The sequence below is a fragment of the Cannabis sativa genome, chromosome 2 (assembly GCF_029168945.1).
Source record: "Cannabis sativa cultivar Pink pepper isolate KNU-18-1 chromosome 2, ASM2916894v1, whole genome shotgun sequence".
NCBI classification, from domain to species: domain Eukaryota; kingdom Viridiplantae; phylum Streptophyta; class Magnoliopsida; order Rosales; family Cannabaceae; genus Cannabis; species Cannabis sativa.
Genome location: NC_083602.1, coordinates 29,519,388 through 29,591,109, shown reverse-complemented (window position 1 = coordinate 29,591,109; position 71,722 = coordinate 29,519,388). Strand labels below are relative to the sequence as shown.

Genomic DNA, 71,722 nt, shown 5'->3' with positions numbered 1-71,722 from the left:
TCAATTCTCAAACTCATTCATCAAGCTGGTAATGACTTGCATCACCACTCCTAGGTTCTCTCTTCTCTTTAATGGATCCCTACATGGGTTTTTTGAAGCGAAGAGAGGTCTTAGGCGGGGTGACCCCATGTCACCACTACTTTTTGTGCTGGGAATGGAGTATCTTAGCAGAATAATGAAGAAAATAGGTGATACAAAAGACTTTCAGTTCCATGAAAGATGTGGGCGATTAAAAATAAACCACTTGACCTTTACGGATGATGTCTTGTTATTTTGCAGGGGTGATTTCAAGAGTGTCTATTTGATGCTAAAGGGCCTCAAATTGTTCTTAATGACTTTGGGATTACAACCTAACAAGAAGAAAACTGCAATTAATTGTAGTGGGATGCATGAGAATGAGATAGGAAGGCTTGTAGATGCTTCGGGTTTTCAGAGAAGTAATCTACCTTTTAAGTATCTTGGAGTTCCTATATGTGCCAAGAGAATTTTATCAGCTGAATGTTCAATTCTAGTTGAGAAAATGACTTCAAGAATCAAAGTGTGGAGCTCAAAGAACCTTTCTTTTGCTGGTAGAACTGTGTTAATCAATTCAGTCCTTCTATCCATCCATATGTATTGGAGCCAAGTCCTTATCCTTCCTAAGAAAGTGATTAAAGAGATTGAGAGTATCTGCAGAAGCTTTCTTTAGTCAAGGAGAAGTAATATGAATGGTCCAGGCAATATTGCTTGGGAGCATCTGTGCAAGTCCAAAAAAGCTGGTGGGATTGGATTTCAAGACATTGCCAAATGGAATCAAGTTGCAGTTGCAAAACACGTGTGGGCGATTGCTACTAAAAAGGATAACCTATGGGTAAAGTGGGTGCATAGTGTATATATTGAAGATGAAGATTGGTGGGGGTATGAGGCTCCCAGTCATAGCAGCTGGTATTGGAGGAGAATAGTGTACATAAAGGATCTGGTGAAACAAGTTATCCATCTTGATCAATTTACAACATCAGAGTTTCAAATATCTGCTGTTTATAAACTAATGATGCAGGAGCAGAGGAACTTTCACCTCAGCAAGCAGATTTGGAGCAGATTAAATGTACCAAAACATAACTTTGTGTTATGGACTGCTGTACAAAACAAGCTGAGGACTCGGGATAGATTGCAGAAATTCAATATTACAGGTGATACAACCTGCCTGCTGTGTAATATTGCAGCCGAAAGTATGTGTCATTTGTTTTTTGAATGTTGATTTGCACAACACTGCCTGGAAGATTTGAAAAATTGGCTGGGATGGAAGTCAAAGACCAATTTGTTGCCGAGTATTCTGAGGGGGATTAATAGGGCAAAACAAAGCAAATTCAAAAAGAGTTGCTATACTGCTTGTGTAGCTGCTGCAGTGTACAAAATCTGGTATGCAAGGAATAAAAAATATTGGTGCAAAGAGGATACCGATTTGAAGATGCTAGTGCAAGAAATCAAGTGGTTAGTAAAAAATAGAATTACTTGTGTAATGCCCAAAGGTGTAGATCAAAAGGATATAGATTGGTTTAGTGGATTATAATTTTTCTCAAAATTTACATGTATAGATGTCTGCCATAGTTTGTAATCAAATGAGTTGATAGTGCAATGAAATTACTTATTCATCAAAAAAAAAATCTAATATATTATTTAATAAAATAAAAAGTATAATTAATAACTATATTATCTATTCATTTATATATTAAACTATATTATAGGAATGAAGCCATGATCGGATGCTATCCACGTGCTCAAATATTATTATTATTATTATTATTATTATTATTATTTTAAATAAAATAAATAATTTACTACAAAAATTCTTACTCTTAGTCACAATAAAATGATTAAAAGTAAAAAAAATTATGACTAATTATAAATTATTATTCCTATGGTGTGACTAAAAGGTTCGTGGCTAAATGTATTAGTCACAAAATAATACAATTTGTTGTGACTAAATGTATTTTTAGTCACAATACTTGTTGTGACTAAAAGTAAATTAGTGACAACTTGTGTCTAAATGCTATATTTTAATCACAAATGATTTTTTTTGTAACTAAAAGTCACATTTGGTTACAAAAAATTTATGTTGTGACTAAAAAATTATCACTAAAAATAATAGTGATTACAGTATTACGTTATTACAATTTACAGTATCCTAGTAATAGTAATTTATTGAATTGATCGTAGAAAATATAATTGTGGTGAAAATTAGGTGAATGGTTACGTATCATCCCATGTAAGCTGTTCCATATTTTTTGCAATATGTTATGTATAACATTTATAATGTGTATATAGGAATATCAATAATAACAAAAAAAAAATGTGTAAATATGTTTGTCTGGATAAAATAATGTTTGCACGCGATACATACTTTCTGCCTTATTATTATTTTTATTTTTATCTGTATTAAATATTTAAAAATATATATATTTATATTATAATACATAATATGGCGAGTTTATAAACAACAGGACCATACAAGTTCATGATGAGTATATAGTATATAGTGACTAAAACATTGCAACGAATCCTTTAAAAACTTTATACTTTATTCAAGATTTTATAAATAATTGGAACCTTCCTTGCTGTTGTTGATATGCATTAACTTCATATCTTGGATGTTCGACTTTATAATAATTTTAAATAAATAGACTAAGAGAGTTTAAGACCGAAAGCACTGATTCTAAAGCCTAAACTCAATTTTTAACTCATTTAAGAAATATTTGTGGCAAAACTATTTTAATATTTGTAATTCTTATACATATGATTGTAATAAAAAAAAAAGATTATGATAAAAATATCTTATCATATGATTTTGTTGTAAGATAATCCTTTTGATTATTAAGTGCTAACTCAGAAATATCGACATATTATTGGACTAAGTATTAAATAATTATTATTTAATTAAAAATATGCAAATTTGAATAAAAAAGTTAAATTAGATTTGTTTAATTAAGCAAATAAAAAAAATTGAACAAAAAACATAAATATTTATTTATTTAATATGTGATCTAATAATATATCGTCACATATTTTTGAGTTGACATATAAAAGCTAAAAGAATACAACTACCATAAAATTATAAAAGAAAGTAATTTTACCACAACTTTTTTTTTATCAAAATTATATGTGTAATAATTATAAATATTAAAAAAAATTCATCCGTAAATATCTCTTAATATAATATAAAGATTATGTATGCAATATATTAAAAGATTGTAAACCATATTTATATAATTCAAAACAAAATAACTTATGAAAGACATTTAATATTATATATATATATATATATGTTTATTTATTCCACTTTATATAAATTCAATAAAGCCAAGTTGGTACGAATGAATTATTAAGTTCATTGAACGTACAAATTTGTAGGGTTTAATCGATATTATTAAACTATTAAGATGTATATAGCATGGCATTTTCTATTTTTATCATTATTTAATAGAGAGTTTTAACATAAATACCACTTGAATTATAGTTTGAGAAAAAAAATAATATAGCAATTAAACATTGAGTTCTATTAATATAGTACCAATTAAGTCTTTCATGTTTATTTTTCACAAAAGTTGAATGATTTTTTTTTTAAAAAAAAATAATTATACATTATGATATGCAAACAAATTTAATGATGTTTTATAAGACACTTTTTAAAGAGTTGTTTCAGTACATTTTTTTTTTATTTAGATATTTAATAGCGTTTGGTAACACTTTTTTAATCAGTTTTTTGTTTTTAAAATTAAAAAAGTGAAAATATTTTTTAAAAACATGTTCTATAAAACTGTTTTTGCTTTTCAATTTTTTAATTGAGAATTAAAATTTTAAAAACAAAAAAAAAAATCACTTTTAATATTTTTTTAAACAGTTTTTTTTCTTAATCAATATTTTGGACTCTGACAAGACTCGGACCTAAATCGTCTCCCACGACCCTTGTGCTGAACCCGACTTCTAACCCGGATCCGAATTATTCGACCCCGGATCTAGACCCGACTTAAATAAAATCAAAAAAATGAAAATAAAAATGAACTTTACAGAACACACTTCTGTTTTCTGTTTTTAAAATTGAAAAACAAAAGTGGTTACAGAACGCATTTTTGTATTTCAAAACAAAAATTTTACTTTCATTTTGTGATTAAAAAATTAGAAAACAAAAGTGCTGCCAAACGGCACCTTATGTCAATCTAAAATATGTTTTTAAAAGGAGGTGAATTAGAAATGTAAGCTAATTTTAGTAAATTAAAATTTTTAACACAAAACTATACAATTAATCAACTTAATCAAGTAAATGTACATAATATGGGAAGTAATTGTATAGAACAAATAATCAAACTTGTAAGGTAAAAAGTTTATTAAGAGTAAGAAATCTCGAACTCTCGATTTTTACAAAGTTCGGTAGAACTAAGCCACCTACGTCCTTAGTCTTAAAAGCTATAGACCTAGCTTTGAGTTCCACTATTTAGCCAAGTTAATTAACAGGCTTGACTAACCTTTACAACCGGAAATTTTTCACTAAGGTGTTTATAAACCTCTTACAATAATTTTGCACCGCCAAGAACTATCAACCTCTTTCTCAAATTGTTGTAGTGACAATCTCACTCTAACCGAGTTGTTTACAATACCGGTGCCAATTGCATTTCAATCACAATTTGAAAATATGTTTAAAATTACAAACAAACTCACTCTAGAAGTATGATAAAATAATGGAAAACCAAAAGTGATTAGCAAGCACACTTTAAAGAATTAAACACGAATTTTGGCTCAGTGTATAAAAAGTATTTATTAAATTTTAAACTTGAGAGTTCATTAAACTCACTTGAATAGGTTTGGTATATGAAATAAATACTCAACCAACTTCAATTTTTGAGTAAAAATTGAGTTTATATAGTGCTTAAGCAAAAACTAACTATTTATAGTTGTTAACACATTTTCAAAAAAATCATAGGAACAACAGTTTGTCGTTTTCCAAACGGTATATGTCATTTTCGTGAGAAATGGTGTATCGTTCAGAAAACGCTAGACCAAAAATAGGGCAGTGGCAAAATTTTATTTTTTTTTACTCTAAAACGCGCATAACTCTTTACTTGATTTTTCGATTTTAGAAATTTCAATTTTGTTCTCTTTGTTAAATGATATGTGATTTTAAAAGTCAATTTAAAAATTTTAAATATCATTTGGTGAAATAACTTATTGTACAAGTTAGTATGCTAAAATTCTTACTTAAATCATTTTTTAAGTATGGACTTAAAAATTACTCGCCTAGAAAATGTATATAAATATTTATGAAGTCTTGTGGTGAATTCCTTAAATCTTTGAATCCACTTTAGATCACTTTCAAGAATTTAGTAAAAATACCATTTTACCCTTATAGTTAATTTTGCCAAAAAAAAAAATATTTTCTTTAATTGTTTACAAGATTAACAATATAAGTAAATATATTATTAAAATGGGAGGCACTTTATTTATTTATTTATTTATTTTCATTATATCTAATCTAGCAGACTAGATGTTAAAAACTCAAAATGGCTAGAGGCTGAAGAAAGAAAGGGACTATTCATGAAAATTGAAAATGGTGATTGAGATTTGAGAGATGAAAGTTCCTATATAATCGTATGTGGTGGTCTGATCTGATCTGATTTTTTTTTTTTTTTTCAAATAATAATGACAGTCTTCATAGTATTTTTCACGTGCAAAAGAGCGGGAAGAAAATTCAATATGTTGTAGATAAAGGAGGCATAAATGTATTTATTACTATTTTTAATTTTCTTTTTGTAATTTATGCAACTTAATTCTCTGATTCTATTTGGACCACACCAAAACTTTTATTGCTCTCATTCATTTGTGTCCATCAAATTTTAACTTTTTGGGTCCAGACTACTTCTCAGCTTTTGCCTCCGACACTCAACCTTTATTATTATTTCATTTAATTTTCTTAGAAGGAATATTTATTTATTTATTTGATAATAAGAAAATTTCCCCTAAATAACAGAAAATAAAAATAAAATCATGGGTGGGCCTATAACTTATGCTGGACTTTTTTGGCAAGACCAACTAGAGGCCCACTTAACGCTAAAGACTGATGGACTAGATTGAGTAGGATAGTTGGGATGCGTGGTGGGCCAAAATTTTTTGACCCACTTTTAGATGATCTTAGTCCACAACGTACTGGGTCATATTTTCAGGTAGACACGGTCTCTGTCCCACTCAATTTATTGAAAGGGCCCATTTCATTATCCATGATTCTCTCTCTAAGAAGTTTTTCACTTTTCAACATAATTTCCTTTTTACAACTGGTGCATATTGGCATATGATGACCATGATGTTTTTGCGGAGCAATTTCATGCTATTTTATTGATAGGAAATTTACACGAAATTATTAATATTGATTTTTATATTTTTACGGATTTTTCTTTTTATTTTTACAGATTGTGTTTCTTACAGGTGTTTCAGTTGGTTTTTTTTGCAAAAAAAAAAAAAAATTTGTTTTCACTTTGCCTTTCTGTAGCATCACGTGAAAATAACGTCGTTTTGAAAACAAGAGAAAAACAATACTTTGTATTTTTGTAAGAAAAGAATTGTTAAAATGTAGAAAACAAAATGTAGATCTGTAAAAGAATAGACATTTTATCATTTTCAGGTATTTATTAAATAATTCCAAATTTACAAAATATCCTAAATACTTACAATTTACATCACAATTTTTTTTTTTAAAAAAAAAAAACATTTATAACTTTTTAAATACCAAAAATATGATAGGTATACCGAAATATAATAAAACCGAAAAATTGTCAAAATAAAAAGGACATTTCAGAATTAGTGGGCCAATATGGTATAGACGGCCCATTAAGCCCATTATGGTATATAGGTGAGTATTGAGTAATGCAAGAGAGAGAAAGTCATAACGGCCACATCAAATCCTAACTGCCAAACGAACAGAGCAGTGACCGCGTCCACTCTCTGCACCGCGAAACTCGCCAGCTGTCGGTCCTTATGGGTCCGTCTCTATATAAACCCCTCAACGGTTTCTCCTACTTTCCCTCAAACCAAACGCTTTCAACTTTCCCGCCCCACCCTCTCTCCTCCTCCTTCAAACCAGATCCTTCAGAGAATTCCCGAGAAATTGAACGGAGACTTGTTTGTTTTCTCAGAGAAAAGAAAACAATGGCGACTGTTGCATTACCTCCTCCTCAACCTATCGAGCCTCAGAAGAAGAACAGAATCCAGGTTTCCAACACCAAGAAACCGCTCTTTTTCTACGTCAATCTTGCTAAGGTATAATGTATAAGCTTTTCATCCATTACGAATTTCATTTTTATTCATTCGAGTTTTCACTGTTTGGTTTTTCGAACATGTTTTGTTGGAAATGGCTGTGTGTTTATGAGAAATCTTTAAGTTCGTACCTGTATTATTTGAAATCCATGTGGTTTGGATCTTTAATTTGTCAAAATTGATGTAGATATGGCTTTGAAATCACTTTTTCTAATGCCTGTATTGTTTGTCGATGGAATCTGTACCTTATAGAGATAATGATTTAAACTTTTCGCTTATCGCATCTTGGAACTGGCAGAATGTTGTGATTTTCAGTATGTGTTTACAAGCCATTGGTTTTCTTGAATTCTTATGTGCAAGAATTTACAAGTTATATAGCTAAAGAAAGATTGAAAAGATGCTATTATTATTCCTTGATCTTTTTATGGATGTGAACCTTTTGATCGAACTGATGTTATAGGTGTAAATTCTCTGCTTGCTTTCACCTGTTCGGCTTTTTGATAAATTTTGAAACTGAAGAATTTAAGATTAATATCTTCGATGTATGTTCGCTTAATCGAGATAGGATTATTTTCTTAATTACCTTTCTCCTCGATGATCAAATTAATAACTATTCTCAGCCTTTGTTTGAATTCTTGAAAATTTTCCAAGATTTGATGCTTCATACTGCAGAAATTCAGATTACGGTTTGTGATTAAAATTCTTATTTTTTGATGCAGAGGTACATACAGCAACACAATGAGGTTGAGCTTTCTGCTCTCGGAATGGGTACATTACATTTGAACCATTTTCCGTACATACTAAATACATTCATTACAATGCACAAATTAAAGATTTTGATTTTAACTTCATTGCAGCGATAACAACTGTTGTCACTATTGCTGAAATTTTGAAGAACAATGGACTAGCTACTGAAAAGAGTAATGAACTTGTTTTTGTGATGCCATTTATATATATATTTGATACAGATTACCGATTTAATATTTATTCGTTTTAATGATGAGATTGAACAGAAGTTTCAACTTCCACTGTTGGCATGAAAGATGAGAGTAAAGGACGCCTGGTCCAGAAAGCCAAGGTGGGTCGAAGAAGAAATAAAATCTCATATTACTATTATGTATCTTTTCGTTAATTAAATTCAAACTACATGTTCTTTGGCTTATGATATATTCTTTCATTTACTGTAGATTGAGATTGTGCTTGGTAAGTCAGAGAATTTTGATTCTCTTGTGGCTGCTGCTACTGCTGCGATTGTTGAGCCAGAACCAGAGTCTGAGCCAAAGCCGGTGCAGGAGGTGTCTGAGCCAAAGACAGAGCAGACTAATGATGAAAATAAATAGAGAACATTGTAGAGAGAAGCCTTTTCGATCCTTTTTTTTTTTCGTTCTTTTGGGTAGTTTTAACATTTTCATCATTCTTTGTTGTTACTCTCTGCCTAACTAGAGAGATTGAAATAGTTAGGTAAGTAGAGAATAATAGCAACTTAAAATGAATGGCATCTCCAATTGCACATTCTTTGCTGTACTTTACTATCTGTTGTCTCATTTTCTGTGAGAGTGTTGTAAAGGTTTTCTCTGGCATCATACTGTTCCATTCTGGATTTTGAATTACCGAACATGTATGAAATGTATTTTGTTCTTTTTCTTTCAATATTGAATTTTACTGAATTGTGACGACTTAGCTTTCTGCTTTCAATTTTATCATCTTGGCTGCTTTTATGTATATAAACCCGGTTATAAGAAGTAAAGAACATTGTTTTCAATATATTAATTGGCACGTTCGACCTTCTTCGATCAACAAGCAAATGAGCAATAGCTTGAAGTAATTTCCAATTTTTAGTGGTTTAATTTCAATTTTAGTGAGTTATTGAATATGTGTATGTGAAACGAGTTTTCACTATTTTTAGGAACAAATATACGTTTATTTTTGCTTGAAAACCCTCCAAAGCTGAAAATGCAAGGGGTTCACCTCCCAAAAGTTAACAAAACCAGCACAAGAATTACAAAGACCCCATTTGGCAATGGCATGAGCGACCAACCCTATTGAAATTTGTAGGAATCCAAAGCACATCACAATTAGTACCGTGAAGAGACCAGAGAAGTTTGGAGAAGCAGCCATTGACCATTATATGCACAGCCAGAGTCAACACTAACAGTCTGAGAAAAGAGGAAAAAACTGGAGAAGAAAACAAAATTTAACAACTCACCCAATAACAACAACACACATCGAATCTTCTTCCTAGGTTTGCATTTGTCCATAAAGTTTTGATCATTGTAAGGTGTTGACAAGACTAGTTGGGGTATGGAACCCTTCTCACTTTCTTCTTCGATTATGCAATAATGGTACATGACGCAGATGGGGAAGATGACTTGAGCAGTAGGGTGACCTTTTATTTTGGGATTTTCATTATGTTTTTATTTTAATTTTGGATTTCTTTTTTATTATTTTTTTTTTGGTTTTATTTATTTTTATTTCGATAAATTGAAATTTTATTTGTTTTAGGTTTTCAATCCATCGTGGCATGACTAAACTTGACTTGGATTGTACCACGTAGGCCAATTGGGCACTTAAACGAAGCCAAAGTCACAAAATAGTAATGAGCAAAATGGAAGGTAGGTTTAGTAGGTTTTACCATAAAAAATTTGATTTATGTGGTTAAGTATTACAAAATATAAAATTAAGATAAATTAGGATTCTTTGTTCAAAATGCACTCAAAGCTCAACTCTCAACCATATTCATAATAAGTGTAGGTATTAGGTTATTTTTAGAAGCAAACAGTGGCGGAACCAGCCCTTAGTCTTAGGAGGGGCCTAAGTATGTTGATTTTTTTTAGCATAAGAATAAAAACTTTTTGTTCTTTTTTAGCACAAATATGAAGAATTTAGTACATTGAGAGCATAGGGTAAATTTATAGTATACCCCTTAAGGGGTTGTATTTGTTTTAGCATTCAGGACAACTTTTAGTCAAATATTTTTCCATAATTGCGTACATTACAACTATATAGGATCACTTATAAATTTTTAGAAAATTTCGAATAGTATATAGTGTAAAAAATAAGGTTTAAATATTTAGTTGAACACACGACTGTTTTTTCTTATACGTGTGGTAAATAACTGCTTGAGCTTTATTTTCGGTACTGTAAACTATTTAAATTTTTTTTGAAAATTTTATATATGGTCCTAAATAAGTACATCCTATGCGATTATGAAAAAAAAAAATGGACTAAAAACTTTTGGGTGATTCTACAATGCACCCCCTTAAAAGGGGTGCACTAATGCACCCTTACCTATTTCGACATTTAGAAAAAATTTTAAATCTAATTTTTTTTCATATTCATATTCGCTTACGTTATAGTTATTTAAGATATCCTATAAAATTGTGAGAAATTCGGAATAATTTACAATATAGAAAGTAGTGTTCAAACAATCTATTTCACACGCGTATAAAATAAAATAGTCACGCGTGCAACATACTTTTTGAATCCTATTTTCGGCGTGTTAAATTTTTTCAAACTTCTTAAAATTTTATAGGATATCTTAAATAGCAATAACGTACACGACCATAAGAAAAAATTTGACTAAAAAATTATTTAGATTCTAAAACAGATATAGTGCATCAATACATTCATTTAAAAGGGGGTGTATTGTACAATTTTCCAAAACTTTTTTAGATGCCGAAATAGATAACACGTCTACTAGAACGACCCCTTAAAGGTCGTTTCTAGAGCATACTTTGATATTTAAATTTATTGAGAAATAAATTTTTTAAAATTAGAAAAAGAACTTTCAAAAGAAAAAAAAATCAAAAAGAGTGAACTATAAAATGTATAGGATGCAAATGATATTGATACAATTCTAAACAAAATTGTTTTAATATAAAAGCATAAATAATCATTGGCCCATTTATGAGCTTTTGAGTTTTGAAATAGTCAATTTTTTATCAAGAAATATATATTTTAAAAAAAGCAATTAATATAGAGAGCCTATAAATATATGTATATACATTTAAAAATCAAAATGTGAGGAGGGGCCATGGCCCCTGCAGCCAGCAACATAGTTCCGCCATTGGAAGCAAAGTCAAAACTTAAAATTCAACTACCTTGTAAATTTTTCCAAAAAATAAGTTGTGCATATTAGAACTTTTTATCACTCATAAAATATGTAATCTCACTATTAAAGTCCATACAAGACTTAAGATTCTTTAATTTTTTCTCTTGATGGGGGAAGAGGAGAATAGAGTTGCTCTTGTTTTTTGGAGACCATACTACAAATACATAACTTCATACTTAGCTTATTAATTTTAAATGTTTTTAATTTAGTTCCCAATAAATTCAAAATATTGCTTAAAATATCTATAATGCATGATACTTTAATATTCATGACCTACAATTATTAAAATAATTATTTTATTCGAGTCAAACTTTAAATAGCAATACACCAATAGTAGTGTAAATTAAGAATATAGTCAAAATAGATGCACGAGAGTCAATAGTGGAAAAACAAGATAAATTGAAATTACAATTGCTTGAAGAAATCAAACAATGTAATTCAATGTTTCTTAGCTTCCTCTCTTTTTTAATCAGATGAAACTAATTTTTTCTTAATTTTGCTTTTTAGGTGGAGGTAATATGGTGAACAAGAAGAAGACCTATACGCTATAGAAGAAGAACAATTGCTCTAATAAGAAAAAAAATCTGACCTCGAGCAGAAAAAAGGAAAAAAAAAAATCTGACAACAATTGTGAGAAAATAGGAAAAGACAGAGAGAGAAAGAATGAATCATGATTTATTTTGATGAGTGAATTTTGAATAGGGAGATGCCCTTTTTTTATAGGTATCATATTATTTTTATATATATTTTTTTTTTTATGAAAACTTGTGCTAGAAAAGAGGAGAGAAACAGTACAGCACAGGAGCAACAAACTATAAGGAAGGTAGAGAACCATTTCAAATCAACTCATTATCTAATCCTAGACCTATCCTTGCCACTTTATGAGCTAACAGATTACAATCCCTATTAATATGACAAACATTTAGGCCCGGACTGAAAGATAATAAGTTCTTAATGCTACGGATTACATCATCCAAAACACTGTTATTCCAATTACAAGATTGAAGGTTATCCACTATTGATTTACAATCAGTCATCAGCACATCCACCGGTAAACGAAGCAATTGAGCCCACTGGATAGCCTGATGAATAGCCTTGGCTTCAGCAACAGCATGGGGAACAAGCCCAAAAAAAGGAGTAGAAAAACCTGTCTTAACCCGATTACAACCATCCATGAGAACCACTCCTATACTATGTTTCCTTCCATTAGAATCAGTGGCTGCATCTGTGAAAATTTTGAAGTTACTTGAAATAGATGGTTGTGCTTGTGATGGTGCTATAAGAATAGCTGGATAAATCCTTGCCACTTGACCCTGCTGCACATCCAAATATTTAAAAAAATATGCAAGACTCCAATCATAAACTTCCTTAGGAGGAATAGAGAACTGTTTATGAAAAGTGTTATTCCTTTGATTCCATAAAGCCCACAAAAAACAATATAAGATACCAATAGTCTCCTTATCCAAACCTTGGACAAGACCCATAAAAAACTCATCCATTTCCAAGTGTTTATTATTATCATAATATGTAACAAACCTGGAAGATCGCCAAGCCTTTCTGGATCGGGAGCAATCTAGCATAGCATGCTTGGTATTTTCAAGGACAAGTTTACATAAAGGACAAAGAGGAGAATCAATCACTTTTCTAGTAAAGAGAGAAAATGCAACTGGAAGAGCATTAGACAACATTCTCCAAACAAACAACTTGATCTTAGGAGGGATAACAAAAGACCAAATTCGGGACCAAAACTTTTTAGAAGAAGATGGGAGACCCTGAGAGGAAAAAGCCAAGTGATAAGCAGACTTAACAGAGAAAATACTCGAACTTTCCCTTTCCTAAATCAGATTATCATTGCCATAACACCCCGAAACAGGAACTTCATGAATATCAGCAATCATGGAATCATCAAAATAAGAACCCAATTTAGTAACATCCCAAGTACCAGAGTCAGTAATAAAATAGGACAAAAACCATGAAGGAGGATGGACATTATTAGTAAATGATTTATACCTATGATTGGGATGATCACTTAGAGTTCTAATTCCACTACCACTTCCCACTTTCCAAATGATTCCCGAAGCCAACAAGTCTCTACCCCATAAAATGCTTCTCCAAGTAAAAGAAGGGTTATGACCAGGGACAGCTGTAAGGATAGAGGTCAGGGAAAAGTAACGAGCTTTAAGGATCATACTAAGAAGAGAGTTAGGGTTTTTAAGAATACGCTCAAGCTTGCTTAGCTAACATAGCTTGGTTAAAATGTACAAGAGAACGAAAACCCAAACCTCCACAGAATTTTGATTGACAAAAAAACTTCCAGGATTTCCAATGAATTTTCTTAGATTCCCCAGTAGAACCCCACCAGAATTTGGCCATCGCACCTTCAATTCCCTTGCAAAGCTTAACAGGGAGCCTAAAACAAGCCATCGCATAAGCAGGGATAGCCTGAATTATAGCTTTCAAAAGAACCTCTTGGCCAGCTCTAGAGAAACATTTGGAGGACCAGCTTCGAAGAACAGAAGCAACTTTATCACTAAGAAACGAAAAGGAATGATATTTAAACCGAGAGAGACATTGAGGGGGACCTAAATACTTACGAACAAAAGGCCTATCTTCCAACTGAAAAGTATCAAAAAATATATTACGAATCTCCTGTACAGTATTCAGAGAAAAGAGGATTGAAGATTTGGAGAAATTAATAGCTTGACCCGAGGCCCTAGAATAGATATGAAACACCTCTTGAAGCGCTAAACAAGAACTTCTATCAGCAGAGCAAAAAAGAAGACTATCATCGACAAAAAAAAAAACAAATGAGATATGGAGGGAGCATGCCTAAAAACAGAGATTCCTTTAAGGAGTTGAGCATCTTGTCGAACTCTAAGGAGGGAAGACAATCCCTCAGCACAGAGAATAAAAAGTTAAGGGGATAGAGGATCCCCCTGCCTGAGACCCCGAGAAGGCTTAAGAGAGCCTTTAACATCACCATTGACAAGAAATGAGAGAGTAGTAGTAGAGATGCACTTCATAATTAGAGTAACAAAACTAATGGAAAATTAAAATGGTACATGATACTCTCCAAAAAATGCCATTTGACACGATCAAAAGCTTTAGCCATATCAAGCTTTAAAGCAGCCCAGCCCCTCTGCCAGTTTTTCGAGAGTTAATGGCATGAACAAGTTCTTGGGTAATAAGGATATTATCAAAAATAATTTGCCCAGAGACAAAAGCACTTCGAAATGGAGAGATAATTCTATCAAGAACCACTTTAAGTTGATTAGCAATTACCTTAGAAATAACTTTATATATTGTGGAACACAAGCTAATAGGCCTAAAATTCTGTTGGAATTTATTTTACCAGGATCTTAGATCTACTCACAAGTATGTTGATTAACACCCTAAATATGAACTTTCTAAAACGATGAAATAAACACATATAAAGTTTAAGAAACCTTACATTGGGTGCAGCGGAATTAAATGACTCCTTCCGTTCAGATATCTAGCCCTTGATTCCTTTCTGTAGCAGAGCATTATCAATATCTGAACCTAGATCTATTTCTCTGAATCTTTGATGCTGAAACCTCCTTCTTGCTGAAAGTCTTTCTTCACGATCTTCCTCACTATGATTGAGGTATCACTTGCTGTGTGTGGGCACTACTCTTACACTAAGAATTTCGAAATCTCAATGAGGAAGAGAGAGAGAGTGGGTTCATCCAAAGATAGGGAGAGAGAAGGCTCAGGTTTTTCTCTGAAGAAAAAATAGAAAATTTAAGTGTAATTTTCCTGAAGCCTTCACTATCTATTTATAGCATTCCACTAGGGTTAGGTTTGAATTATTTGGCATTAAAATAATGAAAATATCAGTTTAAATTTCCTACAAAAGTGGCTGGCCCTATACTAGTGGATTTGGGCCTCACTTTTTGCAATTTTGCAGTTTTACCTTTTCTGCATCTGATTTTCTCAAAAACGCCAATTTTCTAATTCAACTATTAAAATGCCAATTCTAACTATTTAATAACTATGAATAATTATTAAATAATATTGTCATTTATCATATTTATTAATTGAACCATACAAAGTATCATAATTAACAAATATGCCCCTATAACTCTTTCTTTACAATTTCGCCCTTACTTAGTGAAAATTTCACAAATAGACATAGTCTAATTTGAGAATTATAATTGATTAATCAAAACCAATTACATGAGTCTTACAAACAATATTATCTCAACTAGTGCGGGGACCATGGGTCTATATAACCGAGCTTCCAATAAGTAGATCAAGAATTTAGCACTAAAATTCACTAACTTATTAATTCTTCGTTGAATCCACGCATAGAACTTAGAATTGCACTCTCAGTATATAGAATGCTCTATATGTTCCACCATATAGACACATCATTAGTTATCCATTGTTATAATCCTAATTTGATCAATGATCCTCTATATGAATGATCTACACTGTAAAGGGATTAAATTACCGTTACACCCTACAATGTATTTATTCCTTAAAACACTTGACCCCGTATAAATGATATTTCAGCTTATGTGAAATGAGTACTCCACCATTTATGTTCGTTTGGTCAAGCTCGAAGGAGATCATCCTTTGCTTACTATTCGCCAGATAGAAGCTATAGATTCCATGTTTATGCTAGCGCTCCCACTCAATTGCACTACCGTGTTCCCAAAATGTACGTATCACCCTGACCTAAAAATAGGCTTAACTAACAAATCAAAGAACACGAATAGCCTTTCAAGATTGAGCCTAATCATAACAGGATTAAGAACATTTGATCTAGGATCAACTTGGCGATATTAACTTGAATAGATTTTACGGTAAGTTTAATTAAATCTAAGTCAAAGTTCAATATCGGTCCCTTCCGATGCATACTCCATGCATCCAACCTGAGCTTTACTTTAACCAATGTTCTGGAAAGAACATAGCATTTCTCCAAATGCAAGTAAACTCTTGTTGTAGATTATCATATCAGTAAAACCCTGTGTCTGATAAATCTAGGAAACTTTATTCACATAGTCATGTTTACTTTCCAATGTGATGACAACACAATAAACAGGATCAAGTATGTGAAAAGGGTTTCAGATGAATTCATACATTATGTACATATAATCATGAAATAAATCATATGAACCATGCAACATTAAATGTTATTTCTGATCTATATTAATAAGTAAATCTGATTATATTGAAATGAGTTTTATTTAGGGCATAAAACCCAACAAATTCTTCATAGTATTAGCATGTTGTTTTTTAGGGATTAAAACAATTAGGGTATTATTAATATTAGAAAAATCAACCTGGTTATTTAAACACTCTAAAACAGCATGAATAAAATCTTAACCAAATGTACCCCAATTTTTCTGGTAGAAAAAAGCATTAAGGCTGTCAAGGCCAGGAGCTTTATCACCAGAAAGGCTAAAAATAGCCTTCTTCACTTCCTGAGATGTGAAAGGCTGAGCCAAAAAATCAATTTCAGACTCCTCTAGGGGGGCCCTAAGCAGCCTAAAATTTGATTAGTAGCTTCAACATCACAACCTTCAGAACAAAAAAGAGTTGAGAAAAAAGAAGAGATTATGTCAAACATAGCCTCGGGATCACTGGTGGTATTACCAGCATCATCTTTTAAATACCTGATGGTATTATTCTTTTTCCTATAAGGAAGCAAACCTATGAAAAAATTTGGTGTTTTTATCCCCTGCCTTAAGCCAACTAACTTGAGCTCGTTGCCTCCAATATTGTAATGACCGCTCTAGTAATGTGGATTAGTAAAGGCAATTAGCACTAATTTTTATTATTTTATTATTATTTGTGAATTAATTTTAATGTGGACCCCAATATTTAGAAATAAATATTAGAGTTATAATTTCTCAATTCCGGAGATTTTATTAAACTCTAGGGGTATTATTTAGTTTATATGTGAAATATGTTAATTTTGTAATTTTTGCTCGGCGACAACGGAAAATGCGATGGATGGCTAGATTGATCACATGGGTAAGTTTAGAACCCTATTTCATAGTGGGAAATAATTTAGAGAAAATAAATTATCGGGATTGAGCGGGGTTATGGAAATTGACCATTTTACCCCTAGCTTTAGAAATACCTAAGTTATATCTTTAAGGGCATTTTAGTCATTTGTTAATAAATAGAGATAGGTGGCTGCCTTAGGTTTTGACACCTAATCAAGCTAATTTCAGCAAAGGATTTACTTAGTCCTTTTGTCTCATTTGAAGAAAAATCAAGGAAAAAGGAAAAATAGAAAATTGCTTTGTTCTTGACCCTCTTTCTCTCTTTCTTGCTTTCGGCTGGGACAAACCAAGGGAGTTTGGTGTTGATTGTCGGATTTCAGCAAGGATTTTCATAGGAGATAATCAATCTAAGGTAAGCTCCATTGAACCCTTCTTAGTTTTCAAGTTTTTTAAGTTAGGTTGAAATGGTGTTTTGATGTAATAGGAGCTGTTAAGGTTTGAATTGCTTAGGGTTCGAATTCTGAGGTTAGGTTGAGTTGATCTAAGTCCCTAGCTACTGGTTTTGATGCTTGTGAATGGTTTTAAGCAAGCTTGAGTTTTGAAACTCAAGCTTTGAGCTTTAATGGCATAATTTGATTTGTTGGTTTGTTCTGTGATTTATTGGTTGGAAATGGATGTTTATGCATTGTATAGGTATACTGGAGAGTTTGGTAAAGTTGGGGTTGAATTGAATTAAGGGGGATGATTTTTGGTTCCCAGCAGCAGAACCGGAATTCCGGTTCTGGGAGGCCAGTACCAACCGGTCGACCGGTTGGTGACCCAGAACCGGATTGCCGGTTGGGAACCGGTCTGCCTGTTGGGGGAATTTCCAGAACCCTAGTTTTGGCCAATTTTGAGATATTTAGGGTATTTCCATGAGGTTTATCGATAGGGAAACTTTTAGTTTCAAGTTTAAAGTCCCGGAAAGTGATTTAGCGAGTCACTCATCTGTATTACTATTATTGTGATTAGGGCATCCATCTAGCACGTGAATTCCGTTCAGGTCGGCCAGCACACTTGAATTCGGAAAACAGGTAAGAACTGTGTATAATGTATGATGTGATTATCTGAATGTGTGTATATGTGTTTATATATGCATGCTTGAATTATGTTAAGCACTACCAACACTTGTATGAATAAGTTATAGAGTGTATTGGTATAGTGATTGTTGTGATTGTGAGTACGATACAGTGATACCAACACAAGCATGGGAAAATGCTAAGGTGTGTGGTACATCACTCAGTGTTACTCAGTGATCGGGATAAACCCTACCAACACTCGTACAGTGAGGTACGATGTGTATGTGGTATAGTGGTTGTACCCTAGTATTGAACGTTCATACTCATTTGTTAAGCTCTGTAAATAGGTGTATGGGCGCCTATTTACAGGTCGGAAATTATATGGTATGTTATATGCATTTCTTACTGAGTCTGTTGACTCACAGTTTCTGCTTCCATGTGTAGGTAAAGGAAAGGCGAAGGCTGAACAAGAATGAACCTGAGCTCGGGTGAGATTGTACATGTCAAGCGGCGCGACCTGGAGTGTTCGGTCTCGGGACATCTGGGAGTTATATTTTGAAAGTCGCTGTGCGACCTGGAAGTTATGTATTATGAAATGTAAAGTTTAAACAGTAAATTTTTAAAAGTTTGAAATCGGGATCCCGGGATTTGTAAATATTATATTATATTACAAAGTTTAATATTTAAAGCAAAAGTTTTAATTTGACACATTTTTTGAGAAATTTCTTTGATTAGCAAAGATTGCACAATAATTGAAAAAGCACTGTAGCGTGCCTTAGCATTAGGGCGTTACAATTTTGGTATCAGAGCCGCCAGGTTTGTCTACCGAAGCTTGCTATGACATGTACAATCTTCATCAGAGAAAGCCTTTCTGCTCACTGGCTCGCAGTTCTCGTACTTGTTTAGTATTTTAAACGAATGTGAAAGCATGTTAGGAAGCATATTAGATTTAAATTAAATATATTTTCTTAAAAAGAAAAGAAAGTGTGTTGCCTTTAAGTTATTAAGAGCGGTGTTAATTTTGATCGCTGTCTAACCTGCCTGGCTTATGGATTCGCAGGCTAAGTCCTATTAAATGGACGTCCCGCGAAATACAAGAAGTCAGGGTGGCATGGTTGAGACCGGAGGCGGTCAGGGGAATCCTCAAAATCCTCGTGGTCGCGGCCGTGGACGTGGTAGAGCTCAGGGTGGTCGCCCTGTAAATCCACCTCAAGCTCCTCCTGATTGGGAGCAAAGATTTGCTGAGATGCAAGATAGAATCCGTCAGCAAGATGAAGAGATCCAAAGATTGAGGCAGCAGGGTCCTCCTGCCGTGCCTCCCCAAGTAGTTCAGGCCGTTGCAGTTCCTGCGGTGCCAGCAGAACAACCTGTTGTTGGCAACCGTATGGAACCGTTGTACGAAAGATTTTGAAAACAGGCACCTCCAGTGTTTCTGGGAGGCCCTGATGTGATGAAGGCCGAGCAGTGGCTTTCAATGATTGAACGCATCCTTAATTTTATGGGAGTGGTTTGAAATGACCGGGTGACCTGCGCCACTTTCCAGTTTCAGGAAGATGCTCTCGTGTGGTGGGAGTTGATAACCCTCACTCGGGACGTCACGCTGATGACCTGGGAAGAATTTAAGGAGTTATTTAACTCCAAGTATTACAACGAAGCGGTCCGCGGTGCAAAGCAGAAAGAGTTCACTGATCTAGTACAGACTGAGGGAATGTCAGTCACTGAATACACGACGAAGTTTGATCGATTGGCCAAGTTGGCAGCAGGAATTGTGCCAACTGACTTCAGTAAGAAAGAAAAATATTTGGCGGGTTTGAGTGCAAAGATTCGACATGACCTAGTGATTACGACCACTGAAGCAACCACATATGCGGAGATGGTTGAAAAGGCTTTGAGAGCCGAGGGTGCAGTGAAATTTCTTCAGGAGCCCCAGGTGACTCCGAGTGTTGGTGGAACCCCCACTGTTCCTACTCCTGTTTATTGTAGGGATGGTGGTGACTCCACCACTGAGCAGAAAAGAAAAGTTGTTCCAGCTTCTGGTGGCTCGGGGCAAAGCAAGCGGTTCCGTGGGAACCAAGGCAGAGGTGGACGCCAGGGTTACTCTTATCTTGAGTGTCCAAGGTGCAAGAAACATCATCCGGGAGAATGTAACCGGAAGACATGCTTCCTGTGTGGCATGGTGGGGCATTTCAAGAAAGATTGCCCCTAGGCAAAGAAAGAGGAGCCGAAAGCTGAGGTGAAACCGGTTCCTGCTCGTGTGTTTGCCATTACCCAAGCTGATGCTCCAGGCAGTCCTTCTGTTGTGACAGGTCAGCTTCCCGTCAACAACTTATTATTTACAGTATTATTTGACTCGGGAGCTACACGTTCATATGTGGCTACAAGAGTGATTGATCTTTTGGGTAGGCCTTGTGATATTTTAGAAAGAGGGTTTGGAACTCTAATGCCTAGCGGGGAATTGGTTATCTCTAATAGGCGCATTAGGTCTATGCCGATTAGGATCGAAGATAGGGAATTGAGTACTGACCTCATAGAATTGAAATTAACTAAGTTTGATATTATACTGGGAATGGATTTTCTATCCAAGTATTCGGCCAATATAGATTGTAGGCGTAAAATGGTGACTTTTCAGCCGGAAGGTGAAGATCCATTTGTTTATGTTGGATCAGTTCAGGGGTCTCGGATCCCGATTATTTCTGTACTGAGGGCTAGGGATTTACTATGCAATGGTTGTGTAGGATTTCTAGCAGTGGTATTTGACTCCAGCAGACCTGAAACATTTGGGCCTGAAGTAGTCCGGGTGGTGCAAGATTTTCTTGATGTGTTTCCCGAGGAGTTGTCGGGATTGCTGCCACAGCGAGAGATTGATTTTGTAATTGATTTGGCACCTGGAGTCGAACCTGTTTCTAAAGCTCCATATAGGATGGCTCCAGCAGAACTCAAGGAGCTTAAGTTACAACTTCAGGGGATGCTTGATATTGGGTTTATTCGACCCAATGTATCGCCCTGGGGAGCTCCGGTTCTCTTTGTGAAAAAGAAAGATGGTTCCCTCAGAATGTGTATTGATTATCGGGAACTAAACAAGCTGACGATTAAAAACAAGTACCCGTTGCCCAGGATCGATGATTTGTTCGATCAGCTTCAGGGAAAGACAGTGTTTTCGAAGATTGATTTACGGTCGGGTTATCATCAACTCAGAATTCGGGAGGAGGACATACCGAAGACTGCTTTTAGAACCAGATATGGGCACTATGAGTTTCTGGTAATGTCGTTCGGATTGACTAATGCTCCTGCGGCCTTTATGGATCTCATGAATAGGGTGTTCAAGGATTTCCTCGATAACTGCGTTATAGTGTTTATCGATGACATTCTTGTATACTCTCAGTCAGAAGAGGAGCACGAGCATCATCTTCGAATGGTGTTACAGCGACTTAGGGATCACAAGCTGTATGCCAAGTTCAAAAAGTGTGAATTCTGGTTGTCCGAGGTGTCCTTTCTGGGTCATATTGTTGGGAAGAATGGAATTATGGTCGATCCAAACAAGGTAGAATCAGTGAAGAATTGGCCGAGGCCCAAGTCTGTGACAGAAGTTCGAAGTTTTCTCGGGTTAGCAGGGTATTATCGACGTTTCGTCGAAGGATTTTCTAAACTTTCTATGCCCCTAACCGAATTGACCAAGAAAAATCAGAGATTTGTGTGGTCAGATAAGTGTGAAACAAGCTTTCAGGAGTTGAAGCAACGTTTGATAACAGCTCCGGTGTTAGCTTTGCCATCAGATCAAGAGAAATTCGTTGTTTATTGTGATGCATCCAGACAGGGTACGGATGTGTTCTGATGCAAGCTGACAGAGTCATAGCTTATGCCTCTCGTCAATTGAAGGATTATGAGCAGCGTTACCCAACTCATGATTTAGAGCTCGCTGCTGTGGTTTTTGCTTTAAAGATTTGGCGACATTATCTTTACGGTGAAAAGTGTGAGATTTATACTGATCATAAGAGTCTTAAATACTTTTTCACCCAGAAAGATTTGAATATGAGGCAGAGAAGGTGGTTGGAGTTAGTTAAAGACTACGATTGCGAAATACTGTATCACCCCGGGAAGGCCAATGTTGTGGCCGATGCTCTAAGCAGAAAGGGTCCCGGGCAAGTGTGTACTACGGTTATGATAGCCCCTCAACTAGCCTCAGAAATGATTAGTGCAGGAATTGAGTTCGTGGTCGGGAGATTACATAATTTAACACTCCAATCTGATCTGTTGGAGAGAATCAGAAAGGCACAACTGGAAGATCCCGAGCTAGTTAAAGTTTGAGATGAAGTAGTGGCTGGTCGGCCTAGAGGCTTTTCAGTCTCGAGCAGTGGAATGTTGTTATATAAAGCTCGAGTTTGTGTTCCTAGTGTTGATGAGCTTAAGAAAGAAATACTGGATGAAGCTCACACCATGCCTTATTCGTTGCATCCGGGAACCACCAAGATGTATCAGGATTTGAAACCCTACTTCTGGTGGTATGGGATGAAAAGAGATGTGGTGGACTATGTGTCCAAGTGTTTAACCTGCCAGCAGATTAAGGCTGAACATCAGAGGCCGGCAGGGTTATTGCAACCTTTAGTCCTTCCAGAATGGAAGTGGGAGGACATCGCAATGGACTTTGTAACTGGTTTACCTAGAACTACAGGGATGTATGATTCTGTATGGGTCATTGTGGATAGATTCACAAAGTCGGCTCACTTTCTACCAGTGAAAGTTACCTATTCAGTGGATCAGTATGCTGAATTGTATGTGAAGGAGATAGTTCGTCTCCATGGAGCCCCTAAATCTATTGTATCAGATAGGGATCCAAAGTTCACATCGAAGTTTTGGGTGAGTCTTCAAAAGGCTATGGGTACCAAGTTAAAGTTTAGTACAGCCTTTCACCCTCAGACTGATGGTCAGTCGGAAAGAACTATCTAGATTTTAGAAGACCTACTGCGAGCCTGTGTCATGGACTTTGAGGGTTCATGGAGTAAGTACTTGCCTTTAATTGAATTCTCCTACAACAACAGCTACCAAAGTACAATAGGGATGGCTCCCTATGAGATGTTATATGGTAGAAAATGTCGTTCTCCTATTCATTGGGACGAGACAGGAGAAAGGAAGTACCTGGGTCCAGAGTTAGTGCAAAGGACCAATGAAGCTATTGATAAGATCAAGGCTTGGATGCTTGCTTCTCAAAGCAGGCAGAAAAGTTATGCTGATCCGAAGCGCAGAGATGTTACATTTCAGGCAAGGGAACATGTTTTCCTGCGGGTTTCACCAATGAAGGGTATTAGGCGCTTCGGGAAGAAGGGTAAGTTAAGCCCTAGGTTCATTGGGCCATTTCAGATACTCGAGAAGGTCGGGCAGGTAGCGTATCGGCTAGCCTTACCACCAGCATTATCAGCTGTTCATGACGTATTTCACATCTCTATGTTAAGGAAATACGTGTCAGACCCGACTCATGTCTTGAGTTATGAAGCCCTTGAACTACAACCAGACTTATCCTATGAAGAGCAACCTGTTCAGATTTTGGATAGAAAAGAAAAAGTTCTTCGCAACAAGACTATTGCACTGGTTAAGGTGCTCTGGAGGAACAGTAAGGTGGAAGAAGTCACCTGGGAATTGGAGTCAGATATGAGGACTCAACATCCAGAGCTATTCAGGTTAGATTTCGGGGACGAAATCCTATTAACGGGGGGATAATTGTAATGACCGCTCTAGTAATGTGGATTAGTAAAGGCAATTAGCACTAATTTTTATTATTTTATTATTATTTGTGAATTAATTTTAATGTGGACCCCAATATTTAGAAATAAATATTAGAGTTATAATTTCTCAATTTCAGAGATTTTATTAAACTCTAGGGGTATTATTTAGTTTATATGTGAAATATGTTAATTTTGTAATTTTTTCTCGGCGACAACGGAAAATGCGATGGATGGCTAGATTGATCACATGGGTAAGTTTAGAACCCTATTTCATAGTGGGAAATAATTTAGAGAAAATAAATTATCGGGATTGAGCGGGGTTATGGAAATTGACCATTTTACCCCTAGCTTTAGAAATACCTAAGTTATATCTTTAAGGGCATTTTAGTCATTTGTTAATAAATAGAGATAGGTGGCTGCCTTAGGTTTTGACACCTAATCAAGCTAATTTCAGCAAAGGATTTACTTAGTCCTTTTGTCTCATTTGAAGAAAAATCAAGGAAAAAGGAAAAATAGAAAATTGCTTTGTTCTTGACCCTCTTTCTCTCTTTCTTGCTTTCGGCTGGGACAAACTAAGGGAGTTGGTGTTGATTGTTGGATTTCAGCAAGGATTTTCGTAGGAGATAATCAATCTAAGGTAAGCTCCATTGAACCCTTCTTAGTTTTCAAGTTTTTTAAGTTAGGTTGAAATGGTGTTTTGATGTAATAGGAGCTGTTAAGGTTTGAATTGCTTAGGGTTCGAATTCTGGGGTTAGGTTGAGTTGATCTAAGTCCCTAGCTACTGGTTTTGATGCTTGTGGATGGTTTTAAGCAAGCTTGAGTTTTGAAACTCAAGCTTTGAGCTTTAATGGCATAATTTGATTTGTTGGTTTGTTCTGTGATTTATTGGTTGGAAATGGATGTTTATGCATTGTATAGGTATACTGGAGAGTTTGGTAAAGTTTGGGGTTGAATTGAATTAAGGGGGATAATTTTTGGTTCCCAGCAGCAGAACCGGAATTCCGGTTCTGGGAGGCCAGTACCAACCGGTCGACCGGTTGGTGACCCAGAACCGGATTGCCGGTTGGGAACCGGTCTGCCTGTTGGGGGAATTTCCAGAACCCTAGTTTTGGCCAATTTTGAGATATTTAGGGTATTTCCATGAGGTTTATCGATAGGGAAACTTTTAGTTTCAAGTTTAAAGTCCCGGAAAGTGATTTAGCGAGTCACTCATCTGTATTACTATTATTGTGATTAGGGCATCCATCTAGCACGTGAATTCCGTTCAGGTCGGCCAGCACACTTGAATTCGGAAAACAGGTAAGAACTGTGTATAATGTATGATGTGATTATCTGAATGTGTGTATATGTGTTTATATATGCATGCTTGAATTATGTTAAGCACTACCAACACTTGTATGAATAAGTTATAGAGTGTATTGGTATAGTGATTGTTGTGATTGTGAGTACGATACAGTGATACCAACACAAGCATGGGAAAATGCTAAGGTGTGTGGTACATCACTCAGTGTTACTCAGTGATCGAGATAAACCCTACCAACACTCGTACAGTGAGGTACGATGTGTATGTGGTATAGTGGTTGTACCCTAGTATTGAACGTTCATACTCATTTGTTAAGCTCTGTAAATAGGTGTATGGGCGCCTATTTACAGGTCGGAAATTATATGGTATGTTATATGCATTTCTTACTGAGTCTGTTGACTCACGGTCGCTTCCATGTGTAGGTAAAGGAAAGGCGAAGGCTGAACAAGAATGAACCTGAGCTCGGGTGAGATTGTACATGTCAAGCGGCGCGACCTGGAGTGTTCGGTCTCGGGACATCTGGGAGTTATATTTTGAAAGTCGCTGTGCGACCTGGAAGTTATGTATTATGAAATGTAAAGTTTAAACAGTAAATTTTTAAAAGTTTGAAATCGGGATCCCGGGATTTGTAAATATTATATTATATTACAAAGTTTAATATTTAAAGCAAAAGTTTTAATTTGACACGTTTTTCAAGAAATTTCTTTGATTAGCAAAGATTGCACAATAATTGAAAAAGCACTGTAGCGTGCCTTAGCATTAAGGCGTTACAAATAAACTTCTTCTTTGTAAAGAAGAGCATCAAGCTGAGATTGAAGGTACTTAACTGGAATATTAGACTCTCTACAATCAGAGGCCAAAGATTAAATCCTAACAATCTCTTTTTGAATATCCTGGATTTGAGACTGGAAAACTGGCTTAACAGATTTATTCCAGGATTTCAAAGCAGAGACACAGGAGTTTTGACGAAAAAGAAAGAGACCAAGAGCACCCTCATTAACAGAAGGATGAGAAGAATTCCGCCAAGAATCCTGAATAGTAGTATAAAAACTAGGATTTTCAAGCCAAATATTTTCAAAATGAAAACGCTTTTTAAAAACAAGAAGCCTATTAGAGTCATTCTTAGGGTGAAGAACAACCTTAAGAGCTCGATGATTCGAACCATAAAAAGACAGATGATACAACATAGCATTAGGATATAAAGTCCTTCAGGGCTCAGAACCAATAGCTCAATCAAGACGCTCACACACAGAACTATTATGCCAAGTGTATATCCCCTCAAAATTGAGAGGAGAAAGACAAAATTTATGGAGAAATTGAGAAAATTGTTCCATATCAGTAAGATTATAATAATTACTACCAAATTTATCATCAAAATCCAAAAAAATATTAAAGTCTCCCATGATAAGCCAAGGGAGATTAGGGGAGTTATAAAAGATTTTATCCAATAAGTTCCAAGTAACAGATCGATAAGAAGAAGAAGGACAACCATAAAAACAGTAAAATGAAACATATGATTATCCTTAAAGCTTATATTACAATCAATATGGCTACTAGAAAGAGATAAAATATTTATATAAACAGTTGCTTTCCACAAAAGAATAAGGACCCCCCCCCCCCCCCCAAAAAAATGCTTCCTAGGGACCTCCACACCATTGTCAAAACCCAAAGCAACTCTAACTCGATCAATAGCCTTCATAGGAAAAAAAACCACATCAGGGCATTGCTCTTTCACCAACAGGGAGCGTCTCCTGAATGCACGCGTACTCCCCAATCCACGTGCATTCCAGCTTAACAAACTCATTTTTCTGGGCGGGTGTGCAAAGCATCACTCGCCTGTTCCAGATTAGTAGTATCAGCAGAAGACTCATCTTCCCTTTCACTAGAGCGAGCACGTTTAAGTTGAGACCTCACAGAGCTTCCAACCACAACATGGTGGGGCTGGAAGGAAGGTCTCTTAACACCGAAAGCAGAGGCCAAACCCTTCCCTCAAACATCAGGATCAGGCTGACCCTGGGAGAGGTTAACGCCCATATTAGAACTATCAGCAGGGGCATGAGACAAAGTATCCATTTGACTAACATGACTAACAACCTCAGGGGAAGAAAGGCCAGAGGACATAGTGGTCATAGGGATAGCTTGGGTAGCAGCCACTATGAGAGAGTCAGTCGAATATGAAGTAAAAGCAGAGGGCCTTAATGAAATGTCAAATGTGGGTCTAGTGTAGGGTGGGCAACACTCGAAAGATTGAGATTTAGTGGTGTAGGCATCATGATGACAGCAGTGGATAGTGGATGAGCAAAAGGTCTAGTGAAATTAGCATTAAGATTCAGAAAAGATGGAAAAGTGATAGCATGACCAAAGAATTGTTGTGGGGGTAAATTTAAGTTCACAGGTTGGTAGTTCATCATAATAATGGTTGGAAGGTGAGGGTATTGGAAAGGCTGAGATTTGTCTGAAATTTTCTCCTTACCTCTGAGAAGGATATTATAAGGGCATAATGGTTCAGATAAAAGCTCATCACACTTTTGTAAAAAAGCAACACAATACTTTTTAGTGTGATCTAATTTTCCACAGAAAAAACAAAAATATAGAAGTCTTTCATATTTAAAGTCCAGCCATTTGATGAACTCTCTCCCCATTACGAATGAATTTGATATTCATTCCCCTTCTTATAGGCAAATTAACATCCAGAAGGATGCGGATACGCATATAAGGACCAGTTCCCTCCTTAATGGTGTCCTTATCAATCTCAATAAGGTTACCCACTTCCATAGCTATGAACCTAGCTAGATCATGAGATTTACACATAAAAGGGATTCCATACACTTGAACCCAAAAAGGAACATAGTGTAAATTATCAGGGGTAAGAGGAAAAGAGCTATCAGGAGCAACAGAAATAGTGATGCTCTGGGCAAAGTGCCAGGGCTGACCTTCTAAAACTCTACCCATTTCTATTATTTTTTTTTTTTTTGAAATTTTGAACTCTTTTTCTTTTATAGCTTTAAAGTAGTTCTTTAATTGTTCATATTTCTCTAACAGATTAAAAAATTCAAAATTTATAAAAAAAAACCCAAAATAGTAATATACATGGTATTATTATTATTATTATTAAATTAAGGCATTCCAATTATTTTATTTGTATTAAACAAAATAGAATGATTATGATTTCAGTCAATTTAATAAATAATATAATAAAATAATAATTGATATACAGTTTGTATTTTGTAATGCGATATACAAATATTTTGGAAAAATACAGTCTGTGATGTTGAATTTATTGGTTTTAAACCATGAATTTAAATATCAGCAAAATAAAAGAAAAAAAAACCATGATTTTTTTTTGACATGAAAAAAAACCATGAATTTAAATAGATAGCTCAACTGAAAAAAGACTGCATTGTTTTGGAAAGGAGAAAGTAATTTTTATTGCCTTAAAATCACACCCATAAACTATTTTTATTTTATTTTTACAGAACAATATAAAACTTTATTGTCGTTTCTCCCAATAGTGTCGGAAAAGCTTATGTAGTTTACTGTCGTCTCCCTCCTTTTTCTGTCGTTTATTGCACACATGAGTTAAAATACGAATATAACAATTTATAGGGACCTCGAAGAAGAAATAGCAGCAAGTTAAAGCCTAGTTTTGCTATTACGATAACTTTGCCTCCTCTTCAATCCGAAGCCCAAACCCAATCAGATAAAATCAAATCAACTGGCTCCAATCCAATCCCTCCCATCTCTCTCTTTAAACCCCTTTTCGAACCCTAAACGAACGTCTTCTGGTTCTCCGGTTCAAAGCCCTAAATCCTCAATAGTAGATTCTTCGTTGCCCTTGTAAGTATTGTGTTGCTTTCCTTTGTATATTAACTGTTGTCCTTCTAGGGTTTTCATTTTCTGTTTTTTACAACTGAAACATTTTCAATCCCTTCTTGGGATTTGTTCGGCGCGAGTATTATGGAAGACAATCTCAGTACTTTATTTCTTTTTCTTTTCGAATTTTTGTGGGTGATTCTTTCTTTTATCATTGTTGTGGTTGGAGGATTTATTTGCATACACATGGTTTATCTTATGTTGGGTTATGTTAGTGCTAGGAATTTGTAAGTCTTGCTGCTTACTAAGATTAGGAAATGTGGAACATTGTCAAATGTTGGTTGTGAATAGTGCTTTTTGACTTCTCTTACATTTGCGGTTAATATACTATTTGGTTCTGCATGTTTTTGGTTTTTAAGGTTTATTATGTTCTCGTAACTTGTTTGTTTCAGCGCAAATCTATGGCTGAAGTTGATCAAAGCTTCGGTGAGCAAGATGTAGATCATGTACCTGAAAACTCAGAACTGCCAGAAAGCATAGAGGTGCCTGAAAACTTAGAGGTGCCTGAAAACTTAGAAATGACAGTAAACTCCGAAGTCCCAGATCACCTGCACCCAGAAATGCCAGAGGATGAGGCCCTGTTTGAACAGAAAGAAGAGCAAGAGCAAGAACTAGAGCAAGAGCAAGAACAAGAACTCGAGCACGGGCACGAGCATGAGCACCATCAACATGATGTACCCGTCATGGGTGAGGCTGAAAAAAAGTGGCCTGGATGGCCTGGTGAGAGTGTTTTCCGTATGCTGGTTCCTGCACAAAAAGTTGGTAGCATAATTGGACGCAAAGGGGAATTTATCAAAAAAATAGTCGAGGAGACAAGAGCTCGAATTAAAATTCTCGATGGCCCTCCTGGAACAGCAGAAAGAGCGGTAAGTTTACACTTTTGTTTTGTTTGATGGTCTAGTATAAGATGAGTGATTGGTATACCATTTTCATCAATAGGATTTGTTGGTTTTACAAATGAATAAGTGTTCTGCTGTAGAGCCATAGGTTTCTTTATGATTTGGTTGTCTCTGCTCTCTTTATCACTGTCTAGGTCCTAGGGAACAATTACTGGTTCAACTAGCTTTAGCTTTATAATGGAAAGCATAATTAAGAAGTTAAAGCTGTTAGATGTGCAGAAAGTAGGATGTTGCATGTCAAAGAGTGAAATCATGTATTTTTAACTAAAAATCTTTCACTAAAATCTATTCTCAGTTTAGAAGAAGATTTCTAAAGTCAAGTGTTTTACACAAATCCTTGCCTTGTGGGCCTAATCACTAAAAAAGGAAACGATAAGAAATAATAACAGGGTGTAGATTGTAGACCTCTGTCATCTTAATATCTTATCTTAGTAAAGAAACTTGGCGCCAAAACAATAATGTTAAAAATTTATATTTTGAACTTTGAAGTTGAAGGTGCAAAAAATAATTTATAGTGTTTCAATTAGAAAGAGACAAACCATACTAAGTTCACATGCTTCAAATCAACAAGCCTTCGGGTTACTTTCAATTTTAGTCGGTGATCTTTGGTTGATCTGATAGTCACCATGCTTGAGCTCTTTTGTGTATGCTTATATCCCATACTTGTGCTAGTGTCTTGGTCAAATTTATAGTTTTCAAGATATTAAATAGATAAAATTTTGTGGGAAGTTGTTGTGAGTAATTATTGTTTGGATCTGCTGCTGTTAAACAACTTGAAGCTTAGTTGTAAATTTGTGGAGACAGTACAAGGAAAGATGAAAAGTGGTTGTTGATGACTCCTAAATCCTAATAAGATGAAAGTTTTTATTCTAAAACTTTAACTGAAAGAAGACATAAAGAGAGTATCACCCAAAGAAATCCTAAAATGTGAATACGATTCCATCTATGGCAATAACAACAATGGATCTGTGCAGGTTCTATGCTCAAATTTTTAAGTCAACGACTCAATCATCAATAAGATCCCAAACTTGAAGAACCAAAGGTCCAGATTGCAGAGATCAGCATTGAGCATTACAAAGTGCTGAAAAGTTAGATCCGTTTAAACACATATACTTCTCAAGAGCTCTGCATTCTTCTGGTAACTTCAGAACTTGGATGATTGATGTCTTGCCGCAATGGTGTACTCAAGATAAAAAATAAAAAATAAAATATAAAGGAAACGAAATAAATTATATAGAAGATAATAAGTAAAGATGTTAAATTCAAATAGTTAACATTGAGGTTGTTAACATTCCTTTAGTAACATTAAGCCAGTAATTGTTGATAGACAGTGTTAGAAAATTATCAAGAAATGGAGATTTGTCTAGGCCTGTACATATTTTGGTTTATTAAATATGTTGTGGCCTTTGGTTAGGATGAGGGTTTCCAGTTTCCGCCAGCATTCCTTGTTTCCATTTGAATGTTGAGGCACCTTTCTGTCGAATAACATGTTTTTATAACTTTGGTGTGCTTATTTTACTGTTTCCTTTTAATAGGTTATGGTATCTGCAAAGGAAGAGCCGGAATCTGCCCTTCCTCCTGCTGTGGATGGTCTTTTAAGAGTTCACAAACGTATTGTTGATGGTTTGGATGGTGATCCTAATGCTCCACCAAATGTGGGAGTAAAAGTGTCAACTAGGCTGCTTGTTGCAGCCTCACAGGCAGGAAGCTTAATTGGGAAACAGGGAGCAACTGTGAAATCCATCCAGGAAGGTTCTAATTGTATAGTGAGAGTTCTTGGATCAGGTGACATTCGATAATTTTTATCTTTGCTCATTCTTTTTTATGTTTGTGGTTTGTTTGATAAAAACTGCCATTACAATTTTTTTTCATTGTTGTTATTTTTCGTACTTGGGAGTTCAGATTGATCAGCCTACTCAGCCTACTTTGTGTTTCTCATAGCTTTTTTTTTTTTTTTTTTTTTTTTTTTTAAATCATTCTTATTTCTGTTGAAATGGTTTCTGCAGAAGACCTACCAGTTTTTGCTCTTCAAGATGATAGGGTTGTGGAAGTTGTCGGTGAACCTGCTGGCGTGCACAAAGCAATTGAACTGATTGCATCTCATCTTAAAAAATTTTTAGTTGACCGTAGCATAATTCCAATTTTCGAGATGCATGTGAGTTTCCTGATTTCATAATTGTCCCAGTTTTTATTTGATTTTCAATGTTCAAATGAACAATCTTATCTTATATTGTTTACCAGATGCAAATGCCGAATCCCTCTATGGAGCACATGCAATCTCATCAATCTCATCAGTCTCATCAGTCTCATCAATCATGGGGGCCTCCACCTCAAGGAGCTGTCCCAAGCAGTGGAGGTCCTGGAGGTCCTGTATATGGACATACTTCTCATCCTCAATACATGCCACCACCAAGACAACATGAAAATTACTATCCACCTGCAGACATGGCACCACCACCCATGGATAAACAGCCTCATCATGGTATATTAGCATATGGAAGAGAAGCTCCTATGGGTGTACATTCAACTTCTAATGCTCAAACAACGCCTTCAATGGTTACACAGGTTATTATTCCTTTTTTCCTTATTTGCATTTTCAAATTCATTGTGATGATATTTTGTAAGATCACTTTGTTTGTTAGGTTTTATGATTGCTTTTGGGTTATTATGCATGCGGTATTTTTTTACTTCTGTGTTTGAGTTGACACATTATTATATATTCTCTTTTTATTTTCTTTGAGCTCAAAAACCTGAGGTTGACTGGTAAATATTGGCTCCTGCTTAATCTTTGTTGAGCAGTTACAAGAGGCATTACTTTTCCTTTCTTTGTAGAAGCATAATTATGTAATCTTCTTTGTTGCAGATTACACAGCAAATGCAAATTCCACTATCTTATGCTGATGCTGTGATAGGAACTTCTGGTGCAAGTATAAGCTATATTAGACGAGCCAGTGGAGCTACTGTTACAATTCAAGAGACTAGGGGTAATCCTACAGAAATGACAGTTGAAATTAGTGGAAGTGCTTCTCAAGTCCAAGCTGCTCAGCAACTGATACAGGTAATTCTTGCTTAACAAGATATGTTGCTTTTTATGAATCTGTTTGTAATTTGTATAGGGAAATTTGATTTTCTATACTTAAAAATGTTCAAATTTTTTTTTTGAACCAATACATTTTACACTATGAAAAATATGACTCTTTTTTCAAAACTCCAAAAATACCCCCTCTATCTACTTTGTCTCTCTCTCTCGGACCGAACAAAAAAAAAAAAAAACATATGGTCCGATGGTCGGACCACATAGTCCGATGGGGTCCGACCAATTGGACCCATCGGACTATGTGGTCCGACCATCGGACCATGTGCCTCTCTCTCTTCGTTTTCCTCAAATTGAAACAAAAAAAAGGCATATCGTCCGATGGTCGGACCACATGGTCCGATGGGTCCGATTAGTCCGATTGGTCGGACCCCATCGGACCATGTGGTCCGACCATCGGACCATATGTTTTTTTTTTTTTTTTTTTCCGTTCGGTCCGAGAGAGAGACCGACCATCGGACCATATGTTTTTTTTTTTTTTTTTTTTTCTGTTCGGTTCGAGAGAGAAGAAGTGAGTGAGAGGGGGCGGTACAGTGGGTGGGTGGTGGAGGTGAGCCGTGGTGGTTCGTTTGGGGGTGGGGGCGGTGAAATGGTGGGGGCGGTCAAGTGGGCGGTCACTCACGGTGAGAGAGAGGGGCATTTTCGTGGGGTTCGGGGTCGCCAGTTCTGGTTGGTCGGGGTTGAGCGTCGACGGCGTGGGTGGTCTGCCGTGGGTGTGTGGGTGCAGCACCGAGCGAGAGAGAAAGAGAGAAAAGAGAGGCGAAAGAGAGAGAGGGCTGATGGTTTCAAATGGGGGGTATTGTGGGAATTAAGAAAATGTTATCCCATTTTACCAATATTCCCTATTTTAAGTTTAGGGAAAAAATTATTCCCTAATGTAAGCATAGAAATTTAAATTTCCCTTTGTATATCATGGAATTTTTGCTGGGTAATCTGCGAAAACAAAATAGAAAAAAATTGGATTAAAACTTGATATATACATGTATATAATATTTTTGGCTGGCTGTTGCAGAATTTCATGGTTGAAGCTGCTAATAATGCTGGATCAGCACAAACTCAAGCTGCTGGCTCCACGGATCAAGGCTATAATTCTTATGCTGCTCATGGTTCTGTGTATGCATCTCCTCCATCGAACTCAGCACACGCAGGCCATGCTGGAGGCTATGGCTCGGTCTATGGAACAAACTACGGTTACTAAATAAATAGGGCAGATTGATATGGTTTGCTATTTGATGAAACTATATCAATAGCAATTATTGAGAACATGGTATAACTACCAAATAGTTTTTATTTAATCTTTTTTCTCTTAATGACAGTTGTAATTTTGTACTCGGCATTGTCATGCTGGTAGAACTAGTAAATGTTAGATTTTATGGCGTGCATTAGGTTAAACTAGACAGTTGGGTCATGTCCATTTTGCTACGACTTTTCTTCAAACTCTTTGCATCAACGTATTATAAGATTGAGAGTGATGGGAGCCAAAATTTAGCTCTAATGGAAAGTTGGTTAATCTAAGTCACAAGTCTCACTCACAATGGCATGCTTAACATTTTACCATGGAACCATAATAGGATGGACATAACGTATTAATATATTTAAGGCTCATAGATACGCTCTAAAACGTCTTTGGCTAGTCCATTTGGTTAAGACAATTAATTCTTTTAAATTGGGCACGCAGGCCTAATTGGTTCATAATTCATCATAAAGGGTTGTGGCTATGGTGTAAAAGGAATGGAAGAGAGTAGTGTTCACTATACCCAAGCTCTCTTTTCTCCATATGTATAGATTAAAGAACTGTAATCAACATTGTCATTGGAGATCAATATCAAAATTTGAGGTATGCCTATTATTATGTTAATGCTCTAAAATTAAATGTTTGTTCTTGGTTAATATGAATATGTATGGTTAGTTGTCGATTGTTATTGATATAGCATGTTCAATGTGTAGTAATTTTAACAATTGGTATCAGAGTCTATCCATTTGATTTTAGGGTTTGCATTTAACAAAAACTCTTTTTTTTTTTCGAAATTTATATTGTTCGAGAGAAAATCAGATTGGATGATAAGTATTGAGTTTATAAATATTTTGGATTGTATTTTCCGTTTCATTTATGTTAAAAATGTTGAAAACTCCAATTTTTTATATAAATCTTAATGGTTGAATGTATATATGAGATTTACTCGTTTGGAGTATTTTTCGAGCGAAATGAGTATGGAAAAGTTAAAGAGCACGAACAATGGTGAAAACCCTTCAAACGGCATCCAAAAAAGGTGTAGAGGAGGTCGAGATCCAACCGAGTCTGAAACTGGGTTGGGTTGATACGACCTAGATCAAGACCCATTGGGTAAAGAAGATGGATCAGACCCCCATGCGCAAATGACACACCGTTGGGCATTTGGGGTTGTCGTTTTTAGTCAAACGACACGTCGTTTGCAAAAAATGACATGTTTTTCACGACCAGAAAAAAAAATTGGGTGGCGGGTGGAGCCACGTGGAGTGTTCTTTTAGAACTAAATTTTCATCATTTTGCTTCATTTTTTATTTTCTCATTTAATTTTGTGATTATATTTTGAATTTGGTCAATTTAAATTATTAATTGACTCATAATCACATGATTAAATTGAATAAAATTATTTTTTCTGATAATTTTTTTTATTTCATTAGATGAAACATAATTATATTCATGCCATAAATTTATTTAATTATGTTATTGAATAAGTAATTGAGTGCTTATGTATTCACCTATCATGAGTCTAAGCATTTTAATTTTAATTCTCATTCATAAAATTGTGAGAATTGTGACAAACTTATCATTAATTGATTTAATCTCATAATTGCCACTTTTCATTTGATTATATGAGATGTATTCCCATTTTTCATTTGCTCCACTGTCAATAAATTGTCATTCAGTGGAACACATGTGATGTGTTGCTCCACTATCAATGATCCAAGACATAATTTAAAATAAAGATTTGTAACTAGCCATGTTGGATGCTGCAGGAGTAGTGTTTGGATCATCACAAGGAGTAATTTGGGTAAGTTGTTGACTGAGAAGTGAAATTAACTGTTGCATTGAGTAGAGAGATCTACATGAGCTGAGTTTCTAGCAACATTTTCTGAACTATTACTAATAGTGACATGATTTGCAGTAAATTTTCCTTTGTCTGATTTCTTCTTATCTCTATAGTCCAAAGGAAAACCATGAATAAAATAACACTTTTGTCAACATAATGGCCTGGTTTGCCACATTTGGTGCATGAGGGTCTTGGTTTCTTTGAGCATGGAGGAATGGTGGAAGAAGAAGGACGAACAAAGGATGCCACGGTAGACACATCTGAGGAGCCAAGAGTCCTTTGACGCTCCTCTTGAACAATCATGCTAAACACCCTAGATAAGTTGGGGATGGGTTCATTAAGGAGGATTTGAGCCCGTACTGAAGCATACGACTCATTCAGAACATTTAAGAATTGTAAAACTTGGTTCTAATTGTAGAAATCAAGGAAGAGTTTCATTGCACTACATGTGCAAGTAGTGTTAGGTTGGAATTCCTTTAATTTGTCCCAAAACGATTTTAACTTGGTGAAATAAGAGGTGACAGATTGATCATCTTGCTACAAACGGGTGAGTTGAGTTTGCAGCTGAAAGATACGAGGTCCATTACCCTCATTGAATCTTTCTTGAAGATCATGCCACATATTTGTGGCAAGATCAAAATACATGATGCTCTGTGCAATTTCAAAAGAAACAGAGTTGACGAGTTAAGACGTTACCATGTTGTTACAACAAATCCAAGAATTGAGAAGAGGATTACCAACTGTTGGTCAAGGAAGGGTACCGATGAAAGCAGATTTATTCTTTGCTGTAAGCGCTATAGGGATCCCACGTTTCCAAGATTGGTAGTTAGCACCATTGAGGATCGTGAAAATCAGAATTAACCCAGGATAGTCTGCTGTGTTGAGAAAGAAGGGGCTCGAGAAATCTTCATGAGCCAGACGATCGAGAGACGAAGGGCGACGTATAGGAGCAACAGATTGAGAAAGATCACCAGTTGGTAGACCTGGAGAAGATTGAGCTGGTTCGAGGATATCATCGTCATTCTGAGATCACAATCTTGAACTTTGAAGTCTTCGTCCAGCAACATAGGAGTTGAGAATAGGTTCAGAAGTTGCATCAGGATTAGACTCTGATTGATTATGCTCAGTTGTGGATGGGGGAACACCATTTTAAGAGCGTGTGGAGGGTCTCACCATTGATGCGGTGGCCAAAATTTTTGCTAATATCATGTGAGGAAAAACAGAGTACGAGAGAAAAAGCTTAGAGCCTGTTTGGCTGTGTTTTCAATTTTTAGTTTTTAAAATTGTGTTTTTAAAAGTGAGAATAGAAAACTATTTTTGTCATTCTAAAAATTTAATAGTGTTTGGCACAAGTTTTTTAAAACTATTTTTAAATTTTTTCTTACTAAAAAAATTAATATTTTAACATCATACCATGACATGAATCTATTTGGCTCCGAGTTCGAGTTTGGTTCGAGTCTAGGATTTGAGTATGTGAAAAAAATATAAAATATAATATGTTAGACAAAAAAAATTATTTTTGAAAATTAAAAATAAAATTTTAATGTTTTCTGTTTTCTAATTTTTTAAAATTGAATTTTTAAAAAAATGTTTTAAAATTTTTTATCAAACGATTCCTATTAGTTTTTAAAAATTGTTTTCTATTTTTTAAAACTGAAAATAATTTTTAAGTTATGAAGCCAAAAGTCCCTTAGAAGCTTATATTGTTATTATTCTTTGTTTATTCAATTACAGGAGGTGCAATATATATAGATAACATAAGCTAAGTTAGTTAAGGAAGTAACTAACTTAGCTAGCCTATGAACAACCTAACTAGTTGAGTCTTATAACGGCTTAACAGTAATTTAACTAACATGAAAGACCGAATGTGATATCGTAATAGAATATGATATCATCGTTTCTTGAAGATATAAAAGTAAGTTAAACTATCAAAGAAAAACTTTGACAATATTTGTTAGTTTTACTTGCATTATAATTAACAAAAAAAATATTTTCTTTCTAAGGATTGTTTTTTTTTTTTTTGGAGGCGGTGGGCTAAGTCTACGAACAGAATCACTCATGTTGCTCGTAAAAAGAACTCTCTTCTCATAATGTATGGTCAGCATTATAGTCAACTTCCAAGTCAAGTTCATGGAATATTATTATATTTATTTGGATACACCACTTGACTTTTCCCAGTAAACTTCTGGGATGCAGCGATAAAGTCCTAAGCCAACTTTGAAAAGGTCTAAGTAACTACCAAACTAACGAGTCACGAATCCCTTCCTTTCTCCACCACGTGTTTTGAAGATAGTTCATCTTTTCTTAAGATCACTTGCCCAAATTTATACGCACGCACACAAAAATAAAAGGTGTGAAAGATAGATCGAAAGACCTTTGGTTTCTAATGGATCGAACAGTGTTCGAGGCTGCAGCCTCAGGAGACTTCAACCCTTTTCAGGGTCATAGTGAACAGCAGATTATGGACTTATTAACACCCGAAAGGAGCACCATTCTCCATGTTTCCGCTAGATTCAATAACAACAAGTTCACAGAACAAGTTATCCACTTCTGTCCAAGGCTGCTGCTCAAAGAAAACACTGCTGGTGAAACTCCCCTTCACATAGCAGCAAGAGTTGGGAACCATGAGTTAGTTGAGCTCCTCATAAACAGTGCTGGTGATGTTGAGAGAGAGCAAATCGACCTGGGAAGTCTTCTCAGAATAAAAGATTTGGCTAAGGAAGACACTGCCTTGCATGTTGGGGTGAGAAATGGTCACTTTGAAGTGGCTAAGTTGTTGATTGATGCAGAACATGAGTTGCTTGATGTGCTTAATGCTGCTAATGAGTCTCCACTTTTTCTTGCTGTGGAAGGTGGCTTTTCTTCTATTGCTAAATACATAATGGAAAAGTGTCGTTTTTCATCTCCAGCCTCTTGCTCGGGCTCTAATGGCATGAATGCTTTGCATGCAGCTGTGATTAGGATTCACCATGGTAAGTTGACCCTTTTGGCTTCTGGTCAACTAGTTTACTTTACAACTCAAAACTATATTTTTTTTTCTTCTTGTCTTTAGCTAGATTTTTGGAGCATCAAGTGCCAGATTTATCACTCGAGAACTTGCGGCGTCTGATAAGGAGCTTTCTATTACACTTGGAAGAATGTTTTGGAAGATTACCCCAACAAACTGAAATAGGTACTTTTTGGCATATGACTAATGTGGTAATGATATTCTTCATCAACTCGTTCAACCCAACGTGCATTGTAAAATATTTCAATATCCAATATTAAGATTAATATTGCATTGTGAAAAATCCACTAATATTAAGACTGTGTCTAAAGGTCACGTTTGGATAATGGAATAGGAAAAAATGTTTTTTTTTTTCAATCTTAATATTGGTCATACTCAAATGTTTTTTTTTCCACAATTAATGTTGGTAGAGATAATAGGGGTACTACTAGAGAGGGAAGAAAGTCAAAAGGCTGATTTACTAGAAGAACAGGACAACATAATCCAATGGACTCCTCTCCATTTTGCTGCATGTTTGGGTCATCTTGAAGCAACCAAACTTATTCTTCACCAGAATTGTAGTTCAGTTGCTTATCTGAAGGACAAAGAAGGCATGTCAGCACTTCACATAGCTGCCAAAGAAGGCCATGTCTCAGTAATGAGAGAAATCATCCTTCATAAACCAGAGGCTTGTGATTTGGTTGACAACAGAGGCTGGACACCTCTTCACATTGCTGTTGTCAATGGAAAACTTAGTGTTGTCAAGTACATTCTCAATACCGCAAGACTAGACTTCATGCTAAACACTGCAGATAAAGATGGCAATACTCCGTTGCATTTAGCGGCCGGTTTTAAGTATAAAAGGATTATCAATGTTCTAGTGAATGACTGCAGAGTTGACAAGAGGGCTACTAATCTCAAGTACCTTAAGCCAATTGACATACTTTTAACTAATGTCAATATTGGTGAATTTTTCAGGGTAGGTCTATAAAAGTCTTGTTCTTTTATTGTGCTTGTGTTTTTATTACTTCTTATCAACTAGTTCTTTTAATTAATATTTCAGTGTTGGTTTGTAAAGAAGTTGGAACAGCAAGGTGGTCAAGAGAGTCTACAATCAATCATCTACAGAGTAGAACAATGGAATCAGTTGGTTAGAAACGTTGACCATCATCATCATCACCCCATGGAAAAAGCCATCAAATCCGACCGATTGAAGAAAATCTCAGACACCCATTTGCTGGTAGCTGCTCTTATTGCCACAGTTACATTCACAGCAGCTTTTACTTTACCTGGAGGGTACGAAAACGATGATCATACCAGTAAGGGAATGGCAGTTCTGTCAAACAAGATATTTTTCAAAGTCTTTGTTGTTGCAGATTCAGTTGCCTTTTATTGCTCTGCAGCCTCAGTCTTGCTTCAGTTCTTCAGCTCAATTGAGCATAACTATTATCTTCTCCTGCGGTTTACAAGAATCGCAGCCACTCTTACTTACATTTCCATCTTTGGAATGGTTATTGCTTTCACTTCAGGCTTGCGTGTTGTCATGCCAAGCTCGTCGTCTCTAGTGTACTATACTCTGATAATGGGTGGTTGCTGTATTTTTCTCTTTATCATAGGATGTCTTTAGATGATTAATAGTACATCCTTCATTTTTTTCAGTTTACCATGAAATAGTCAAAATTATCACAACTCACAAATCCATTTCGAAAAAAGAGAGTATAAATTGGGTGCACATATCAGTACTATTTTCTTGTTTTTACGAAATCATTCTTTAAATTGTTTTTATATGAAAGCATGGGAGTGCAAATGATCAACTTGGAATCAGATGGTCAAAATAAGCAAGAAAGCATGTGATTATTTAATTTTATGGGTAAATAATTTGGTTTGATACAGTAGTAGTAGACTAAGTTTTATTTATCAAACACTACTTGACTATTTCATATCATGACAGGTAACAGGCCATATGATTATTGTTTAACACGTACACTATATGCAAATTAAAAAGTAACTTAAAGACAATTCTCAACAAAATATATTTATATATATATATTCTATAATTTTACTTGTCACTGAAAAATTATGAAGGTCAGCCGGATTCATACCTTCCAAATTATATTATCTATATTAACACTTGATATCTGGCTACTTTATATATTTTTGAACTAGACTATCCTCCTAATCCTACAATATAAGTCAACCAGAACCAGAAACCTATATCATTGCTATGTGAGTCCCAGAAAAAATTCCAGACTCAGACAAGAAAACAAGAAAGCAAATCATATGTTTGACCATTTGAGCTAATCAGTATGCAAAAGATTTGAACCTTAGATAACAAGGGCACCCAATCGCCAGGCGCCCCCGGAAGACAGCATAGATTTGTGTACCATCATCATGCAAATTATTTGAACCCATCATTTTGCTCCTGTGACAGGACAGGATTTGAGCACCATCCTCTGAGAAACTCCTTAAAGTATTATCAAATATATACCTTGGCCAAGTAACTATCCGAGAAGATGTTCTGTATTCAACCTATTTGCTTTCTGTACAAAATAAATGTGAACGGAATTCAAAATCTTGCATAAGACAGGGGCCTGCTCTCAGGATTGTCAAAGATGGTCACTACAAGGTGGCAATTTTACTAGTTGACGGAGACTGATAATTGGCATGTTTCGTCAACAACGTTAAGGAATCTCCACTGATCTTGGCTGTGGTTAGAGGCTTTTACAGGGTTGCTCTTCATTTCCTTGATACTGCTCCACAATGTTCATATGGAGGAAGAAACGACAATGTCCTTCATGCAGCTGTGATTCGAACTTATACAGTTAAGGACATCTTAAACACAATAGAGTTGTGAAATCAATTCATTGATCAAGTAGATAAGATAATTTTGAGACACTGATATATATATGTGTGTGTATATATATATATATATATATATATATTTATATCTCTTTTCCTTACCTCCTAACAACCCTGCCCTCTTGATATGCAGGTGAAAGGTTTTGAAAAAGTTTCCATCTTCAGTGGCAGAAGCGTACGTAAAGCACCTCATTCATACACTTGCTTTTCAAAATCTTATAAATGAACAAGATTAGCAAAGAAATACACATTTGCATCCAGCCTCTTCCCAGGGACCCAAGAGTAGACAAAGGAGCTCTAAACAAGGCTAGAATGACTTAAGAAACATCAACTTGAAAGATAAGTTGGCAAGTCTTAAATGGTGGTGTTAAACCTGACATGATCATCTCTTTCAGTACAAGTTCAGCTTCGCGCCTTTTTCCATCTTTGCAAAGAACATTGATGGTGGAAATGTAGCTAGCCCTGTTTGGAACCATTCCCTTATTACTCATTTCTTTAAGCAACTTCAAGGCCTTGTAAGAGTTATCCTCCTTACAGTAACCACTGATAATCATGTTATATATAATATCACTTGGCTCCACATGCTTCTCACTCATTGATATGAACAGTTTTGATGCTTCTTTCATATTGCCTCTCATGCATAGCCCATGTATTAACACCCCATAGGTGTAAACATCGGCAACTATACCATCTTTCTCCATGATAGAATGTATCTGAGAAGCTTTTTCCATCTCACCTGACCTAATAAAGGCATCGATTAATATTGTATAAGTCACTGTAGAAGGAGAAATGCCTCTCTCATGCATTTCACTAATTATACCAGCAATTCCTGTCAAGTTTTTAGCTTTGCCATAACCAGCAATTAGAACATTGTAAGTGACTAGAGATGGAGAGTGGCCGAGTGACTTCAATTGATTAAATAAGTTCAATGCCTTATCCAATTTTCCAGTATCACAGAACCCATCAATCAACCTATTGAACAAAATTAAACTTGGACTAATACCAGCTCTTTTCATTTGATCCATTAACTTCTCAGCTTCCTCAACCCGCTTCTTCAAACATAACCCACCAATTAAGATGCTGTACGTGACAACATTACAAGCAACCCCTTGTTGACGCATTTCATCAAACAGAGCAAATGCACTACTTATTTCACCATCGTTGCAATACTCATTGATTAGAGAATTGTATGTATGCGTACTGGGAATGACTCCATTGAGCTTCATCTTCACATAAAGCTCAAACCCATCTTTCTTAAGACCTTTCTTGAAAAATCCATTAATCATAACAGTATAAGTATACTGATTAGGAGCCAAACCAAGCTCACTCATTTTAGAAAACAACCTCTTTGCCCGATCGATATCGCCATTCTTACAGCACCCATCAATCAAAGTAGTGTATATAACAACGTTTGGAGACCAACCCAATTCCTCCAACTGACCCAAAATCTGAAATCCTCTATTCAAATCACCAGCCTCACAACAACCTTTTATCATGATCCCAAAACTATACTCATCAAATTCAATCCTATTCTTAAATTCATTAAAAACCCACCAAGCTCTTTCGAAGTTATTGGACTTAACAAGAGAACCCAACACATTGTTGAAAACTTTGGATTCGGGAACGAGGCCTTGCTCCACCATACGAGCTAAATAGCAAAGGGCATCTTCTGGTAATCGAGATTGAACATGGGCATTGATGATTGCTTCGAAAAGATATCGACGGGAAGAGTTAGGAAAGGAGTTGGGCTGGGATAGTTGGTGGAGAAGAGAGGAAGGAGTGAAGAGCTGTGATGAGATTTGAGCAGAGAGTAGTCTTAGAATGATAGATTGGGCTTGAACCATTAAATTGGAAGAAAGAAGATGATGAAGAATGAAGGATATGGAATGAGGTGTATGTTGGAATCCTTGGGGAGTTTCGTTGAAGAGTGAAAGAGCTTTTAATGGCGGACTCTTAACCATTTTCTGGATAAAAAGTAGAGCTTGGTGATTTTGAGACATTTTTCTGCTCATTTTCTTGCTCTTCCCTCACTTCATGAGAAATAGGAGAAGAAACTCGTAATAAGGGTTTAAGACCGTTTATTTTCAACAAATAACATAATTTCCCTATAATAACAATAACAAGGTGCAAAACTCATAGAAAATTGTCATGAGTCTCAAGGAAAAAGCTTTTCTCTCTTTCCTAATGCTGTCCTTACTTAAGCCACTAAGGTTAGCTTAGTGGTGAAAGAGAGATGGAAAAAAAGAAAGGTCATAGATTCGAACTCAGGACCTTTAAGTTATTAAGCTAATATATAAGGGAAATTTGAATTTCCATGCTTAAATAACCTAAAAATTTGTCTCCTAAATGCAAAGTTATTAAAATTGGTAATATATGACCATTTTATCAATTTTCCTAAACTACCCCTCTCATTTGTAATCAGCTCTCTTCCTCTCTCTTCGTCTCTCTTCCCCACCAGCCGATCCCTTTCCCATTCCAACACCAAACCCACACTTCCCACACCAAACCCACACTTCCCACACTAAACCCACACAGTCGGACCCTCTCTCTTCCTCTCTCTTCGCTGCTCGCCGGACCCGTGACACCCTTCGACGAACTGCCAACATCGACAATGTCAAAGGTATGTCTTTTTTTTGTTTTTTTTAGAAAGGATTTAAAGATTACTTATGTTTGAGATTGTTTGTGAGATATTATTGGTTAGATTTAGGTTTTTTTTGTGAAAATGGGATTCGGATTCCGACTGTGAAGATGGGGTTCGGATTCCGGCTGAAAAATGGGCTTCGGATCTGGGGAAGAAGACCGGCCCGATGGTGTGACATCGGTCCGATGGTCCGATTGGGGTGTGGGTCCGATGGTCCGATTGGGGTGTGGGTCGGGTCCGATTGGGGTGTTCGTGTATGGGTCCGATGTTGGGTCGGACTGTTATGCTGTATGGGCAGGGAGATTGGACCGATGGGTCCGATTGGACCGATGGGTCCGATGGGTACCCAATCGGGCCAATCGGACCAATCGGACCCGATATTAATTTTTTTTTTTTTAATATTAATGATTTAGTAATTGTTTTAGGTATTAATTTATTATTATATTATTTAGTGATTGTTTTAGGTATTAATTTATTTTTAATGACTTAATAAGTATTTTTTAATTAATTATTGGTAAGTAATAATTTTTAATTTATTATTAATTATTAATTATTGTTTTAATTTTTATTGTTTTATTAATTATTGTTTTAGTATTAATTAGTAATTATTGTTTTAGTATTATTTATTAATTATTGTTTTATTATTAATTATTAATTTTTGTATTATTTTTTATTGTTTTATTAATTATTGTATTTTTATTAATTATTAATTAATGTTTTAGTATTAATTATTGTAGTAATTTGTATTGTGTTATTATTTATTATTTTTTACTAATTATTAGTTATTAATTATTAATTTTTATTAATTATTAATTAACATTTTATTATTAATTATTAATTATTGTTTTAATTGGTATTGTGTTATTATTTATTAATATTTTACTAATTATTAATTATTAATTATGAATTTGTATTATTTATTAATTATTGTTTTATTATTAATTATTAACTTTTGTATTAATTTTTATTGTCTTATAAATTTGTATTATTTATTAATTATTGTTTTATTATTAATTATTAACTTTTGTATTAATTTTTATTGTCTTATTAATTTTATTATTTATTGATTATTGTTTTATTATTAATGATTAATTATTGTATTAATTTTTATTGTTTTATTAATTTTTAATTATTGTTTTATTTTTTATTGTTTTCGTAATAATTACATATTGTTTTATTAATTATTAATTATTGTTTTATCTTTTATTATTTTATTACTTATGTATTATTTTTCTAGTATAAATTATTGATTATTTTTTTTTAATTTTTATTGTTTTATTGATTATTGTTTAATTATTAATTATGAATTATTGTTTTATTTTTTATTGTTTTATTCATTATTGGTTATGTTTTATTATTAATTATTTATCGTTGTTGGTTATTAATTATGTAAGTATATTACCAATTGTATTTTTGTATTATTAATTATTAATTATCGTTGTTGGTTTTTTTTTTTCAGGGAAGTGCACATCTTATAATTCCAGTGTCGGACCATTACACTGGCTGTGTCACATGGCGCGGGGGTAGTTACTACTACTCGAAGATTAAGGATAAATTTGAAGAATTTAACCTATTGGACAGGGTGAGGGAATCCCCTTTCAAGCAGTTTTTCGAGAGAGCGCCCATACAATTTTCTGGAGCATTTTTTCATCAGTTGATGCTTCACAAAATAAAATCTGACAAGCCGGACGAGGTCCATTTCTATGTGGGAAGGAAGAGATGTAGATTTGGGAGGGTGGAGTTCGGCTTGGTCACCGGGTTAAACTTATTGCCCGGCCCTACTGAGGAAGACATCAAACAAAATGGAAGCTCTGACCGGTTGATTCAGGAATATTTCAACGGTAGTGCTTCGATCACCTTTAGCCAACTGCGCAGAGTTTTTGAGAGCTGCACAGAAGCTGATGATGTTTACAAGTTGGGGATGACCTTGTTTGTTATGGGCGTCCTCACTGGTAAGGAGGAGAAGACTGCCGTTCCTCCTTTTGTGATAAGAATGGTTGATAACCTTCCATTCTTCTACGAGTATCCCTGGGGAAAGATTTCTTACACCAAGCTGATGGAAAGTTGTAACAAGGATTACTTGGATGTGAAGAATAAGATGTTGAAAAAGATTGAGAAGGGAGTCACTCAGAAGGAGGCAAAATACTCAGCCTACGGCTATGCTGCAGCGTTGCAATATTGGGCATACGAGGCCATATTACAGCTGGGCAACGAGTATGCGGTGAGGAGGTCGCATGGCTTTCCGAGAATGGTCAACTGGGAAAGTAAGCCGAAAACTACACTCGGGAAGGATGAAGTCACCAGATTATTTGCTAAAAATGTAAGTTTGTTACGCTTTATTTTGAATTCATGTTAATTTCCATATATTATATTAATATATTTGTTATATTTTTCAGTTGACAGTGTACTCCGTGTTATGTCCTCGGCCGAACGAGATTGAGTTTGTGAGTTACATAACCGGGGGTCAGCCTCCGTTATTTGTTGACTTGGAGGAACTTGTGTTGGGTGAGGATGGGCAACCAACACAGGATGCTTTGCGAAGCCAGGCCGAAAAGCTTGCCTCCACATTGGAAGAGCGAGCGGAGGCAGCCCGAATATTTAAAGACTCTACACCACCTCCACCGTCTCCTCCACGTGCACCGCCCGCAGTTCCAGATGGGTCTGGTGTTGACCCATCTCCAGCTTCAGTTCCTGATGGGTCTGGTGTTGACCCATCTGCAGCTTCAGTTCCTGATGGGTCTGGTGTTGACCCACTTGCAGCGTCACAGGGTCCTCCTGTTCCCCCGTCAGCTTCCATTCCCAGCACCTCGGAGGCTCGCGATCCAGTATACCCTGCCATTTTGGCAAGGTTGGAGACTGTGGAGAGGGGGCAGGCCGCTCTGCTAAGAGGACAAACAACGATTATGGATCAGTTGAAGACCATAATGACGCTCATGCAAGATCCTGGAAGGCCGGCAGCGGATTCACAGCCACAGCCACAGCCACAGCCACAACCGGAAGAGGAGGCTCGGACACCGGAAGATGACTTCATTCTCCCAAATGATTACCAACCGGATGATGATGACATGTTCTGTACACCTGAGAAGACGAATATCACCAGCATCGGGGATACTCAGGATTCTGAGGTGCAGGTGTTAGAGACAGCTCCAGAAGTCATGGAGAACCGGAGGAAGAGAAGGCGGCCTAGGTGGTTCGCTGAGTACACTGAAATGAAGAAGAAGGCTAGGGCTACTTCGACACTCGTGAATGCGGACCCACTTAGAGTGGTTGATCGGAAGCTGCTCAAGACTTTTCACAATTGGGTACTCAGCCAGATTGGGAACAATTACCCGAGAGAGTGCTTCACCGGTCGATACCATTCGTCTTGGTTCCTCGAACTGCATACTCCGAAATTTTGGCTTGGGAACGATGTAAGTTTTTAAGATTTTTTTACTGCTTTTGTTTTTAAAGACTTTATCTAACTCTTTTTTATTTAACTCTGACATATTTAATTTTCATGTTTTAGCATTTGGATGCGGCATTCCATTTGATGAGGAGGCGGCAACACTTTTATCCCGAGTCCTACCCGAATAGATGTGTCATAATGCCGTGTATTTTCCCAGCAGGAGTTATTGCTCGGTGGGAAGCTGCGGGTGATGAGCAGGCTAACTATCAGTGGGACGAGGGCATATTAGATTTGATTCGAGGGGATGAAAGTCAATTCTTGGCCAGTTGGAAGAACAAGGAGAGAATATATATGGCCCTCTACTTCGATGGAGCAAAGCATTGGGTGGCATTAGAGATAGATCTGGATCATTGGTTGTTGAACATATTTGACTCCAGCCTCGGATCGATTTCCCCGAACGAATTGAACCGTCACCTGGCAATGTGGGAAAAATTACTACCAAATTTGCTGCTGCAGGCTGGCCTATTCGAGAGTCATGACATGATCCTCTTGCCTCAACTTACCGCCTCAGAGAGCCAGGTCAGAAATTTCACTTCAAAAGTCATGGATCGGGCCGTTGTTCCACAGACAAAGACAAGGTAACTTAATTACAATTGATTTTTTTGTTATTTAACTTGAATTTAATTTGCACACTTTTATTCATTTACTTTTTATTGTCTCATACAATGCAGAATCGCGGGATGTACGTGATAGAGCACATCGAGCATAGTATGCTGGAGACTACGTTTGATAATGTGCACGATGAGAATATGAAGAAATTTAGAGAGCGGTGGTGTGTAGATTTGTTTTACCAGAATTTAGCATGAACAAATGTTTTTTTTTTATTTGGTATTTATTAAGATAACAATGTAAATGGTTTTTTTTTATTGGTATGTTTATGTTTTTTCAAGAGTTCATACAAATTTTACGCCTTTCTTTCGTGCAACAAATTATAATAATTATGTAAACATAAAATATCACAAATTCTAATGTTTAAAATAGTCCAACATTAATTCAATAACAATACATAATAGTCCAACCCATCACGATACAAATAAACTAAAAATTTATGTTAAACCTCGGTAGGTGCAAGTGCTTCTGTTGTGTCCCGTGGCACCGCACTTGCTACATTTTCGTGATTTGATAATCCTTTCACCATTACAAGCAGTTCGGTTGTTCTTAATTCTTCCAACCTTCTGCTTCTTGGGTCGCCCTACTGGTTGCTTCTCAACAGGCACTCCAACTGTCATGTTCTTTATGTCATCAGGTAATTCCCAATCATCCTCGTCACCAACTGGCATAATTGTTCCTTCGTATGTTCTCCTCCAATATTCTGTTGTGTAATATGGCGAGCATAGTGTGTACACGCTAATACTTCGCTCCTGAGATGCAGCACATGCATGAGGACAAGGAAACTTCATGCACTGGAACAAGCCGCAAGTGCAACTCTTTTCCTGCAAGTCCACTACGCCACCGGTGAGAACTGTTCTTCCAGGGTGAACCTGCAACGTGTAAGGCCCGCATGAGTCAACGTTCAAAAACCGACCTTTTTCAAAATTTAATGCCAAGTCCTCCTCCATTTCTGGTGCTAGGGGTTTCGTCCACTTGTCAGCTTTTTCTTTTCGTGAAGCAAACCACTTCTGGACTTTGGACCTCAGGAATGCTACAGCAGCAGTGATCGGGAAGCCTCTTGCATCCTTAGTTGTGTTGTTGAAGCTCTCAGCCCAGTTGCTCGTCATTACATTGTAACGTACCCCTGGAAAGTACGACCGGACCCATTTTTCAAATCCGATTTCCTCAAGATATTTTGCAACCGCTGGATTCATGGCCCGAATGTTCTCAAATTCTCTGTGAAACTCTGATCTTGAATACGTGTACGCACACGTGTAAATGTGATTCGTGAAGACGTCAGTCTTGAACTTGTGGTTGACGTTCATAATAATGTGGTGGTAGCATGCACCGTGGTGTGCATCAGGGAACACGATATCCAAAGCACGAACAATACTTTGATGCCTATCCGAAACAAAAGCTAAGTTCTCAACATCACCAATCGTTTCTTTCAATTTTCTCATAAAATAGGTCCAGGAATTGTGGTTTTCACTGTCAACTATAGCAAAAGCTATCGGAAAGATATGACTCCCTGCATCCAAAGCCACTGCACACAACATTTGCCCACCATACCTAGTCTTCAAGAAAGACCCATCAACGCATATAACAGGTCGACAAAACTTAAAACCCCGAATAGAAGGACCCAGAGAGAAGAAACAATACTTGAAGCGACCATCTTCTACCACAAAATCCGTGATGGTACCTGGATTCCGCAACTGTAGCATGTGCAAGTAACTAGGTAATAAAGAGTACGAATCTTCAGGTGTACCCCGAGTCAGGTGTATTGCCTTCTCTTTGCACCTCCATGCCTTTTCGTAACTCATTTGGATCCCGTAATCCTTGTGCATACTTTTTCTTATATCAGAGGGCAACTGATCCGAGCCGTCAGTTGTGAACTTATCCTTAATTAGATGGGCAACTATTACAGGTGATGCTTGACGGTTATCTTTTCCTCGAAGATCAAGGGAACATGTATGTACATTATGAAATGTACTCACCTCAAACATGTTAGAAAGTACGTTCTTCTTCGCTCTTAATCTCCACCCACAATCTGTATCCTTACATGTGACGTACCAAATATCAGTACCGGACTTCCTAACGTAGTAGTCAAACCCTTTCTTCATTGCATACAGGCCAACAACCATCTTTAAATGCTCTTTGTCTCTAAAAAACTTTCCCACATGTAACTCGCCGCCTGGTGTGCCACCCGTAGATATATAATGACTATGATCCTCGATTTCTTCTCTTGTATACATTTTCTCCTTGAATTTACCGTAACTTGTCGAAGAAGAAAATGGATCGCTCCATCCAGTCACATTGGTACCTCGAGCATCAGTAGGACCACTAATATCATTGGTCTCTCTACCATTATTAGGACCTGTACCGTCGCAGTTCCTCTAGCATGACTGGTTTCTCCTGGACGACTACTACTAGTACCCTGTGTTTGACAATTTTCTCTACGGGGCATTCTTTTCCGTGTCGGTGGCCTCGGTGGAATTTGATACGATAGTGGAGTCAAGTTCAAAGGGTACAGGAGCAGGGGCTCTGCACCTTGGTCGTCTCTTACGCCATCATTGCCCTCAACATAACATTCAGGGTCTGGACCATTAAAAAAACCATCGATGAACGGCATTTGTGCTACAATATCAGCACTCGGCATCATATTGTTTAATTCAGGTAATACATCTGCAACCAACACCTCTGGATTTGTTTCTGGACCAACAAAACTCCCAACCTCGCTACGATTATCCTTAACAAAACTTGGTGTGGGACTAGGATCGACGCAAACATTCTTCTTTAACAAAGTCACAAACAAAGGAATAAATTCATCTGGCTTCTTCGCAAGTGTAGATAAAAAGTACCTTGCACGCTTATCATTTCGAATAACTTCAGGAGGATACTCATAGCCTTTCCTGTACTTGTAATTTACTTCCAATTTCAAGTCATACTCCGCTTTGTCAACATCCAGTTCTTCGTACAAAACATCAACCAAACCTGAGTAGCTTAGGTTCGGATCAATGTCAATTGTCAAAGAGGCACTCCCTTTATAAATCCAATCTCTACCATCAAGCTCCCAAACACCATTATACATAACATACGCATTAACAGTTGAATCTGTCACAAACATTTAAAAAAACACAGTTATAATTTACAACAAAAATCTCACCGAAAAAAATCTTAATTAATCATTAATAACAAAACAAGAATACTTAATTGATAATAAAATAATAATTCATAATAATTCATAATTCATAATAAAACAATAATTAATAATTCATAATAAAAAAAATTTAATAATTAAAAAATAATTATTAATTGATAATAAAATATAATTAATAATTATTACTCAAACCATAAAAAATAAACAATAATTAATAATAATTCATAATTTATAGTTAATAAAATAACTAAAAAAAAATAATTCTTAAATTATTAACTAAAATAATAATTAATAACTAATAATGATTAATAAAAAAATAACTAATAACACAAATAATAAATCAATATAAAATAAATTAATAATAATAAATAAAAAATAATAATAGATTACAAAAATAAACAATAATTAATAATAATTCATAATATATTAAAAAAATAATAATTAATAATAATTAATAATAATAAATAAAAAATAATAATAGATTAAAAAAATAAACAATAATTAATAATAATTCATAATTTATAGTTAATAAAATAACTAAAAAAAAAATAATTCTTAAAACATTAACTAAAATAATAATTAATAACTAATAATGATTAATAAAATAATAACTAATAACACAAATAATAAATCAATATAAAATAAATTAATAATAATAAATAAAAAATAATAATAGATTACAAAAATAAAAAAAATCCCGATTGGTCCGACCATCGGACCCCACAAGGATCGAACCTTGTTTTATTCAAAAATTAAAAAAAAAATAATAAATTGGGCCGATGGGTCCGATGGTCCGACCATCGGACCCACAAGGATGGATCGGACCTTATATTAAAAAATTAAAAAAAAAATAAAAAATTTAAAAAAAAAAAATTATTTGGGCCGATGGGTCCGATGGTCCGACCATCGGACCCCTATGGGACCATCGGACCCTTGTTCCACAAAATAAAAAAAAATAAGAAAAACACATCGGACCCGAGGAGGGTCCGACCATCGGACCCAGTGGTGGACCATCGGACCCATCGGGTCTTCGCCCCTGTCAACAAATTTTCTCCCACGTCGGGCCACCCATCGGGCCAGCATCGGGCCCCATCGGGCCCGACGAAAAAAAATGCAGAAAAACAGCAAAATCCCAGTTTTCACATGCAGCAAAAATTATAACAGAAAAAATAACAAAATAACAGCAACAATCCACAGATCAATCATCAAACACAACATTCTTAATTAAATATGACAACAACAAACAAGATTTAGAAAAAAAAAAAAATTAATTACTTACCCATTGATGGAGCTTGTATGTGTTCTTGCTTCTAATGTGGTGGATTAGTGTGGTAGCTTGTAGTGTGGAAGGTTGTAGCTTTTAGTGATGAGTGAAGAGAAGAAATTTTTTTTGGTGGTTGTGGAAGCTTTCAGGTGGAATGTTTGTTGAATTGATGAGAAAAAGGTTGGAGTGGGTAGATGTAGGTGGGGAGGGTATTATGGGAAAAATACAAAAAGTGTCATATAAAATTAATTATATATAGTTTTAGTTTAGAGGAATAATATATGGGTTATTTAAGCATGGAAATTCAAATTTCCCATATATAATTGTAAAAATATCATTACGCTACACTCAAAAAAATACTGTCCTTACTTGTCTTAATCAGGGTACTGATTTTTCTGCTGTTAATACCACACTCATTTTTCTGATTCCTAAGAAGCAGCATGCTCACACCTTCAAGGACTTTAAGCCCATAAGCCTTTGTACAACTTTCTATAAGGTCATTTCTAAAGTCTTGGCTAATCGTTTAAAACTTATTTTCGATAAAATTATTTCTCCTTTTCAAAGTGCCTTAGTATCTGGTAGAGTCATCTTTGACAATATTCTCACTGCCCAAGAAATTGTGCATGCCATCAATTCTAGGAAAAGTGGTAAGACTAGTTGGGCTGCTCTCAAACTTGACATGGCCAAAACTTTTGATCATGTCGATTGGCATTATTTAGAGAGTGTTATGTTCCATTTCAATTTTTCCCCTAAATTTGTTACTCTTTTAATGAAGTGCATTACTACTACTACACTCTCATTTTTGATAAATGGCTCTGTTAGTGGTTCTCTTAAATCTTCTAGGGGTCTTAGGCAAGGGGATCCTCTATCTCCCTATCTTTTTATCCTTTGTGCGGAAGGATTGTCCTCTCTTCTCAGGGTCAAACAGGATGTAGGTTTGCTTAATGGAATTGTTGTTTCTAGGTTTGCTCCTTCTATTTCCCATTTATTTTTTGCGGATGACAGTCTTATCTTTTGTGCTGCCAATCGAAATTCCTGTTCTGCTCTTTAGGAAGTCTTTAATATTTACTCTAGGGCCTCGGGTCAGGTTATTAACTTCTCAAAGTCCTCTATTCTTTTCTCTCCTAACACTCAGCCAGATATTCACACTCTTTTTTTCAATACTTTCAATCTTGGAGATAAACCCTTTATCTGTAAATATTTGAGTCTTCCTCAATGTCTATCTAGATCTAAGTATCATTATTTTGTTTTCTTAAAAGATAAAGTTAATTTTGTGCTTAGGAGTTGGTTTGCTAAGTGTTTTTCTCGGGCTGACAAGGAGGTCTTGCTGAAGGCAATCATTCAGGCCATTCCTACCTATGCTATGGCCTGCTTCTGTTTGTCGGTTAAATTGTGTAAGGGTATTGAAGCTGTGATGGCCAGATTTTGGTGGGGATCCACCGGGAACTCTAAAAAAATCCATTAGAAATCTTAGAAATTTTTGTGTCAGTCCAAATTTTTTGGGGGGATGGGTTTTCGTTCTTTAATTCATTTTAACCAAGCCATGCTTGCTAAATAAGCTTGGAGGATTTTTAAGAACCCCACTTCTCTTCTTGCTTTAGTTCTCAAGGTCAGATATTTTTCCCGTACCTCTTTTCTTGAAGCTAAACCTGGCCATAACCCCTCTTTCACTTGGAGAAGCATTTTATGGGGGAAGGACTTGTTAAGTTCGGGTCTGATATGGAAGTGTTGTGTACCGAAAGTGGTACGTTTTACATTTATCAACTCGCAAGCGCACGAATCTTTATTGTAGTATGGAGATTGTGAAGAACGAGGTCGAACCCATGGGAATTGCGTGAGATCGAAGAAAATACTAATTTAATCTATGTTATTACAACTCTAACCTAGTCCCGAAAATGGTGAGGTTTTTGGTAACAAAATAAAATAAAGTGTTTAAACTATAAAAATGACAGTAAAATGACAGTAACAGATATTTTCAGTGATATTTGGGATATTATTAAGGGTTCAGAATCCACTTAAGTGTATATAAAAATATTTATGTTTATATTAATTCTCATAATTTAACCAGTTTTCAAACCAATTATTTTCTAATAAAAAATAGATTTTCCTTCGCTTTAAAATTATAACTTCTAAGCATTAAATGTGAAACAATTTACTGTAAATACAAAAAATAAAAGAATATTATTTTTAATAAAATGTAGAACCAAGCATTAATAATTTCTAACTATCAAAAATACGTGATATTAAAGATGAAAGAAAATTATTTTAAGAAGCGAAAATCATAAGCATATATTGTACTGAGAATCAAAATAAAAATAAATACTTAATTAAATACACTAGGTTTCGTCGTCCTCCTTAATAATAAGGGAACTTAGAAAGCCATAAGAAAATTAACTATGAAAGCGGTAAACTAACACTGAGCGCTCTGAGCATTTTCTCTAGATTTTTCTGTCTGAAACTCTATAACTGAATTCTAAAATCCTAAGTTTCTATTTATAGAAGGGTAAAAGGACTAATGTGCAATTAAACTTATTACAAATTCCATATGGGTAAAAATATAATTAAAATAACTTAATTCGGAGTGCCACGTGTCACTGTCGGATTGGATGCATGTGGACACGTGGCGAGAAGAGAGAATGCCACGTGGAAAGTGGCTGAAGAGAATCGGACCAGAGGAGAACCACTCGCGCGCCTGGGAAGTGGCGCGCACGCACGACCAAGGAGAAGCCGTGCGCGTCACGCACGCGTGGGAGCAGAGGGGCTGCTGGTGCTGGCGGTGGCAGCTGCGGGCGAATGGGAGGAGGCCACGTGGCTGCCTTGTCTGCTGGGAGAGAGGGATTTGGGCTGATTGGGCCTTGTTTCTTGGACTGTTTTGGCTCTTCAAAAATGCCATTTTTCATTGCTTTGGATCACATTTTTACTATTTTTCTTTTTCTTTTCCTTTCTTTTCACAAATGTCATTTTCTTAATTAAACACAAACAAAATTAAATTCAAATAAAATATTTTCAACATAAAATATATCACAATAATTTAAATGAAAATATTTATTTAAGATCTAATTAATTTGTATTTCTTTAAATAAAAACAATGCATTTTCTTAATTTCTTTCTCTTATTTGTGTCATAAAATGTTATTTCTTACAAAATTAACTCAACACTCTAATAATGTTATGCATGTTCACGCTGGCACTAAAAGATGTGTTATGAAGAGGATTCCTGTACATTGTGGCACCGGAGATTGGGACATATCTCCATTGATAGAATAAAAAGGTTGGTAAAAAGGTGGGTTACTCAATACATTAGATTTTACTGACTTTGATACTTGTGTGGATTGCATTAAGGGAAAGCAAACCTCCAAGTCTTTCAAAGCTGGTGTCCATAGGAGTTCTGAAATATTAGAAATCATACATACTGATATATGTAGTCCAGACATGGACTCACATGGTCAGAAATACTTCATCTCATTCATAGATGATTACTCACGCTACATGTATATCTACTTACTTCATAATAAAAGTGAAGCATTAGATGTCTTTAAGATATTTAAAGCTGAAGTAGAGAAACAATGCAACAAGCAAATTAAGATAGTGAGATCAGATAGAGGAGGTGAGTATTATGGTAGATACACAGAAGATGGACAAGCACCTGGTCCATTTGCAAAGTTTCTTGAAGAAAATGGGATTGTTGCCCATTACACCTTGCCTGGTACACCTGAGCAAAATGGTGTTGCAGAAAGAAGAAACCGAACATTAATGGACATGGTGCGGAGTATGCTTAGTAGCAACTCTAACCTTCCTAAATCCTTGTGGACTGAAGCTTTAAAGACATCCGTGTACATATTAAACCGAGTACCAACAAAGGCAGTCTCAAAAACTCCTTTTGAATTATGGAAAGGTTGGAAACCAAGTTTGAATCATGTACGCATTTGGGGATGTCCATCTGAAGTCAGAATATATAATCCACAAGAGAAGAAATTGGACCCAAGGACCATAAGTGGATTCTTTATAGGGTACGCTGAAAAGTCTAAAGGTTACAAGTTTTATTGTCCATCTCATAGCACAAGAATTGTGGAATCAAGGAATGCAAAATTTCTTGAGAATGCCTTGATCAGTGGGAGTGATCAATCAAAGGACTTAGTGTTAGGTTTTATGCCCTAAATAAAACTCCATTTCAATGTAATCTATTTTATTCAACATCATTAAAGAAACAGAAGTATTTTTCATTCATTTGTGTATGTTTTGGTTCACTTTATCAATTGCTTGTCAATTTGATTTATAAATTCATCTTAAACCCTTTTCACATACTTGATCATGTTTATTGTGCTGTGTCATCACATTGGAAAGTAAACATGACTATGTGAATAAAGTTTCCTAGATTTATCAGACACAGGATTTTACTGATATGATAATCTACACAAGAGTTTACTTGTATTTGGAGAAATACTATGTTCTTTCCAGAACATTGGTTGAAGTAAAGCTCAGGTTAGATGCATGGAGTATGCATCGGAAGGGACCGATATTGAACTTTGACTTAGATTTAATTAAACTTACCGTAAAATCTATTCAAGTCAATATCGCCAAGTTGATCTTAGATCAAGTGATCTTAATCATGTTATGATTAGGCTCAATCTCAAGAGGCTATTCGTGTTCCTTGAATTGTTAGTTAAGCCTACTTTTAGGTCAGGGTGATACGTACTTTTTGGGAACACGGTAGTGCAATTGAGTGGGAGCGCTAGCATAAACATGGAATCTATAGCTTCTATCTGGCAAATAGTAAGCAAAGGATGATCTCCTTCGAGCTTGACCAAACAAAAATAAATGGTGGAGATCTCATTTCACATTAGCTGAAATATCATTTATACGGGGTCAAGTGTTTTAAGGATAAAATACATAGTAGGGTGTTACGGTAATCTAATCCCTTTACAGTGTAGATCATTCATATAGAGGATCATTGATCAAATTAGGATTATAACAATGGATAACTAATGATGTGTCTATATGGTAGAACATATAGAGCATTCTATATACTGAGAGTGCAATTCTAAATTCTATGCGTGGATTCAACGAAGAATTAATAAGTTAGTGAATTTTAGTGCTAAATTCTTGATCTACTTATTGGAAGCTCGGTTATATTGTAATATCCAGATTAAAATAGTATTTAATTTTATTTTTCTCTCCTTGGGATATTAATTGTGTGAGGATAATTATCTTATATATTTGTGTTGTTAGTGAGTTGAGATTGTTGCTTAGATTATTGTACCAATTTTCTAGAGAGAGTTAAAGTTATATTAACTACGAAAGTAAAATATTATGGTATTTTTACAAGGTAGGTAATCATTTAATTAAAGCCCAATATGAAAGTTTATTAGGGTTTTATAAATTATTTAGTGGATTTTAATTAATGGTATAAGTGATATCAAATAACATTATTATAGAATTAATGTTAAAAATTCGTAGGTTTGGATAAATTCGCAGGATTAAAAACTGTTTTACTAAAACGATCATATCTGGAGTTCTAGAGCTCGGATTGAGGTGATTTCAGTGGCGTTGGAAAGATAATTCAAAGATCTATCAATTATGTAGAAATAGATTTATCGTAATTTTAACTTTATTGGGGTCAAAATTAGGTTACAAAGTGACGACCTGTTAAGTTTAGTATAGAAACCCTAAGTTTTAAAATTTAAATTTAAAACTTATATCTAACAAATAAGATTTTTATTTAATTATTCTATTTAGAGTTAAATTAGCATCAGATTATAGGGGTTATTTTAATATTTTCTTTTATAGATTTAATTAGATTATAAAACCTAAATCTATCACATTCTTGATACGTAATATGCAGAGTCTCTAACCCTAAGAAAAATAAAACTCAATCTCAATCTCTTTCTTTCAAATTTGAACACAATTCTTAGAGAAGACACTCATAAAATCTTATATCCTACAAGTTATCCATCTCGCTACCTATCAAAGATTTATAATTTTCCTTCTTGTTTCATTCTCTTCGCCAAACAACACTCATGATTTTCATCAACATAACATTGAGATCATCATCACCATTCTAATAATTTGAGATTTCAAGATCTAGCACTGATTAAGAAGAGTCATCAAGAGGTAAGAGAGTTCTTCCACTTATTGTTGTGAACTTTTAGGTTAAACTATGAAATCTCGTTTTTATTTTTTTCTGAAAATTATTGTCTTAGTAAAATAGTCATATCTCTCTCAATATTGATCCGTTTCCAGCGATTTTTATATCGTTAGAAAGCTTATTTGATGATCTAAAATTTTTATCAAGAAACTATTCACCAGTTCGGTGATATTCTATGTCGAAAATTATCATCTTTCTGATGTTGCTGTAAATCGTTTTTTTTCATATTCCTAGAAAAAGTACTTTCACTTAAAATACCATAACTCTCTCAATTCTTGTCCATTTTTAATGATCTATATATGGTTTCAAAGCTTATTCAATTTTCCATAAGTTTCATGAAGAAACATTTCGTGAATTCGGAGTTATACTATGTCGAAAAGTTAGTTTCCTTCTGTATCATGTAATTCGTTTCTGGAATCTTGTTCTTCCAAAACTGTTTTGGTAAAATTGTAATATCTCTTTGAATATAATTCCAATTTCAGAGATTTTGGTATCATTGGAAAGGGAATTTAATTTCCTAAAACGTTCATGAAGATGTTATCTTCTAGTTCTGAACTTTTCAATACAAAAAGTTTGTATTTTTGCTAAGTCGTATAATTCGTTACTCCATATTCCTTCTCAGAAATAGTTTCAGTAAAACAATCATAACTCTCTCAGTTTTAATCCATTTGTAATGATCTTTATATCATTGGAAAGATAATGAAATTTCCTATAATTTTTATGAAGACAACTTTTACTGAATTAGTGTAGTTGTTGGTCAAAAATAGTAAATCTTTCTGCTGTACTGTAAGAGTACGAATTTTAATATTAGGGCCTTGACCCATGTCTTATTATAGGTAGTAGTGACAAGATAACAACTCTTAAGCAGCGGGATTTGAGGTAAGGAAATTAGATAGTTTTGTATGTGTTTATCTGCATAAATTTAAACTCTTTATGTATTGAAATATGATTTATGATTTGTTATTATGAATATGTATATGGTACTGAGAATGTGTGGTATGGACACAATATGAGTTTGTGAATTGATACATAGATTATGGTGGTGTGACTTGCATATGTTGTATGTTGTATTTGTATGTTTCAGGTTGTATGTGGTATGATGTATTTGTATGTTGCATGTTGTATGTTGTATGTTGTATGCTAACGTCTCAGGTAAAGTAGGGGACCATGGTGGGGTATGATACGGGATAAGGCCGTTGAATGTAGAGATACCCTACCCTACATTTTACTGAGTCGTGTATGAGATTGTTATGGTGGGTATGATACAGTGATGTTACTGTTGAATATAGAGATACCCTATCCTATAACAATGGTAGGGCTGCATAGGCCCAGGTTATTATATGGGCAGATTAGGCCCAGGATATTGTAGGGTCAGGCTAGGCCCGGGTTATGTAAGTAATGGCTATGATATGCCAATATTGTGATAATGTTATTATTATTTATAGTATTGATATGATTATGTTATGAGTATGATATTGGAGTTATGATCTCTGTATATGTGTACGGTGTGAACAAATAGTATAGACTTGTATGATAAAGGTTTCCATATGTACAGTTATTTGGTTATAGTTATAAAAGAGCATGTATGATATTGCTAAAACTTAATAAATACATTAATGGTATGTGTGATATTATATGGTATTGTTTGATAAGCATTTCCTTACTGAGCTTTTAGCTCACCCCCTTACTTTCCCCTACGGGTATTAGACGGGGAAGTATGTATAGTGAGCGAGGTCGGTTAGTACGTATACCGTGAGCGGCTACGGGCGGACAAACGATCTAGAACGCGGTGGTGCCTTAGTTTTATTTTAAGCAGTTGATAAATCTAACACAGTGGAAATGCATTATTTAAAATTATTTACTTACTGCATCTTGTTTTACAAATGAAGGATCCTTCTCTGTTGCATTTTGATTTTTTTTAAAATCCACTGTTGTATTTAAATCATTTTTTTTTTATCTTTTCAAATTATGCATGAAAATAGTATTTTTGTAAAATAAGGCAAAATATCGGGGCGTTACAGTTGGTATCAGAGCCGATCGTCCGTTAGCCCGAAGGATACTCACGGTATACATACAGAAAGGCGAAAAAGATCCCTCTCACTATTATGTAAGTGTTAGTTTTAATTTTCTTGGTATTGCCATTAATAGTCTTATATGTGATACATATAATTAGAGCCTCATCTTAGGTGGTGCTTAGAGACATCAATAGTACCCTCTATCTCTTATGATTGATTACACTTTATAGGAAGAAGATGTATATGTTTATATTTCTTTATTGTCTTGAATTGAACTAGGAAGGACCGTGTTCCTTTCTTGAAAATTTAGAATAAATTATACTAGGAGTTCATAAGACTTTATTTGATAAATAGAATATTACTAGTTAAGCTTGACAACATTAAGTTTAGATATGTACATAGAATCTTCTCTTCCAATAATTGAACTCTTTTGTTTCTTTTAAATCAACATTTCTTGTAAGAGCTCACACATGAAACTAGAAGATCAGTTAGAATTAATGTGAAAGGAACGACCAATAGAGGTGGGGGCTAAGGATGTGTGTTCCGCTGACCCACAGATGGTTGATGTTCCAGAGAACCCAATAATAGTTAAGGCTAACGATCTAATAGACGTATTGGAAGGACTACGAGCATGACTAAGACAATTTGTTGAAGAGTTTTCACAGGCTTAGCGAAATATCACCAACACTAGTAGTGGAACTTGAAGCACATAATGAAATGTACCAATAGCCAACTAAGTACCGACGCATATATTTTCACCTATCTATGAATGGTTGAAGAAGCGGTCTCTACACCTAGCCATGAATGGAAGCCTAACATATAGGAAGTAGGGATGACTTAGAATAGTAGATGTTATACCAGACTAGGACAGTATAATTTACGAAACCTACTTATTAAGAAGGATGAAATAATAGATCTTTAAGGAGAAGGTGCTATCTTGTTGGATATTCTATAAGTTACACACTCCTAAGTTAGATGGTAAGAAGTATGAGTACTGTATGCAAAGACATTGGAGATAAGTATGTTATAGAAATGAGTCAGGAGAGGACAATGCCATCATATAGAAAGGAGTGTAGTGTGCTGAATAGAATCCAAAATGAGAAGTTAGAAAGAGACATGATAAAATTACTAGAGGTAATAACTTATGAAGGTATCTTAAACACTAAGAGATAAGCAGAGCATCAACAAATATTAGATTACCGAAGGAAAGTTGTAAACTTTAAACTCAAGGTCATCTACTTGGTGGAGGAGATAATAGAGAAAAATGTGTATGGTTTCGACAGAGACATTTTCAAAGGAGAAAGACAAAAAATGTCCAGGCACGGCTAACAATTTGGGTACAACATGAATGAGAGACAACTAAGAGGGTGACTACTCGGAATTGATCACAACTACACAACTAAGAGATTGTGGATGCAGCTTTGTGGCGGGTGTACAACAAACAACTATAGAGAGTAGATCGCAAATTCAAAACTTGAGAAAGAGGAGGAATTAGCATTCAAGGGTGACATCCCTAGATTCCAAATACTCACTGATACAACAACAATGGTGTGGAGTATAGCTCAATGAGAAAATGTTAGGAAAGCCTCACTTAGAGACGGGAGAAAAGTGAGACACAATTAGGACCAAAGTAACATATATTGAAGAATGTCATGGCATGTCAAGGACTATACAAGTTTTTGATAAGTGTTGGGATTAGAAAATACACTCATGCAACATAAAGGAATTCAAGGCACAACGTAAGCAAAGGATACTACAATCCAATTACGACTTATATTATGGGCAATAGTATAAGTATGTTGGAGTGTCATCTAATGAGAAACTAAGAGGAAAACTCACAAAGTCCAGCCCTGCAGAAAAGAGATGGTGTTTCTAGGCCCTATAGTGCCCGAGAAGAAAATGACTATGGATTTGTCAAAAGCTAAAATTGTTAAGAGCAAAAAAAAAAAAAGGAAAAATATTAGATATTTTTCTCAATCTAAAAAGCCAGTAATAAAGATCTTTGGAAGGACTCTCTCAAGCTGACAATAACTAACTTATTGCACACTACTAAGTCTTGTCCAATTGAAAGTGCAAAGTTAGAAGAAGAAAAAAAAACAAGATAGGTATTGATAATTTGGTGGCGTTTGGATGTAAAATGAGACGCTTGAACGAATTATTGACTTGTGCTTAAAGGTAGTATGGGAAGTAAGAATAAAAAAAAATTCCTGACTAAGGAATTATAAATAGTGAGTCTCCAGTAATAAATCAAATACAAGTAGGGGTATAGGAGGTATAATAGTGATGGACAGAGTAAGGTCTGTTCGGCATAGTTTGCAAATTATATATATAGTATCCTTACCCTGATAACTTGGATGATCAATACATTATGAGATTGGTATTGTTGACTGATTGTTAAAAGTCAACAAATAATAAATAGTTGGGCTACGATAAGCTATGGTAGGATTGAACTTATTTTAAAGGGGTTATTAGTGTGCTTTATATGTTTTAATACATATATGTTATAGTCTTAAGTAAATAATCAGTATTGGAATGTATGTTTAAGAGATTTGGAAGATTTAGAGGTACAATTAAGAAGTTGAGATATTTTTTTTTTTGGTGAATTAAAGAAGGCTACAATATATATAGGATATGAATATGGCTGGAATAATCAATGCTATGATAAGTATGAAGTTATGTGATACCTCAGATGGCAAGTATATTAGAAGAAGCAATCATTGAACATAACTATCAGAATCTATCGGCATTACAGATTCAAAGTTCACCACTATATCGATGTAATACCAAAGTAGATAAAAGTTAGTATAGAAAACTAGCTAATCTCATAATCAAGTCAACTTGATTGAAGGGGGTAATGGAGGACCAAGCACCATAAGAGAGATTAGCAAAGAAAATACAATAGAGTGATACAAAAATCAAACAACAAAAGGATCCAAAGACGATTATCTTGGAAAATGGGAAGTCATGACAAGTGCAACGAATGCATGGATAAAGGAAATTAAGAAGTGAACGTTAGACAAAAAGGTGGTCGGATAGATAGTTAAATATTTATACATAGAAGACCTTTTAAAGAGATTCCATGTTTATTTCCAAGTGCCATGGAAAAAGTATCTATCGATGAGTAACAACTATGAAACTGCAAGAATGACACCGTAGCTTTACAGTGGAAAAAAAAAAAAGACAGAGAGAGAGTAAGATTTTAGTCTTTAATAACATTCAACGAGAGAATGGGAATAATTAAAGAGAAGTTTGCATAAGATCTTTTACCCTACTCTTTGTGTTTGTTATTTTGTATTGTTTAATGTGTTCTCAAGTGACATGTAAGGATGTTCATTTAGAGAATAAATACTGTGACTTTAAATGGCATGTAAGGATGCTCATAGAAGAATAAATAGTTTCACTCTTAATGGCATGTAAGGATGATCATAAGAGAAAGAAAAACTTTTCATATATTACGAGCATGTGATTGCAAAACTTAGTATTTAAAGCATGTATATGTAAGTTATTATGATGGAGTACATTTTGGTATTTAAGTAATGTATAGAGAAATAATAATACTTAATTAAGTTGTGTATATTTTATGTGTTATGGATTGGTGATAAGACATAGGTTAAATGCATGTTTATTGGGTCCATATATATTGTAGATAAGGAGGTAATGCAGTAAGTGGTGAAAGACATCAAGACTCAACACCCCGAGTGTTGGGTAGTTAAATTTCGAGGACGAAATTTCTTTTAAGGAGGGTAGAATGTAATATCCAGATTAAAATAGTATTTAATTTTTTTTTTCTCTCCTTGGGATATTAATTGTGTGAGGATAATTATCTTATATATTTGTGTTGTTAGTGAGTTGAGATTGTTGCTTAGATTATTGTACCAATTTTCTAGAGAGAGTTAAAGTTATATTAACTACGAAAGTAAAATATTATGGTATTTTTACAAGGTAGGTAATCATTTAATTAAAGCCCAATATGAAAGTTTATTAGGGTTTTATAAATTATTTAGTGGATTTTAATTAATGGTATAAGTGATATCAAATAACATTATTATAGAATTAATGTTAAAAATTCGTAGGTTTGGATAAATTCGCAGGATTAAAAACTGTTTTACTAAAACGATCATATCTGGAGTTCTAGAGCTCGGATTGAGGTGATTTCAGTGGCGTTGGAAAGATAATTCAAAGATCTATCAATTATGTAGAAATAGATTTATCGTAATTTTAACTTTATTGGGGTCAAAATTAGGTTACAAAGTGACGACCTGTTAAGTTTAGTATAGAAACCCTAAGTTTTAAAATTTAAATTTAAAACTTATATCTAACAAATAAGATTTTTATTTAATTATTCTATTTAGAGTTAAATTAGCATCAGATTATAGGGGTTATTTTATTATTTTCTTTTATAGATTTAATTAGATTATAAAACCTAAATCTATCACATTCTTGATACGTAATATGCAGAGTCTCTAACCTAAGAAAAATAAAACTCAATCTCAATCTCTTTCTTTCAGCCTGAACACAATTCTTAGAGAAGACACTCATAAAATCTTATATCCTACAAGTTATCCATCTCGCTACCTATCAAAGATTAATAATTTTCCTTCTTGTTTCATTCTCTTCGCCAAACAACACTCATGATTTTCATCAACATAACATTGAGATCATCATCACCATTCTAATAATTTGAGATTTCAAGATCTAGCACTGATTAAGAAGAGTCATCAAGAGGTAAGAGAGTTCTTCCACTTATTGTTGTGAACTTTTAGGTTAAACTATGAAATCTCGTTTTTATTTTTTTCTGAAAATTATTGTCTTAGTAAAATAGTCATATCTCTCTCAATATTGATCCGTTTCCAGCAATTTTTATATCGTTAGAAAGCTTATTTGATGATCTAAAATTTTTATCAAGAAACTATTCACCAGTTCGGTGATATTCTATGTCGAAAATTATCATCTTTCTGATGTTGCTGTAAATCGTTTTTTTTCATATTCCTAGAAAAAGTACTTTCACTTAAAATACCATAACTCTCTCAATTCTTGTCCATTTTTAATGATCTATATATGGTTTCAAAGCTTATTCAATTTTCCATAAGTTTCATGAAGAAACATTTCGTGAATTCGGAGTTATACTATGTCGAAAAGTTAGTTTCCTTCTGTATCATGTAATTCGTTTCTGGAATCTTGTTCTTCCAAAACTGTTTTGGTAAAATTGTAATATCTCTTTGAATATAATTCCAATTTCAGAGATTTTGGTATCATTGGAAAGGGAATTTAATTTCCTAAAACTTTCATGAAGATGTTATCTTCTAGTTCTGAACTTTTCAATACAAAAAGTTTGTATTTTTGCTAAGTCGTATAATTCGTTACTCCATATTCCTTCTCAGAAATAGTTTCAGTAAAACAATCATAACTCTCTCAGTTTTAATCCATTTGTAATGATCTTTATATCATTGGAAAGATAATGAAATTTCCTATAATTTTTATGAAGACAACTTTTACTGAATTAGTGTAGTTGTTGGTCAAAAATAGTAAATCTTTCTGCTGTACTGTAAGAGTACGAATTTTAATATTAGGGCCTTGACCCATGTCTTATTATAGGTAGTAGTGACAAGATAACAACTCTTAAGCAGCGGGATTTGAGGTAAGGAAATTAGATAGTTTTGTATGTGTTTATCTGCATAAATTTAAACTCTTTATGTATTGAAATATGATTTATGATTTGTTATTATGAATATGTATATGGTACTGAGAATGTGTGGTATGGACACAATATGAGTTTGTGAATTGATACATAGATTATGGTGGTGTGACTTGCATATGTTGTATGTTGTATTTGTATGTTTCAGGTTGTATGTGGTATGATGTATTTGTATGTTGCATGTTGTATGTTGTATGTTGTATGCTAACGTCTCAGGTAAAGTAGGGGACCATGGTGGGGTATGATACGGGATAAGGCCGTTGAATGTAGAGATACCCTACCCTACATTTTACTGAGTCGTGTATGAGATTGTTATGGTGGGTATGATACAGTGATGTTACTGTTGAATATAGAGATACCCTATCCTATAACAATGGTAGGGCTGCATAGGCCCAGGTTATTATATGGGCAGATTAGGCCCAGGATATTGTAGGGTCAGGCTAGGCCCGGGTTATGTAAGTAATGGCTATGATATGCCAATATTGTGATAATGTTATTATTATTTATAGTATTGATATGATTATGTTATGAGTATGATATTGGAGTTATGATCTCTGTATATGTGTACGGTGTGAACAAATAGTATAGACTTGTATGATAAAGGTTTCCATATGTACAGTTATTTGGTTATAGTTATAAAAGAGCATGTATGATATTGCTAAAACTTAATAAATACATTAATGGTATGTGTGATATTATATGGTATTGTTTGATAAGCATTTCCTTACTGAGCTTTTAGCTCACCCCCCTTACTTTCCCCCTACAGGTATTAGACAGGGAAGTATGTATAGTGAGCAGGGTCGGTTAAGTACGTATACTGTGAGCGGCTACGGGCGGACAAACGATCTAGAACGCCGGTGGTGCCTTAGTTTTATTTTAAGCAGTTGATAAATCTAACACAGTGGAAATGCATTATTTAAAATTATTTACTTACTGCATCTTGTTTTACAAATGAAGGATCCTTCTCTGTTGCATTTTGATTTTTTTTAAAATCCACTGTTGTATTTAAATCATTTTTTTTTATCTTTTCAAATTATGCATGAAAATAGTATTTTTGTAAAATAAGGCAAAATATCGGGGCGTTACATATATAGACCCATGATCCCCGCACTAGTTGAGATAATATTGTTTGTAAGACTCATGTAATTGGTTTTGACTAATCAATTATAATTCACAAATTAGACTATGTCTATTTGTGAAATTTTCACTAAGTAAGGGCGAAATTGTAAAGAAAGAGTTAATAGGGGCATATTTGTGAATTATGATACTTTGTATGGTTCAATTAATAAATATGATAAATGACAATATTATTTAATAATTATTTATAGTTATTAAATAGTTAGAATTGACATTTAAATGGTTGAATTAGGAAATTGGCATTTTTGAGAAAATCAGATACAAAAGGTGTTAAAATTACAAAATTGTAAAAACCAAGGCCCAATCCACTAAGCCATGGCCGGCCACCTTTGTAGGCTTTTTAAGTTGATATTTTCATTATTTTAATGCCAATTAATTCAAACATAACCCTAGTGGAATGCTATAAATAAATAGTGAAGGCTTCAGGAAAATTACATTTCACACTTTTTGAATCAGAAAAACCTGAGCCTCCTCTCTCTCTTCCCTAGCCGCCACTCACTCTCTCTCTTCTTCCTTTGATTTTCGAACTTACCCTAGTGATTAGAGTAGTGCCCACACACAGCAAGCAGTACCTCAATCATAGTGAGGAAGATCGTGAAGAAAGATCATCAGCAAAGGAGATTCAGCATCAAGGATTCAGAGAAAGAGATCCAGGTTCAGATCTTGATAATACTCTGCTACAAAAAGGATTCAAGGGTTAGAGATCTGAACGGAAGGAGTCATTTAATTCCGCTGCACCCAATGTAAGGTTTCTAATACTTTATATGTGTTTAATTTATCGTTTTAGAAAGTTCTTATTTAGGATGTTAATAAACATACTTGTGAGTAGATCTAAGATCCTGGTAAAATAATTCCAACAACTGGCTTTAGAGCCATGGTAATTGATTTACTTGCAAGAAATTTGGACTTTAAAACGATTGTTTGTTTGTTTTTGGATGGTATCATGTTGTATTGAGTGTTATTTGATGATTGATTGATGTTTGTAAATTTTCGTGAAAAATAATTGCGATTCTGTTTCTAGAATTATTTTTATTGGATAGTATGGAAAAAATTAAGCAAGTTACTTTTTTACAGAACTCAATTTCGATTTAATTTGAATTAGTTATGATTTTTTGAAGATTCAAAAAAATGGGGGCTGTGCTAAAATTGTCCTGCGATCGCGAAAACTGTCCGTACAGCTCACAATTTTTTCGTTTTTCTTCGAGTTTTCATGCTTTTTCATGGAATTAACTTCCGATTTTTTGTGTAGTTCTATATTTATATTATTACTATTCCTAATTCAATTCTAATTATCATTTTGAATTAATTTAATATTTTTTAAATTTAATTCAAGATATTAGTGTAATTTGAATTTTAAAATAGTTAGTATCTATCTTTTTGCTTAATAATCTATCTTATTTTAAAATTTGATTATATCTTATCTTATTTAAATTTAAAATAAGATAGCTATAATCATGTAATTTTTAAATGATATAAGATATTTTGCTAATTTTTTAAATTTCGTTATTTTATTTATTTAAATTACATTTAAAATTTGGAAAAGATATTCATTTATCTTTTCTAATTTTTTATTTAATTTTCATTTATAAAATAACATTTAAAATTTAAAAGTAGTTAGCAAAATTTTTGAAATGATATTTAGGTTGGTTGAAACCTAATTTTTCAAAAATTGTAGGTTTAATTTTAAATTTAAATATTTAATTAAATTTCGATTTTTTTTTATTTTTTCAATTTTTTTTTTTTAAATTTCGAAAATTTATTTTATTTAATTAATTATTTTCGAAATTAATTATTTAATTTAAAATTAAATAAATCCTACATCCAACTATCCAACTAACCTTGTTGCAGGAGTATGTGTTTTAGCTTGTGTGTAAGTTTTCAAAACCTATTATTACTTGATTGCAAATAGCCATGGTTATTTTTTGCCAGATCTAATGATCTGATGGCTCCCTTGGTCAAGATAATAATTTGTAACAGGTATATTTACAAACTTCTTTCATCTGTGTATGACCTAGCAACATGATAGGACCCATCCAAAGTGTGCCTGTGTGAGCCTATGTGTTTAATTTTATTATAGATGCATATAGGTTGTTGTTGCTAAAATAAACTATCATAGTTCTTGATAGAATTTATTTAGGCCCATTTAGTTTTTGGGCCTATTCAATTAATAACAGTTGTTCTTATTAAGGTTAAATTCCTCTCTTTTGGGCCTTGTGTGAGAGTTGGGAGCCATAGAAGTGGGTACGACATACTGAACCCAGCACCCCCTCACATGAACCACCCCAATTGTGAAGGCCCATTTGCCTGATTTGAATGACTATACTAGGTTAATTACACTAGTTTAACCTAATTAAAATTGATTAGCAACATAATTAATTTCATTTATTTTGAAATTAATTTAGAAAATCATAGTTTAAAGAAATTTATATTCTAAGCTAAACTATATGTATTTTCTTGTATTTAATTAAATATAGAATTATAACCATCTACATTCTTTCTGAAGCTTAATTTAAATTTTTCGTTAAATATTCCTATTTAAGTTGATATTTAGTTATCTACAACTAACCAACTTAAATCTGAATATCTTTTGGATTTAAAATTTCAAAATTAAGTTGAGGAATTTTAGGCATTGGTTATTAAGATTCTTTAGATATTTTTTAAGTTAATATCTTTTCGAATATTAACTTAAAATGGAATATTTTAGATATTTTTTAGGTTAATATCTTTTCGAATATTAACTTAAAATAGAATATCTTCAAATTAAGTGGTTACAACTTAATTTTAATTTAATTAAATCTGATTTGAAAAGATATTTAAGTTGATTCTTTAGATTCTTCTAAAACAACTTAAACAAGATATTTTCAAATTTGTTCCATTTAAATATTCAATTTTTTTTTTTTGAATTTAATTAATAATTAAAAATTAATTAAAGTTGATTTTTTTTTATTTAAACCTACTTTGATTTATAATTTTTCATTATTATATTATGGAACTTGTTCGATATTTATTTGAATTTATTTTTCAAATTTAAATAATAATTGAAAATTAATTAAAGTTGATTTTTTATTTAAACCAACTTTAGTTTGTAATTTTTCATTATTATAATATCGAATTAAAATGATTATACAAAATACATATAATATTTTAAATAATGAGCTTTTAATCAAGAGACATTCGATCTCCATTGTGGGTTTTACACCTCGTTTGTTTTAGTGAGTAATCCTCCCTAATGGAGGAACGTTCATTAGTAATTTGGCACCATTTAACCTCGCATGATAAGTAGTTTGTAAGTGTTTTGTATGGTATAGAGCACCCTAATGGTGGCGACCATACTTGACTTGCAAATTATGAAACAATGGTGGGAGCTCATAAGATAGAATTGCCTTGACTCTTGGCTAAACGG

The 71,722-nt window shown here is 34.6% G+C and overlaps 5 protein-coding genes across 10 annotated transcripts; 4 read left to right on the top strand and 1 right to left on the bottom strand.

Moving 5' to 3' along the window:
• The first annotated feature begins 6,893 nt into the window (after positions 1-6,893).
• Positions 6,894-8,952, top strand: LOC115720601 (uncharacterized protein At2g34160). Of its 2 annotated transcripts, XM_030649752.2 has the most exons (5): positions 6,894-7,281; positions 7,998-8,046; positions 8,136-8,198; positions 8,292-8,356; positions 8,466-8,952. In XM_030649752.2, exons 1-5 carry the CDS (start codon positions 7,000-7,002, stop codon positions 8,616-8,618), a joined length of 612 nt encoding a protein of 203 aa, XP_030505612.1. In that variant the 5' UTR covers positions 6,894-6,999; the 3' UTR covers positions 8,619-8,952. The 2 variants fall into 2 exon arrangements, with proteins under 2 accessions (XP_030505612.1, XP_060966415.1); XM_061110432.1 differs by lacking the exon at positions 8,136-8,198 and having other exon boundaries at positions 6,988-7,281.
• Positions 8,953-29,063: 20,111 nt separating this feature from the next.
• Positions 29,064-34,826, top strand: LOC115718951 (flowering locus K homology domain). 2 transcript variants are annotated; one of them, XM_030647778.2, is made up of 7 exons: positions 29,064-29,282; positions 29,711-30,184; positions 31,753-32,002; positions 32,224-32,372; positions 32,459-32,782; positions 33,081-33,275; positions 34,324-34,826. In XM_030647778.2, the coding sequence occupies exons 2-7, from the start codon at positions 29,720-29,722 to the stop codon at positions 34,507-34,509; spliced, it is 1,569 nt and encodes a 522-aa protein (XP_030503638.2). In that variant the 5' UTR covers positions 29,064-29,282; positions 29,711-29,719; the 3' UTR covers positions 34,510-34,826. The 2 variants fall into 2 exon arrangements, with proteins under 2 accessions (XP_030503638.2, XP_060966414.1); XM_061110431.1 differs by having other exon boundaries at positions 29,081-29,282; positions 32,227-32,372.
• Positions 34,827-38,434: 3,608 nt separating this feature from the next.
• Positions 38,435-41,128, top strand: LOC115721046 (uncharacterized). Of its 4 annotated transcripts, none has more exons than XM_061110430.1 (4): positions 38,435-39,357; positions 39,438-39,557; positions 39,812-40,350; positions 40,450-41,128. In XM_061110430.1, the coding sequence occupies exons 1-4, from the start codon at positions 38,772-38,774 to the stop codon at positions 40,996-40,998; spliced, it is 1,794 nt and encodes a 597-aa protein (XP_060966413.1). In that variant the 5' UTR covers positions 38,435-38,771; the 3' UTR covers positions 40,999-41,128. The 4 variants fall into 4 exon arrangements, with proteins under 4 accessions (XP_060966413.1, XP_030506139.2, XP_030506140.2 ...); XM_030650279.2 differs by having other exon boundaries at positions 38,440-39,357; positions 40,435-41,128; XM_030650280.2 differs by having other exon boundaries at positions 38,440-39,357; positions 39,803-40,350.
• A 262-nt stretch (positions 41,129-41,390) lies between these two features.
• On the bottom strand, positions 41,391-44,405 carry LOC115721047 (pentatricopeptide repeat-containing protein At4g11690). The gene is made up of 2 exons (XM_030650281.2): positions 42,333-44,405; positions 41,391-42,172 (listed from the first exon to the last, which is right to left on the bottom strand). The coding sequence occupies exon 1, from the start codon at positions 44,240-44,242 to the stop codon at positions 42,548-42,550; it is 1,695 nt and encodes a 564-aa protein (XP_030506141.2). The 5' UTR covers positions 44,243-44,405; the 3' UTR covers positions 41,391-42,172; positions 42,333-42,547.
• Positions 44,406-44,551: 146 nt separating this feature from the next.
• LOC133034915 (uncharacterized) lies at positions 44,552-48,972 on the top strand. Its single transcript, XM_061110429.1, has 3 exons — positions 44,552-47,191; positions 47,268-48,281; positions 48,377-48,972. Exons 1-3 carry the CDS (start codon positions 46,529-46,531, stop codon positions 48,896-48,898), a joined length of 2,199 nt encoding a protein of 732 aa, XP_060966412.1. The 5' UTR covers positions 44,552-46,528; the 3' UTR covers positions 48,899-48,972.
• The last annotated feature ends 22,750 nt before the right edge of the window (positions 48,973-71,722 follow it).

What these genes read in the sequence shown, in the direction of transcription:
- LOC115720601 (XM_030649752.2), top strand. Translation starts at nt 7,000, where the DNA reads ATGGGTCCGTCTCTATATAAACCCCTCAACGGTTTCTCCTACTTTCCC. An exon ending in GCTTTCTGCTCTCGGAATGG is followed by an intron (nt 8,047 to 8,135) that starts GTACATTACATT and finishes ACTTCATTGCAG; the next exon opens with CGATAACAACTGTTGTCACT. An exon ending in GCCTGGTCCAGAAAGCCAAG is followed by an intron (nt 8,357 to 8,465) that starts GTGGGTCGAAGA and finishes CATTTACTGTAG; the next exon opens with ATTGAGATTGTGCTTGGTAA.
- LOC115718951 (XM_030647778.2), top strand. Translation starts at nt 29,720, where the DNA reads ATGGCTGAAGTTGATCAAAGCTTCGGTGAGCAAGATGTAGATCATGTA. An exon ending in AGTGAGAGTTCTTGGATCAG is followed by an intron (nt 32,003 to 32,223) that starts GTGACATTCGAT and finishes TGGTTTCTGCAG; the next exon opens with AAGACCTACCAGTTTTTGCT. An exon ending in TTCCAATTTTCGAGATGCAT is followed by an intron (nt 32,373 to 32,458) that starts GTGAGTTTCCTG and finishes ATTGTTTACCAG; the next exon opens with ATGCAAATGCCGAATCCCTC.
- LOC115721046 (XM_030650278.2), top strand. Translation starts at nt 38,772, where the DNA reads ATGGATCGAACAGTGTTCGAGGCTGCAGCCTCAGGAGACTTCAACCCT. An exon ending in TGTGATTAGGATTCACCATG is followed by an intron (nt 39,358 to 39,437) that starts GTAAGTTGACCC and finishes TCTTGTCTTTAG; the next exon opens with CTAGATTTTTGGAGCATCAA. An exon ending in ATATTGGTGAATTTTTCAGG is followed by an intron (nt 40,351 to 40,434) that starts GTAGGTCTATAA and finishes TTAATATTTCAG; the next exon opens with TGTTGGTTTGTAAAGAAGTT.
- LOC115721047 (XM_030650281.2), bottom strand. Translation starts at nt 44,242, where the DNA reads ATGAGCAGAAAAATGTCTCAAAATCACCAAGCTCTACTTTTTATCCAG.
- LOC133034915 (XM_061110429.1), top strand. Translation starts at nt 46,529, where the DNA reads ATGCTTCACAAAATAAAATCTGACAAGCCGGACGAGGTCCATTTCTAT. An exon ending in CCAGATTATTTGCTAAAAAT is followed by an intron (nt 47,192 to 47,267) that starts GTAAGTTTGTTA and finishes TATATTTTTCAG; the next exon opens with TTGACAGTGTACTCCGTGTT. An exon ending in AATTTTGGCTTGGGAACGAT is followed by an intron (nt 48,282 to 48,376) that starts GTAAGTTTTTAA and finishes TTCATGTTTTAG; the next exon opens with CATTTGGATGCGGCATTCCA.